The sequence below is a fragment of the Pistacia vera genome, unplaced genomic scaffold (genome assembly GCF_008641045.1).
Source record: "Pistacia vera cultivar Batoury unplaced genomic scaffold, PisVer_v2 Contig666, whole genome shotgun sequence".
Taxonomy (NCBI): domain Eukaryota; kingdom Viridiplantae; phylum Streptophyta; class Magnoliopsida; order Sapindales; family Anacardiaceae; genus Pistacia; species Pistacia vera.
This window is the reverse complement of record NW_022196519.1, coordinates 862,660-927,748: the sequence shown is the minus strand read 5'-3', so window position 1 is coordinate 927,748 and position 65,089 is coordinate 862,660. Positions and strand designations below refer to the sequence as shown.

Genomic DNA, 65,089 nt, shown 5'->3' with positions numbered 1-65,089 from the left:
GGATAGTTTATGATATTAGCCGAAATATTGTATATTGGTATAGAGCTACTCATTTTTATGACTTCCTGGTACAAATGTGAATGCATGTTGGCCAAAGATATGTACTATGTTTAATTGTTTAATCATTTTTATGTTTTTTCATTGGACCTGATGGAGCGAGCTTCAATTAATCTTCAAAAAGTAGTGAAGTCTTCTAATGAAACATTAACCAAGTGATAAGAAGGGATAAATTAATTTGATGGTAAAGCTAATGAAAAGTGCTTGGCAATGACATATATGCATATTTAAAGACTTGCTTTAGTATAAAATTATATGAGATGGGATTTGTTTACGATGATCTTGAAAGTCCTCTGTAAACAGTGGGTAAATTGGTAAAATTTAATTAGGTGAACAGCTGGATCCTGTAAAATTAACAATAAAGATAAGTTGATAAACGAATCTCACAAACTCTATGTCACAAATCGACGTGGCAGCTATTAGTATATATATTAGTATCTTATAATATCCCTAGAATATATGATTTCTCTTGTAATTAAGCTATAATTTCCTGTAATTATGCTAGGTTGGAATCTTTCTATATAGTGTATTTCCTTACTAACTTTGGTCGTCTCCACTATATATAGAGGCCTCCTTTGTATAGTTTAGACACACAGAAATATACAATCATATGATTCCTTAAAACTCTCTTTATTTCAACACGATATCAGAGCCACTACTCTGATCTTCCTATCTGTGTAAGCCGTTTCATTGATATTCCCTTCCGTACCAACCTTGGCTTTCCCTACATTGACAGTGGGATTTTCGTGGTTTTACATCCGATTTTTGCTCATTTTTTTTTTTATCAAATCTGATCATAAATGGAGTCTTGAAAATTTTATCAGTGTTTCTATGTCAAGATTTTCTCGATATGCTTCCGTACGCGCCCCCACACGCCTCCTGAATATTTTGCATGTCTAACCACGCGCCACACATCTCCAACAGAAATATCAAGCCTGTTACAGCTAACTTCAAGCCCAATCCAAGTAAGCCTTCCCAGTCTATTTTTCTTTCTTCTATAAATCAACCCATTTTGTTCAAAGTCCAGCCTAGGTCCACCTGTTGACTTGTTGACCGTTGACTCGTTGATAGTTGACCACCAAAAAAAAAAAAAAAAAAAGTATGTCTCACTCCTCTCCCAACCTTGATACCATTGTTCGTCCTATTGATAACATTTTAGATGGCTCAAATTATAATATGTGGGCTCAAAATATGGAAGTATTTCTTAGAGGACGAAAATTGTGGCGTTATGTTTCTGGTGATATTCTTGCCCCTAAGCAACAAGATGGTGAGAGTCTTGATAAGTTTGCATGTCGGCTTGAAGACTGGCGTAGTATTCATTATAAAATATTGTCTTGGTTTATCAATACTTCTGTTCCATCCATCCATAGCCTACTTCCCAAGCTTGGTAATGCTCAAGCTGCTTGGGATTTTCTTACTAAACAATACAACTGCACTCATGATGCTTCGTTGCAGTTCCAGCTTGAGACTAAGCTTTATCAGATGCGTCAGGAATCAAGTCAGTCCATTGCTAATTTCTATTCTCAAGTTGATAATCTTTGGGAACAGTTGTCTGCTGCATTTCCTCACCTCAGATGTTCTGATGACATTGCGTTGTTTGCAACCTACCATGATCATCGTAAGTTTATGCATTTTATTGTGGCACTTTGTGAGGATTTTGAATCTACCTGGGCTCTCTTTTGCATCGTCTTTCCACTCTTGAGACTACAGTTGCTGAACTTCTTTCCGAAGAAAATCGTCCTTCAACCATGAAGATGCAAACTCCAGATTCAATTGTTACTACCATCCCTCAGACTACCTTTGGATCTTCTCTAGCCTCAGGCCATTTCCCTTCTCAGTCCTCAAAGATTGTCTTCTGCAAATACTGCAAACGTCCAGGTCACTCTATTATGGAATGTCAAAAATTGTAGAACAAAAATCAGTATCAAGCCCTCTTGTTGCAAGCTGTTGCCGTGGCTCCAACTACTCTTGAGTCTGCTGCGGAGCCTTCTTCAGTGTCCACTACTCTCACTGCTACTAACATTGAGGCATTAATTCATCAGGTTTTATCCTGGTCTTCTAGTGTTGTGTTTGTCACCTTAGGTACATCTCTTTGGTTTTTTTTTATTCTACATGTAATCACATGACCTCTGGTTCCACCATTTTTCACAAAAATCTACTTTGTCACCCAATCATATCATATATACTGCTGATGGTTCTCATTTATCTGTTAGTCAAATTGGGTCTACTTCCTCCCCTACCTTATCTATTGACAACATCTATCTTGTTCACAAGTTATCCTTAAATCTCCTTTCAGTTGGTCAACTTTGTGAATTAGGTCTTCAGCTTACCTTTTCTAATGCTGGTGTTGATGTCCAGGATCCACAAATGGGTTAACTCATTATGATAGGCCGTAAGATTGGACGTCTATTTGAGCTCGCTTTTTTGCAGCTTCTATCCCATCTGTCTTGCTCCATTGTTGCTCTTGCCATCTCTTCCTAATTATGGAATTTTTGACGGGGTTATGCTTCTATACCTCATGTTCATCTTTTGGCCTCCCAAGGACACCTAGGCTCTATAGGTTTTGATTCTTTTGATTGTGTTTCCTATCAACTTGGCAAGCAAACTCATTTATCTTTTAATATAAGTGAATTTTTTTGGATTGCACCTTTTGATTAGATTCACTTTGATATTTGGGGCCCTACCCCCACTCTTATTGAGGGGGGATCTCGTTATTTTGTTATCTTCGTTGATGACTATTCTTGTTATACATAGCTATACTTGTTAGAGCATCGATCTGAGCTTGTTCATGTTTACCAAACTTTTCACAAAATGGTACAAACTCAATTTTCTCATACCATTAAAGTTTTTCGTTCAGATAATGCCATGGAATAATGACAAAACTCTCCATGAGTTCCTAAATCAACAAGGCACATTGTCACATCGTTCTTGTCCCTATACATCTCAACAAAATGGTCGTACAAAACGAAAACATCGTCATATCCTTGATACTGTAAGAGCTCTTTTACTTTCTGCTTCTTTAGCTGAAAAGTTTTGGAGTGAAGCTGCTCTTACGACTATGTACACAATCAATAGGGTACCCTCACCTATACTTCACAACAAATCTCCTAATGAGCTTCTTTATGGTATGGTTCCTAACTATTCCTTACTTCGTGTCTTTGGTTGTGGTTGTTTTATTACTCTTCCTACTCATGAACTAACCAAACTTGAACCCCGTTCTCGGTTATGCTATTTTCTTGGTTATGGCTTAACTCAAAAAGGTTATCGTTGTTATGATCCTATCTCCAAATGTCTTTGAGTATCTCGTCATGTAGAGTTTTGGGAACATAAACCATTTACTAGCATATCCATGTTCTCCCTTTCCTCCTCTAACCACTCACTCATATTCACTGATCCCTCTATTGCTCTATTATTTGACTCTTCTGCAGAGATTCCGAGCTCTTCAGACAGTTCTTCCACTGTTGCACCCAATCTAGTTGATGCGTTTGATGGACCACCTGCCACACCACCCACTCCTCTGTCTTCTCCCCTCCATGAATCTTGTCATTCCAGTTGGGTAAGTGTTCCTCCTACTCATCTTCGTGATTATCATTGTTTCTCTGTCCTTGCCACCCTCCACGAACCTCACAATTATCGTGAGGCTCATATTGACCCTCTTTGGCAACAAGCTATGTCTGATGAATTGAATGCTCTTGTCAACATATATACTTGGGATCTGATGGACTTGCCTTATGGTAAAGCTGCAGTGGGATGCAAGTGGATTTATAAAATCAAGACTTGAGCAGATGGATCAGTTGAACTCTACAAGGCTTGACTTGTTTCTAAGAGGTTTACCCAGGATTATGAGATTGACTATGAGGAGACTTTTGCTCCTATTGCTAGACTTACCTCTATCAGATCTTTACTTGTAGTTGCTGCTGTCCGGCGTTGAGAATTTTTTCAAATGGATGTTAAAAACACCTTCCTTAACAGTGATCTTACTAAAAAAGTTTACATGCAACCTCCACCTGGCTATGAGCATCCTCCATATAAAGTTTGCCATCTTTGTCATGCACTTTATAGGCTCAAACAAGCTCCTCGAGCTTGGTCTGAGAAATTTCAGTCAGTAGTTTCTCAACAAGGCTTTCTTTCTAGCCCATATGATTCTGCACTCTTTCTTCGCACTACTGGGACAGGTACTATCTTTCTTCTTCTCTATGTAGATGATATGATTATTATTGGTGATGATATTGCTAGAATTCGAGATCTTTAAGCTTTTCTTAGTCAGAATCTTGAGATGAAGGATTTGGGACATCTTAACTACTTCTCTGGCCTTGAAGCTACTTCAAATTAGGACGGATATTATCTCACTCAAGCGAAATATGCCTCTGATTTACTTTCCAAAGCTGGGTTGACAATAGCAAGATAGCCACTAGTCCACTTGAGTATAATACTAAGCTTCTAGCCACTGACGGTTCTCCACTTGCAGATGCAACTCTTTATTGACAGTTAGTTGACAGTCTCATTTATCTTACTATAACTAGGCCTGACAGTTCATATGTTTTTCATCTGGTCAGTCAGTTTATGAATGCACCTTGATCTACCCATTTTGCTACGGTTCTTTGAATTCTACGCTACATCAAGGGTACTCTGTTTCATGGTCTACGCTTCTCATCCTACTCCTCTCTGGAGCTACAAGCCTATTCTGATGCAGATTGGGCTGGTGATCCTATTGATCATTGCTCCACCACTGGTTATTTTTTCTTACTTGGCATGGCGTAGTAAGAAACAATTTGTTGTTGCCCGTTCTAGCATTGAGGCTGAGTATCGCGCTCTTGCTGATACGACATCTGAACTTTTGTGGTTACACTGGCTTCTAAAAGATATAGGTGTTCCTAAATCAATATGTTCTCCTCTTCACTGTGATAATCGTAGTGCCATCCAGATTGCACATAATGATGTGTTTCATGAACGTACTAAACATATTGAGATTGATTGTCACTTCATCTACCATCATCTTTAGCAAGGTGTCCTCTAGTTACATTCAGTTTCTTCTGAAGATAATCTTACTAATATTTTTACAAAATCCCATCCACCTAGTCAACTTGGTAATCTTGTTTCCAAACTCCAGTTGACTTCACCACCAAGAGTTTGAGGGGGGATGTTAGTATATATATTAGTATCTTATAATATCCCTAGAATATATGATTATTCATGTAATTAAATGTTAGTATATATATTAGTATCTTATAATATCCTTAGATTATATAATTTTTCTTGTAATTAAGCTATAATTTCCTGTAATTATGCTAGGTTAGAATCTTTCCATATAGTGTATTTTCTTATTAACTTTGGCCTTCTCCACTATATATAGAGGTCTTCTTTGTATAGTTTAGACACACATAAATTACAATTAGTTTTTGATGGATTTTTCTTGTCTATTGACATCGTCCAATGATGTGGTGGGAGTGTCACATCGAGTTTGTGATGGAAAGTTTGTGAGATTCGTTAATCAACGTAATATTATCCTAAAATTAAACAAGGTTTTTTTTTTTCTTAAGCGGGTTGGTGTATATCATGTTCTCCCAAAATTCATTTTCACAGCCCCTTTTTTTAATGAAAATATATATTACTAAATTGTCTTAAATGAAATAAACTAAAAGAATAAAATAAATGAATAAAAAAATATTATATTACTAAATTAGCATGTTAAAGCTAAGACATGTTTTAGCCTTCAGAAATGATGTAATTCTTCTTATTGGATAAAATTATAACTTTTCTCTGACTTTTCATTCTTAGATAATTTATACGAAAAGATTTCATGCATGGATCATGATGTTAGCCAGGGGAACTTAAAAATAGTGTTTGCATATAACTATATTTAACCAAAAAAAAAAAAAAGTTAGTCAAAGCAAAGCACATATATATGCTAGCTTAAAGATACAAAATCAATCTTCAGGCATCATCGAGGGCTAAGCTCAGTAATTGAAGCCTCGTTCAACGAAAACTGGAAATTATTTGATTGATCCAATGCCGATGATTCTAAATTATCTGTCGTTGTGCTGGAGTGCATAAAAAATGCAGGTTTTGATGGTGTTGGCAAGGAAAGGGTGCCACTAGTGAGCATGTGAACCACTAAAGCCATTGTAGGTCTATTGGCTACATTTTCTTGAACACAAAGCAACCCAATGTGAATACATCTCATCATATCTCTATTGGAGCCAGCACTCAAGTTGGGGTCTATTAGATTCGCAGCTTTACCTTCAATCCAATTTCTCCATGCCTACAAATTTTGACAAAGACAACGTGGTCAATGACCACATTAATACTTATCACTTGATCCAAAAATTAAAACCATTATCAAGTGTACAACAATAATATTTAAGTCTAACATATTACTCAGAGGGTCGGAAAACTTGAAAAATATTCCTATTGAATTTTACTTACGTAGGTTAATAAATCTTCTGGTTCCTCTTCGGTAGGAAACGAACTATTCTTTTGACCACTCATGATTTCTAGGACTAACACACCGAAGCTGAAAACATCGGACTTGGCTGAGAAGTGTCCATACTTTATATACTCTGGAGCCATATACCCACTAAAAATTGGACTCAATCAAATTTTATTTTGTAACAAAACCAACATATCATGCTTTGATCATAAGCATATATTATTATTAATTATGTTTTTGCATATAGAATAAACTTGACGATTCTTGAGTTGTTTATGTTAATCTCATAAATACTTACAAAGTCCCAGCAATTCTACTTGTATCGCCTTGAGTTTGATCTATTGCCAACAACTTTGCCATTCCAAAATCTGAAACTTTTGGAGTCATGTCAATATCTAAAAGAACATTGCTGGCTTTTAAGTCACGATGAATGATACGAAACCTAGAATCTTCATGAATATAAAGAATTCCTCGTGCTGTGCCCTTTATGATTTTGTATCGCATCTCCCAATCCAATAATAAACGTTGGGTTGGATCTGCAAACTCATCAATGCCATATAAGTAAATTACATTAAATGGAATAAATACTCTTTTCTTACAAAGAAAGCCAAAAGTAGTGGAATTAACCATACCATATATGAAGTTATCTAGACTTGAATTTGGCACAAACTCATAGATGAGAAGCTTTTCGTTTCCTTCCAAACAAAATCCTAGAAGTCTAACCAAATTCCTATGTTGAAGTTTGGCCATCAAGAGGACCTCATTTTTGAATTCTGTTTCTCCTTGTGCAGAACCTATATCCAACCTCTTGACGGCTACTTCCTGTCCATCAAGAAGCCTACCCTGAAAAGAAATTTTATAATTTAACTCATTTTTATTAACAACTGATATTTATTAATTTTGGTTAGTGATTAATTACTTACCTTATAAACAACACCAAATCCACCACGTCCAAGCTTATTATCAATTGAAAAATTATTTGTTGCAACTCTGATAGTGCTGAAGTCAAATTGCAAGGATTCCACATTATCATCGTCTTAAAAACAACAATAACACAGTTGAGTTAATCAGTTGTTGCTCTTATATAACCTCACTACTACTACAAAACTACATTTAGAGGATGCTTAAAAAGAGTCTTTTAATTCAAAATATTCTCAATATATAACCTCTTTTAGATGGTTTAATAAAAAGGGTTACACTACATCAACTTATAATTTTGACACAGTTTTTTAGCAATTGATTCATTACAATCCAAACGGCTAGGAGTTGATGAGGTGGTAAACAAAATAACTACCTTCAGTTTCCTTCTCATATCCATATCTATTACCAATGTATTCCAATTTAAGAAAAATTTTATGTTACTCTAACCTAACCCAATAAAAATTAAAAAAATCTTTCCTACAAATGGAGTGCCATGTCATTATAAGCAAGATACGCTCACCTCATGATTGGAGTCCGATGTAAAGAAGATTTTCTCATAAAAAATATGTCTTCTATTTTCTAATGACGATTGCTTTTGAAATTACTTTTATACTAATATTTTGTAGAGTTAGTGTATTTAATAGAGTAATACCATACATACAAAGTCTTTTTAGAAAGGAATAATACTATATGTGAAAACTCTTCATACAAATTTACCCATACATACTAATGTGTTTTAATGTAATTGAATGATTTAAAATTATTGATGATTTAAACAGATTAGGTTATATGATGTGTTAAACACATGGGTCTGTCACATTAGTTTATAAGTTATAATTTGTATAATTAGTTTGTACATGTAACATTACTCTTCATAAAGAAATAAATACAGAGTGATGTGGCATTACTATTTAACTTACATATCAATTAATGAGTTGATTATTTATATTCATTGTATCACTTACATTTTTTCATATCACTTTTCATATACATCTTTGTATGAAGATTTTATAAGCATATTATTGTTCCATGTAATGTTAAAAATTAAGAGTGATTTTCAAAAAAGATATAAATTTTAAGATATTTCATAAAAGACCCTTTTCCATTAAGGTTAATAGTCTTCTTTGTAAAGTATTTGTTAAAACTAAATTTAGAAACTACAAGCTTAACTAATTAGAAAGTCTTTGATGTGCGTATCATCTATGCACTTAACCAATCATAAACACAACATAGAAAAAATCTAGAATTCCATTGAGGTACCACATCATTCATATTATCATTTAGTGAATTTGTGTCACCTCTGAGTATTTTCTCTCATCTATCTTTAGATTGATTAATTGTGATTTGTAGTTATTAAATGCAATAACCAGTTAGCATGTATGCATTAATTTATGTTACCACATCAACAATACCACTATAATATCGCACTCGTTCATGCATGATTAGCTGGATGTAAATAGAATGTACATACTATAGAGACTTTCTTGTAATGTATTGACCTTCTACTGCTCGCTTACCTCCCATCATTCGCTTTTTCTTTCTTGTTCTCCTGCAAAGAAAAGTGAAGGCAACAAGTGCTACGAAGATAACCGTAGAAACAACGATGATAAAAAAGGTCTTAGATGTAATGCCTCCTTTCTCTGCATACATAAGCACAAAAATAAATAAAATAAAATAAAAAAGTGTTCATGGTCAACACATGATGATGCTAAGGAAATCAACTACGGAATATCATGAAAAGATACCCATCCATCTTTCATGCCATATGTACTTTTAAAAAAAGAAAAAAAAAAAAAATACAAACTTCAATATTAGTTGAGACTATAACTGATTTAATGACATCATCTAATACAAAATACAAAAACTCACCAAGATATTTTTTGAACTAATATAATATTGAGTTCTCACCTATTAATTTAAACTTTTACCTAGGATGACGACTTAACATAACATCGGAGGCGAAGATCTAAAGTCTCCTATTCAATTGGATAAAGAAAAACGAAAAGAATTCAAGTTTCATTGACGGCTCCTAGGTGATATGCTTATACGTAAATCTGACCCTATCATTTAAAATATACATTTATTAATTTTATATATATATACCTTTTGTGATCATTTCCTTATGCGTGAACTGTGGAGAAGGAGGAGATGGGGATGGAGCAGCAGGAGAGGCTACATAGAATGGACTCGAATCCCATTTATAAACACAGCTAGGTCTCACAGTAAGGCAACCGGCTTTGCCATGGTAGTGGGTCTCACAGAAAACCACAGATTGACGGAGACAAGAATCACAATCACTTTCTGAAATATCAGGAGTACACTGCATAAGTGCATAAATCTTCACAAAGTCAGTCAAACTCGCTTCTCCAGTTGCGAACTTTTTTCTAGAATTATTAGAGCCAGTAGAAGCTTTTTTCAACAACCGATTCATCAAACTCTCCCAAGTCTGATCAAACTGTGTCATGTTCATTGTCATATCAGTCTCAGAGCCGCCTCCAGCCATGGGATCCGCCTCCATTTTTCCAAAAATCGAACGGTCTGAATAGCGTACAATGCATTGAGGACCATCCCCCCATGCAACTGCTTCTTTCTGGTTCAAACATTGCCTCATGATATCTTCGGCCGCAAAACTGACACCACTGACACACTTCTCTGCAGAAAGATCTCCTCTACAAAGAGCAAGAGCATAAACTTTGTCAGGCTCTTGGCCGACACTTGCAGTGTAAAAAAACCCATCATGTAGAGTGACATTAAGAGCAAGAGATGAGAGGATGAGGTTCCTGTTCTTCTCATAAGTGCTATTACTTGTGAAATTCCCTGACTCATCAATACATATAGTTACTCTGGTAACAAAAATATGATTTAAAAGCATACAAGAAACTAAACAAAGCAACCATGTAAAACCCATTTTAGGGTTATGCATGTTTTTAATAATTATAGTTTGATAAAGATGATGTAATAACATACAATATATACAGACAATAAGATGTACAATGGTCATATTCATCCATCAATTGTTACATTTTTTTTTTTTTTTTTTTTTTTGGGTAAAATTTAATATTGGAGCCAATGAGCATGGCTTTTGACTAATATTCCAGTAGGATTGGACACTTCTAATCTAATATATTTAATGGAGGTGATTGGCAATGCCATTATGCATATTTAAAGGCTTGGTAATTGCTAGGATATAACTTAATCGACATTTAATTATTGTGATGGGTTTTTTTTTATGTTGACATACTGTGTTTAATATTCATGAATCGGAAGAATTCTCCACCTAAACAAATTTAAATGAGATTATGTATTCATGAAATAAATAGAAATTGTAATCTATACAAAATCACATGTTGTGATTGGTGATATTTTCACCTACTAATTTTTGACATAAACTAAGGAAAAAAGAAGAGAAAAAGATGAAAGAGTGATTGATTGGGGCAGAGGGAGGAAAACAAATAAATTACGATGACTATTGGTAAGGAAGAATCATTTCCATACCACCTAACTGGATCGTTTTTACCATTTGATTATGTCAAGGTTTTGATCATAGTAATAACTAGATGAAACTTGCTTGTAATTAAGATATATGATCCAAGAAAACACCTAAGTTGCAAAAATAAAAAGATAACAAGAAAATAGTGCTCACGAATAATTTCATAAAACCAAAGTATTTAAGAAAACTCTACAAGACAGTCTCACTTTAATTAATACGATGAGATTATTAATAAAATAATACCTTGTAATTTTATCAAACCTCACTATAATTTAACTATAACCATCCTTTATTGTTTATCTATAACCATCTTATGGGTGGTATTGAAATCTAACAACATAGATCATTGTTTCATTGGACATATAGTATGAAAAACCTTAAACCAATCGAAAAGAAACATGTGACAATATTATATTACAAACATCAAACCACATAAGACAAAAACTGTTTTTTCTATTGAATCTTCTTAAACGTCAAACTTCTCTGATCACTACATAACAAATTTAGTCCATATTGAAATCTAACAACATAGGTCATTGTTTTATTGGATATATAGTATGAAAAACCTTAAACCAATCGAAAAGAAACATATGACAATATTATATTACAAACATCAAACCACATAAGACAAAAACTATTTTCCTATTGAATCTTCTTAAACATCAAACTTCTCTGATCACTACATAACAAATTTAGTCCAACAAGCATTTGCTCTCTAGCAATATTTTATGAAATAAACTATTAGATTTCATGAATATCACGGAACTCAGAAAATATCTTTGACATTTCATGATAACTTTCTTTACTCGGGGAATTCAAAGATTACATAACTTTCTTTTATAATTAAATATAAAGTGAGAAAGATGGGAGTTTGGTAACGAAAGAAAAGCGTCATCGCACTCTATATATAAATCACCATAGGCGTTAATTTTAATGTCAATCTTGTAAAGACATGTACTATATATAGAGAAATAATGTTGTAGCTTTTTTGCTTTGATATCTAACCACGCATAGTTGTGCTTTGGTTTCTGTAACATCCCGCTCACTGTCAACATAAATAATTAAGCTCACCTCATGTCTTCTTAGTTCAAACCCAATACTTCATCCTTAAAATTCTTTCCAAGAATGAAGTCATGCATTGGAATCAAAAGAGATGCGCTCTTAACCCACTATTTGAGGCGGATAAAAGATAAATAGTAATGCAAAGATGCGCACTGAATAACGTGATGCAATCCTGACCATTGATTCATTATAAGTTAATATTAATCAATGGTCATGATTTTATCACGTCATTCGGTACATAGATTCTGTGTGTAATTTTCGGTAACTCTATCATTTTCCAAAGATAAATAACCCAATTATTTGAGACCGGTAAGAGACAACTCCACAAAATTTTGGTGAAATTTTGGTGGTAGGTTAGGGTGTTACAGTTTCAATATTGAAATAAATGTGATTTTTGTATAATTGTGGGCAAAGTTTTTTAGCCCCATCAAATTTGATCAGTATCCTATTGCTAATTACATATTTATTATATTAAAAAAAAATATCTTTGACCCCATATAATACTGAAAGTAGCCTTGCTTAATTAGGATTTTTGTTTTTCACTCATTTTCCTCAATTTCAAACTTAATTAGGGTATTATTTACAGTAATTTTCACCAATATCTTAATTAGGCTTTTTGTTTAAACCCCTTTTTCATGGGTTATTATATCATGGCCAAAAGGAGATTACTTTATTCAACGTCAAATTCCAGATTTGGAACTTTGAATTTGCAGTAGCAATTTCATGGATTCATTGGAATTGAATCATGAAATTGTCAACTCAATTCTTGAAATCCACCATTATCTGACGAGCAATTGGTCTTAATTCTTCAAGCCATTTTGAATTTTTAACTCTTCAATTGATATTCAATTTTTCATAGTCTCAACTAGGCCGTGGTAAAAGGGGTTGTTACGTTCAAATTCTAACTTGTGTAAGAACATGAAGAAAGTTCATAAATATTTTAATCTTTATTCTGTTAATTTAGGCTCAACTATTCACATTGCAAGAAGAAAAAATTAGAGGGGTTTGAATCGGCTGGATTGACCTCTTTTCTGCAGCATCCTCATTTTTTTAAGATCCGAACTTGGACCTTTCACTAACAAGAGTTAATTCCTATGTGCAAGAGTAGAGAAAAGAAAAAAAAAAAAAAAGCACAATCTCTCAAACTCTTATCAACATGCAAAAAGCTGAGAGTTCAAACCATATAATATATGACACAAAAATAGCTTACACTGATACTTGGCTAAGCTCCTATTGTTATATAACTGCATTTACAGGTTTCAATACTCAAAGATATGATTTCAATCTTCAATCATTATCGAGGGTCAAGTTCAGTAATTGAAGCCTCATTCAACGAAAATAGAGCATCATTTTCACTGTAATCCAACATAGAAGTTTCTGAATAATCCAGCTCCGAGTTAGATTGCATAAAAAATGCAGGTTTTGAGGGTATTGGGAGAGACTGAGAGTGGCTAGTCAGCATAAGAACAACCGAAGACATTGTAGGTCTATTGGCTACTTTTTCTTGTACACAAGGCAACCCAATGTGGATGCATCTTATCATTTAACCGCTAGAACAACCCCTCAGACTGGAGTCTATCATATTTAAAGCTGTCCCTCTAGTCCAGTTTCTCCATGCCTGCAAAGATTTAACAATGATTTTATGGCCATTGACACTGAGTTTCACCCATTAGGAGAATGAACTTATATTTAATGACTTAATAATTTTTTAATTACATAGGTTAGTAAATCTTGTGGTTCCTCTTCGTTCGGAAAACAACTATTTTGTTGACCACTAATGATTTCCAAGACTAGCACACCGAAGCTGAAAACGTCAGACTTGGTTGAGAAGTGTCCATATTTTGTATACTCTGGAGCCATATACCCGCTAAAAAAAGCCATTGATGGGTTAGATTTGATTTAGCAAGGTTTACCTTATAATTCTTATACATACTTACAAGGTGCCAACAATTCTACTTGTATTGGCTTGAGTTTGATCCATTTCGAACAATCTTGTCATTCCAAAATCTGCAATTTTAGGAATCATATTGGCATCTAGAAGAATATTGCTAGTTTTGAGGTCACGGTGAATGGCCCGTAACCTTGAATCTTCATGAAGATAAAGCAATCCTCGTGCTATACCCCCAATGATTTTGTATCGTGTTTCCCAATCCAACGATGAGCGTTTTGTGGGATCTACAAGTTAACAAAAGCCATAGGAAAGTATAGACAGTTTCTAGTCAAGAATAAGCTACAAGATTGTTAGAAACCAAAGCAAAAAAGTAGTGCAACCTTACCAAATATGAAGTTGTCTAGACTTGAATTGGGCACTAACTCATAGATTAGAAGCCTTTCATTTCCTTTCATACAGAAACCTAGAAGTCTAACAAGATTCCTATGAAGAAGCTTTGCCACTAAAAGGACCTCATTTTTGAATTCTAATTCTCCTTGCCCAGAATTTCTTGACAATCTCTTAACAGCTATATCCTGTCCATCAAGAAGCCTACCCTGAAATTGAATTTGAGAAAAATGATTGCAACAACATTCAAGTTATTCAGAACTTACAATTTAACTGATTTTAGCTAACAATTGATATTCACTTTGGTTATGAATACTTGATATTAATACCTTATAGACAACACCGAATCCCCCTTGTCCCAGCTTACTATCAATCGAAAAGTCATTTGTTGCAGCTCTGATAGTGCTGAAGTCAAATTGCAAGGGATCCACATTATCAATTTCACAAGAACCTAAAAAGATCAGAGTAAGAGATTAGAACTCAAAAAGAAAATTAGTTTCAGCTCATATAGCAAAGTAAATTGTGACTACAGAAAGAGTATAATTAACCTTCTGCCTCCTGCTCACTTCCTATCTCCTGCTTTGTGTTCCTCCTTTGTAAAAGGACACAAGTGAAGGCAACAAGTGCTAAAATAACAACTACTACCGAAGGAACAATGATTTTGACAATCCTAGATGTAAAGCCTGTTTTCTCTGCATGCACAAAGCAGAAAATGTGTACATAGTCAACACATGATGACATTAATTGGAATATTTTGGGGTAAATTTTGATCTTATATGAACTTTTACTCGAACATAGCAACAACAAAAAGGTGAATCATTACAATCCACCCCCCTGAGATCCGAGGGTTGCCTGTCGCCATCTATTGAAGTTTGAATCCTTTTGGTAGAAGAAGAGGACGCTATGAAGAAGAAGCGCAAAGAAGGCATGGCCAAAGAATTTCAATTTTAGATAAAACTTAATTGCAATTATTTTTAAATTATAAATTTAAATTTCTCTCAACTGTTACTAATCGGTTAAGTGTAGTTATTTAGTTTTATCCTTTAAAACTATAAAAAAAGGGAATGTATTATGTATCGATTGAAAAAAAAAAAATGGATGGATAATTTTTTTTTCCTCTTCCACCATCATTCTGTTTTTAAATAAATATTAAAGAAGCTTTTCGAAGACTTCTATTTTCAACACCATCCCTAGTGGGTGCTAACCTTACAAGGTTTGCTTAAATGGTGGTTATGTTTTGAATCTTCTGATATCAATTGTAAGACCACAGATGAGTAGAACTCATTCTTAAAAACCGGATCGTAAAGGGAGGATTCTCACGTGGTTATTGCCCATATGCCAAGCCCATTCTCTTTAGCGGTATGGGACTCAATTAGAATCGTTACAAATAGACAAGACTTGGTTGGTTGTTGATAAAAAAAAAAAAACATAATAAATAAAAAGATCTTGACCACAGGTAAATAAAAATGGACAGTAAATTCATATAAGGAGAGGATCCTGATGCAAAACATACTTTCTGGGATTATCTTTGGCGGAGAAGGAGGAAGAGATGGTGGTGGAGCATCAAGAGAGGCTCTATAAAATGGACCTAAACCCCAAATATAAATACAGCTAGGTCTCATAATGAGGCAACCTGTCTTCCCTTGATAATGATACTCTCTGAAATTTTTAGATTGGCGTAGACAATCTTCACAATCACTTGGAGAAATATCTGGAGTACACTGCAGTAATGCATATATCTTCATAAAGGATGAAAAATTTTCGTCTCCAGTTGCAAACTTACGCCTAGGGTGATTAGACCCAGTAGAAGCATTTATCACCAAGCCCTCCATCAAACTCACCCAAGTCTCATTAAACAGTGCTGTATCTGTTGTAATATTGTTCCCTTCACAACCGCCAGCCATAGGATCCGCCTCCATTATCCCAAAAATAGAACGGTTTGAATAGCGTACAATGCACTGAGGAGTCCCTCCCCATGCCACTGCTTATTTCTGGTTCAAACACTGCTTCATAATATCTTTGGCTGAAGCACTGACACAATCAGCACACTCTTCTAACAAAGAGTCCCCTCTACAAAGAGCAAGAGCATAAACTTTGTCAGGCTCTTGGCCAATAGTTGCAGTATAAAAAAAACCATGACGTAGAGTGACATTAGAAGCAAGAGATGAGAGGATCATGTTCCTGTTCTTCTCATAGGTGCTATTGGTTGTAAAATTCCCTGATTCGTAACATATAGTTGCTCTAGTAACACCAATGTTTATCATCATAAAACAAACAAGACATAGAAAACCCATCTGCATTTTCATTATAACTTTGGCACTACAAGAAAAAGCACTTTTTGCATCCTTTTTTTTTGCAACTAGGCAAAAATAGTTGCAAATACTCCACATTTAGTAACTAAATTTTAATTAGTCGGCCAAAGGAAATAAAATTTTAGGGCCCATTTATTCCCGTCTTTAGCGTCTAAAATTAATATTTTGCAACTAATGTGATTTGTTGTCCAAAATATCATATCAGCGACTAATTTATTTGGTTACCAATTCTTACGCGAACACAATTGGCAACTACAACAAGAGATTCTGCAACTAAAATTATGGTTACAGAAAACAATTATTTGCAACTATTGAATAGTTGCTAAATTAGATGCAAATATTTATTAATTAATTTGTAAGTATTTTTATTAGTTACAAAATAATACAATTACCGAAATATCTAAGCTTTTGACAATAATTACAAAGGGCCCGGGTACATTTGACAACTAATTATTTTGTGCATATTACAACTAGTTGCAAAAACTCATGTATAGCAACTAAAATGTATTTAGTCGCTAAAAGTTGATGAATTTTTTTTTAACCCAACTTTCCTAGTAAAATGAAAAAAATATTATTTTAATTTGTGACTAAAATTACTGTTGCACAACTAATTAATTAGTTGTAAATTATTTTCTTTTGGCAACTAAGATTTTAATTGTCAAATGTATGATAAATTTTGAACGCCCATGTTCCCGCTTGAAATAAATTGAAATTTTGGTGTCATTATTATAGGTATCCTCACTTTGTTGGCTTAGAGGTCTTATTGACATCTTAGACTTTAATTTCCTTATTATGGATTTGAGATTCTCTGCAACTCTTAACCCAAAACTGAGGAAAAAACAATTGTTTTCTTTTGCTTTTAAAAACACTTCATTTCGTATTTTGGCCACTGCCTGCTTGCCTCCTCTCAAAACTCAAAAGCCAGCCCTCTCTTTTCTTTTCTGTTCCTCTTTATTAGGGTTTCTGCTTGTTAAAAAGAGAAGCCTTGGGAAAAGTGGCACTGTTTATTTTCAAAAATGGCTTTCTCTTCTCTCCTTAGATCTACGTCCACCGTTTCTCTTCACGCGCTGCCGACTTCTCTTATTCCTCCTCCGATTGTCTCCAGGTCCGATTGCCGTCCTCTGTTTTTGCCTTCATTTTTTAGAACCTCCGTTTGGTTTGTGTTGACTGAACTGAGCTTGGAATCTCAGTTGCCAAGAGTATTCAACCCATCAAAGCCACTGCTACAGAGTTGCCACCCATAGTTCAAAGTAAGAATAAAAGGATTTCATTTAGTGATTCATAATCTATAAAATTAGTTAATAGTGTGCTGATCTGTTTTGTTTTGTTAGAAACACGGAGCAGTGGGAGCACAAAGAGTGGAATCAATGGTATGTTTTACTCTGATTGGAACTATTCTTCGTTTTGCTTATTTTGACTTCGAAGGGATTAGCCTTGCGAAAGTACTTAAAGGGTTGTGTTCATCTCTAAATATTTAACTATTTGTTAAGTTCTTTTGTTGGGGATGTTTAGTATTAAATAATGATTCATATAGTTTATTTCTGTGCAATTTTATTGAAAGTTTCAGTGGTAATATAAAAGTGTTTGGTTGAGTCTTTTTTGCTTCATGATTATGTTTGGTAGTATAAACTTTTTTCTCCCTGATAAATGTCTGACTACCAAATGACCTTTCAAAAATGCATTTCATTTCAATTTCAATTTCCATTTCCACCTTATGTACTCATATTTTATTTTATTAAAACCTGCCGATTCTCACACCGCCTATATATCCAAACAACTCCTTCAATTTCCAATGGATGTAGATTGGATTTCTTTATTAAAGAAATCCAATCTACATCCATTGGAATTTCAATCTCTTGTCTTTTCTCCTCCCATCGTCTTAATTAACGCTTTCCATTTTTTTTTTTTGGAATTGATCTGCTTACTTCTGATTTCTTATCCAATTGTTAGGTATATTATATTCAATTATTATTAATTTATCCGTTCATTTTTAGATTTTTTTTTTAGTTATGTGGTTGGTGACGATTTAGATTATGAGTTAAAGATGTTGAATTTACTTTAAAACATGCGCAAATTTGAAATCAGAAAATACTTTTAAATTTTTGGTTAATGTTTTTATGATCATATGTTTTATTTAAATGTGTGTTTGATTCAATTACAATAAAAAAAAAAAACGACAATGAAAACTTCCAGTTTATGCTAGGGTTAATTGCTATAAGGTTTCCTGAAAATGGGTTTATGTTTATAATTTTGTTGTGATCATTTTAGAATCAAGTCATGGACAAGAGTGGAATATGAAAGGATTGGCAGATCATTGATTTTAGATTATATACAGCCTTAGTGGAGGAGGATTTTATGTTTGTAATTTGATGTCTGATTTGTATATTATAGTTTTGTGTCTGTATTAACTAGTTCATTTATCTTAAGTACCTTTGGCTGAGTTTTGAGAAATGCACATAAAAGGAAACTGAATCGATTTATTTATGCCCATTTTTTCTGTTGTTTTATAATTTTGTTGTTACATTCAGTGTATACTGGTCAGTTCTTTTGTAGGTGTCTATTATATTCTTTTGATGACTACAAATTTGAAAATGAAATGTTTTCTTTGTAACGATGCTTCTGCTTTCTGGTTTAACTGTAGGTTTTTGGACTCATTCACGATCTTGTGGCTGAGGACGTAATTATAATTATTCAAGTCTTTAATCCTTCAGCTTTCGTAGAACTATTTATTTCTGAATTGTTTGTCACATACTTTGGAGCACTGCATGAGTGTTTGCATTGTGATCACAAAGTATAAAGATTTCATAGTTTCAATTGTAGCGCATAGAGATTCAGAAGGTTGCGGTAGGAAATCTATATAGGGTGCTTGTGGTAGGTGACATGCAATTATTGGTAACACTTATTAGCTGCATTTCAAATCACATTATTGTACGATGGATACCTTTGCTGACTTCATTTTGTTTTATTCATGTTTAACCATGTTTCATATCTCACATTAGTGTTGTTTATTAGTTAGAGATTGTTAATGGTTGCAATACATTATGTATAGTTGTCCTATTCAATGGAATCAGTTCACTTTGACTTGATACTGAAGTTCATTGGAAGGTTATGCCCGAAAGTTAAGAAAGCTAATTTTGAATTGATGGATTTATGCGATTACTTGATGGACTATGGTCTGTTGGGATTGGCTTGAGCAAGAAGGAAGGACTGGTAACATTAAAATTCAATGTGGGTTATGGGGTTTCTTTCTCATTCCACTGATTTGCTTACATACACAATTCTACAATGGTCCATCATGGTAAAATATTCTTATGCATCTCAAATTATGGAAAAGAGTTGTTGTTGTTCACTTTCTTCTTTTTTTCTCTTCTCGCAGGCTTACATGTTAAGATGACCATTCATGGAGTTTTTAAGGGAACCCTCAAGGTTGTGATGAATCCATTTGGAAATAAATGAGAAGCAGATAAAATTTTTAGCAAAAGGTAGGGCCTCAGAGATCAAATGAAGATATATACTAGTGTGTTTTTTGCAAACATAAGTATGATCTACTTAAGGTCTAACGTTTAACTCTTACCTAGGGACCCGGCTGAGATCCCTTGGGGCGATTATGGGGCTAAGTATATTGTTGATCTTCTGGGGTCTTCACAACAACTGACAAGGCTTCAGCTCATAAAGGTTAGTTCTGAATTTTTTGACCTATTTTTTTAGTTCATTGCTATCTTTTTAACTCTCATACATTATGTAGAAATTTGTGATAGGGTTAACTAAAATTACACTGCAAACATTGGTAAAGTTATGATATTGGAAACTTATGTAGACATTTAACTTAGGTAGGCTGAATTTGAAGGGATTGAATTTGATGAGGTGACAATGGGAAGAGTTGAAACCGAGGGACAACAGTGTGGGGAAGGAAGGGATTGTACCATTTGAAGGTTTCTATGTTTATGGTGTTTGGGGGATCAATATCTAAGATTGAAGTTGTTGTTGGTTGTCCTCGGGATAAACTGTTATGAGAAAGTGTTTGGTTGAAATTGGTGAGTTGGTGCTGACCATTGTAATGTTATTGGATTGACCCTAAGAAGTAGTTACTACAATTTGACCTTAGATGTGATTGTGTAGTAGGGTAAGTAGTATGTAACTTGAAATCAATAACTTTAAACTAGGGAATTGAAGTTCAGATTGATAATAGTGAGATACTTGCTTTTCTATTCCATCAATTTGATTTTGGTTTGGTGCTGCAGTACATTCTGGAACTTTCAGGAGTACTCTTTATTTTTTGTTGCTATTCATAAGTTTTTGTCACATATTGTATACCCCAGAATAATCATAATTTATTTGTAATTATTTAGTTTCTTGCTTGACTTATTGATTATGCATTGAATTGATGGCAGGAAAAAATGATACATTCATGCAACAATGCTGAAGAAGCAGCTCATCTTACTTGAAGGAGCAGAAGCAGAGTTAAGGCGTATAGTGCAACCAAAAAAAAAAAAAAAAAAAAAAAAAAAAAAGATTAATAGTTGGAGAAGCAACTCATCTTATTTTATCAACAAAAACAGAATAAAAATGCTTGAAGAACAACATTTTCAAATGTTGGAGATGCAGAAATATAAAACAATTATTTTGTTGATGTTGAATGTATATATTAAATGAAACAGAGAACAAAATATAAGAAACCAATTTGGTATACCTTTTGGATTTCACATTCAGCGTCTAAAATAATTAGAATTAACCAAAATTTGGTCATCAAAAAATAATTCGTCCACTAATAAAATAGTCGCGAAAAACCTTGGATTTCACATTCAGCGTCTAAAATGATTATAATTAATCACTAAATTTTGGTTACCAAAAGATACATTCGGCCACTAATAAAATAGTCGCAAAAATCGTTTGGATTCTACATTCAGCGTCTAAAGTATTACAATTAACTACTAAATTTTGGTCACCAAAAGATACATTCGTCGATAATAAAACAGTTGCGAAAATCTTTTACGAAATTACCTTTACGCTTTTGGCATCTAATTTTGTGGGATTCGCGACAAATTATTAGACACTAAAATGTACATTTTGCAACTAATTGATTAGTGCTATACAATTTACCAAATTACCCTTGAACTTTTAACGTCTAAGTTGGGGGACTAATTTGACCAGCATTTAGCGACTATTTTGTAGTCGCAAAAAAAAAAAAAAAACTTTTCGCATCTAAACTAAAATTTAGACGCGCTATGAATCTGCGACCAGCCTACTGCAACTAAGGGGCGACTACCAAATTTAGACGCTAAAAATGGCTTAGCGTCTAAATGTGACTTTCTGCGTCTAATTTTGCTAGACGCAAAATACTAGTTTTCTTGTAGTGTGGGGAAGATGAACCATGACAGACAATTTATCGAAGGGATAACAAAATATTGGCCTAGAGCTATGTACCATGTTGATATGTTTTTTGACACTTCCTATCACACGTGTAAATTCACTATACATGTGGGTCAAGCTATGTACTATGTTTATCTGTGAATTCACATACAATTTATGACACTTCCTATCACGCATGTGAATTTCATTATGCATGTACTATGTTTATCTATTTCGTAAGCATTTTGTGTTTTCTCATTTGACATAGTGGAAGTAGAGCATCACCTAATCTTCTAAAAGCAGTGAAGTCTTCTAATCAAACAAAGTGATTTTGATTAAGATAAGAGCGTGGGGCACAAAGTAGAGTGGTGAAGGTAACAATGAAAGTGGTTGGCAATGTCATATATGCTTTTCGAAAGGCTTGCTTTAATACAATGAAAAAGTATATTCGGAACGAGTGATGGTAAAGGTAATTATGAAAGTGGTTGGCAATGTCATATATGCTTCATATTTAGTTACATTGGTGCTTATAAATAATTAATATATTTGATTGGGAGAAATAAAAGAATTCTAAAAGAATTTTTTATTGAATTACACTTCCTTTTTAATATAATAATAATAATAATAATAATAATAATAATAATAATAATTTTTAATCCCCTATATTTGAGAATTTAGCTAAAACACCCCAATCACAAAAAATTTAAAAGTTAACAAACTAACCTCAACCACCTAAGATGACTATCGATCACAACCAACATTCGCCGAAATGGTACACAACCAGCTGGATATGACTGACCATGTGTCGATCTAACCTTTTACGGCTAGATGGTCGTGGATTTGGCTAAAAACAATCAGATCTCTTTTGGCCGTTTCCAGCCAGATTCAAATATCTAGCTTTTTTTGGCCGAATCCATGACCATTAACGGCTAGAATAGATCTACTGTTTCTTGCTAGATCCACTGCCATTTGGTTGTTTCCGGCCATATCAGTGATCGTGCGTCAGCCAGATCTAATTGGTTATGCACCGTTCTGCCGACTGTTGGCAGTCGTTTGGGTTGCTGGGTGTTATGTGAATAGTTTTCATTATAAGGGGATTATTGGCCAAAAATTTTATTACTTAGGGGTAAAATTGTAACAAAGCTAAGATTAATTTTATGTAAAATGAGGGGTATTTATGTCCCAAAAAATAATTTATCAGGGTATAGAAGTAATTTCAATTGGTTGGTCTATTTGTTATTTGGTTGACATATGAGGGCATTTTTGTCCTAAATTTTTAATAATTAAGGGTAAAATGGGAGCAAAATTAAGATTACCCCGGTAATAAAAAAATAATACCTTTCAGTCGATATTTGAATTGCCCCCAAGTTTACCTATAATAACTATTATTGATATTTGAAGATTATCGGAATCTTTTTTATTTTACAACCAAACATAGTAATTCTCGAGTTAAAAGATAGATTACTAGAGTAATCTTTTATGAACCCGAACCAAACCCACCCATGTAGTATTATGGTTTCTGAAATTAGCCCAATATTTGAACGAAATAGAGAAGCAACAGGAACAAAATAATAATAGTAAAACAAAACAAACAGTAAACAAAGAAATTATACGCGCGATTTACCCTGGTTCACCCAATGTAGGCTACGTCCAGCTGAGTCAATATTATTGAAATATGCCTCACCTCTCTCGTTTACAATGAATGAATTGCTCTCACTCTCATAACAAGAGAAAAGTATGTTTATATACTAGGTTTAAGATATTAAACCTAGTTTTACAAGAATTCCTATTCCTAAGCTCAACCCAAAAAGGAATTAATAACTTAAAAGGAATCCTACAGCAGTTATACATGGAAAAACCCAAAACCGCTTACAAGAATTCCTATTCACCCGAGTGCGTCTCCGTTACCCATTAATGCTGAAGTAGTCGACAACTCCAACAATATTTACATATTGGCATAGAGTTACTCATTTTCATGACTTCCAAGTACAAATGTGAATGCATGGTGGTCGTGGCTATGTAATATTTTTTATTTTCAAGCATTTTGGTGTTTTTCAAATTGAACCTAATTCATGGAGCAAGCTAGCCTCACCTAATCTTCTATAAAAGGACTGAAGTCTTCTAATCAATCAACAAAGTGATTTTGACGATGATGATCAAAGTGATCTCATTCAAAACTAAGAAAAACAAACTCAACATAGTTAAAAGTGAGTTCTATAGGAAAAATGTATCAGACTCAATTTTTCTTGGCTCGAGTTAAATATGAAATAGCAAAAGCGAAGGAAATTAACTCAAAAGAAGTGATAAATGAAACACCAGTGGAGCTAATTGATCCAATTGTAGGTAAGTCTTTTCAGCCAGTGTGTGAACACCAGATGCATCTATATTGGCTTATTGTGTGTCAGGAAGATCCATTGGATTGACCTCTATTCTACAGCATCCTCATTTTTTTAAGATCCGAACTTACACCTTTCATTAACAAGAGTTAATTCCTATGTGCAAGAGTAGAGAAAAAAAACACAATCTCTCGAACTCTTATCAACTTTCTCATGCATAAAGTCGAGAGTTCAAACCATATAATGACACAAAAATAGTTTACACTCATACTTGGCTAAGCTCCTATTGTTGTTTAACTGCATTTACAGGTTTCAATACTCAAAGATACAACTTCAATCTTCAAACATTATCGAGGGTCAAGTTCAGTAATTGCAGTCTCATTCAACGAAAATTGAGAATAATTTTCACTGCAATCCAACATAGAAGATTCTGAATAATCCAGCTCCGAGCTAGGTTGCATAAAAAAATGCAGGTTTTGAGGCTAGTCAGCATAAGAACAACTGAAACCATTGTAGGTCTATCAGCTACATTTTCTTGAACACAAGACAGCCCAGCTAGAACAACCCCTCAGACTGGATCTATCAGATTTAAAGCTGACGCTCTAGTCCAGTTTCTCCATGCCTGCAAAAATTTGACAATGATTTAATGGTCATTGATACTGAGTTTAATGACTTACAATGTTTCACTTACATAGGTTAGTAAATCTTGCGGTTCCTCTTCATTAGGAAAACAACTATTTTAACAACTATTTTGTTGACCACTAATGATTTCCAAGACTAACACACCAAAGCTGAAAACATCAGACTTAGTTGAGAAGTGTCCATGCTTTATATACTCTGGAGCCATATACCGGCTGAAAATGGCCATTAATGGTTAGATTTGATTTAGCAAGGTCTACATTATAATTCTAATATATACTTACAAGGTCCCAACAACTCTCCTTGTATTGGCTTGAGTTTGATCCATTTCAAACAATCTTGACATCCCAAAATTTGTGATTTTGGGAATCATATCAACAACTAGAAGAATATTGCCAGCTTTGAGGTCACGGTGAATGACCTGAAACCTTGAATCTTCATGAGGATAAAGCAATCCTCCTGCTATATCCCCAATGATTTTGTACCGTGTTTCCCAATCCAATGATGAGCGTTTTTTGGGATCTACAAATTAACAAAAGCCACCGGAAAGTAGACAGTTTCTAGTCAAGAACAAGGTACAAGGTTGTTAGAAACCAAAGCAAAAAAGCAGTGCAACCATACCAAATATGAAGCTGTCTAGACTTGAATTGGGCACCAACTCATAGATTAGAAGCCTTTCATTTCCTTTCATACAGAAACCTAGGACTCTAACAAGATTCCTATGATGAAGCTTTGCCACTAAAAGGACCTCCTTTTTTTAATTCTAATTCTGCTTGCCCAGAATTTCTTGACAATCTCTTAACAGCCATATCCTGTCCATCAGGAAGCCTACTCTGAAATTGAATTTGAGAAAAATGATTGTAACAGCATTTACATTATTCAGAACTTAAAATTTAACCCATTTAAACTAACAATTGATATTCACTTTGGTTATGAATACTTGATATTAATACCTTGTAAACAACAACGAATCCCCCTTGACCCAGCTTACAATCAATCGAAAAGTTATTTGTTGCAGCTCTGGTAGTGCTAAAGTCAAATTGCAAGGATTCCACATGATCAATTTCACAAGAACCTTAAAAGATCAGAGTAAGAGATTAGAACTCAAAAAGAAAATTAGTTTCAGCTCATATAGCAGAGTAAATTGTGGCAGCAGAAAGGGTATAATTACCTTCTGCCTCCTGCTCAGTGCTCACTTCCAATCCCCTGCTTTGTCTTCCTCCTCTGTAAAAAGACACAAGTGAAGGCAACAAGTGCAATAAAAATAACTACTACCGAAGAAACAATGGTTATAACAATCCTAGATGTAAAACCTTTTTTCTCTGCATGCACAAACCAGAAAAATGTGTACATAGTCAACTCATGATGGCACTGAAATCTATTGGGGTAATACAAAACTAAAGAACATGATTGTAACAATGATGATTCTTTGCTAGGAAACAAAAAGAATTGTATTCAAACTATAGAAGATACAAAAAGATTGACAAGCTAACCATAGAAGTAGATGTAGCTTCCCGTATAGACCTGAGAGAGGTCATTCACTATGCAAAAAGCATTATAACAGTGATTACAGTATTAATTTCCGACATACAGAAGAATTTGATCAAGTAATCATGCATATGTCCCGCTATTTATTTACACTAACTCACCCTATGATTAGATTAATAAACAATTTAAATGGGATAGGTGCATCATATATATATATATATAAAGTGAAAACTTATGGTCACTTTGGATATCTTAAATGCTCAATATAAAGAAAAAGAATCTTCGTGCATCAGCAGTACATGTGGCTCATGCAGGCTCCCACATTGGACAGATGCATATGAATCCGACAATCCTAGAAGTGGCAAATGCAAATGCTTACCAATTTTACTTGTTGAGGTAGCTGGCGGCGGAGGTGGATGAGAGGCCATTGAGTAAAAAGGGTAAATTTCAAACCTGATATTGCAACTAGGCTTAGAAATTCTACCTCCTTCCTTCCCATTACAGTATTTACGAATCTCACTCACACAAGCAGCCAAGCAAATGCAGCACTCAGATGAAACAATGTCAGGAGTGCATTGCACCAGCCCATATAGCCTAGTAACAGTTGTGAAATTCACATCTTCAACAGCGAAAAAGTTGCTAGATGACACAGCCTCATGAGCCAAACTGTTCATCAAATCAGCCAAAGTCTGATTAAACTGACTGGGATGTATAACGTTGTTCTGGTTCCCCAAATAAACACAAGTATCCTCTTCCATATCAGAGAAAATAGACCTGTTTGAGTACCTTAACATGCACTCTTCATACCATATAATTGCTTCTTTCTGTTTAGGACAAAGGTTTGTGACTTTTTTACTAGCGACCTTGACACAAATTTGGCATAGATCAGGAGAGATGTCTCCTCTACAAAGAAAGAGGCCATAGGCTCTATCAGGGCCCTGCAGGCCCCCAGTGCTGGTATTGTAAAATCCATTGCTAAGTGGGGCATTTGAGATCAGAGAAGAGAGAGTTTCATTGAGGTTTGTTGAGAAGGCACTATTTGGAGTGAAAAAAGTGGTGTTTACGCATCTGTGGTAGCGGTATGTGGTTTCCTGGGCTGTGATATTGGGAGAAATAATGAGCATAACAATGGCTGAAAGGATGAATTTTATCCAAAGAGAAGAAGCCATCATGCTTTCTAGTTCTAAATTCTAATACAATTTCAATGGCAAGTAAAGTAACAACATCACAAGGTTAACTTGACTCCCATGGTGAGCAATCCAGTTAGGCAAATGAGTTGTCAAGAGAACTTATACAATGAAAAAGCAAAGAACGCCTTATGTATGTTCCCTACTTTTTTATGAAACATTACAGAAGAAGACAGAAACTCATTCCTCTCTCTAACATTCTCTTTCATCTCACTTAACTATTTCTTCCCTGAATAATTTCAACATGAAACGAAAATCTTCATCACACATGTTACAAAGCAGAATGATTATTAGCTAAATCTTGCCAAGCTCTTCAAGAAGAAAATGAGTACCGACTCTAGGTGCTTTCTTGATAATTTTTGGTTTGGGTATCTCCCTCTTCTCCTATTCTAAAGTGAGAATAAGAAATTATAGCCATAGATTCGGATGCTTGAATAATATTTATCATTCCATACAACTGATTTTTTGGCTTCAGAACTTTAACAATTAGCACACTTTTGAAGAATCTCCTCCAAGCACAAGAGTCTGAAAAAAAAAAAAAAATATCATGTAGAGTGACATTAGAAGCAAGAGATGAGAGGATCAGATTCCTGTCTTCTCATAGGAGCTATTAGTTGTGAAATTCCCTGTGTCATAACATATAGTTAATTATAAACGCCATTGTTTATTAGCACAAAGAAACCAAATAAAGCAAAGATTTAAAACCCTTTTCAGGGTTATGCATTTACATGAGCTTGGGGAAGATGAAGAAAGAGAACACAACGGTGAAAGGAAAAAGAAAAAGAGAGAAAGAGAAAGACAAGGAAGAGATGAAAATTATTGCAAATGTGGGATAAAAGTCTTGACAAAAATAGACTGCGTCCCTATCATTTTCTTGTTTTCTTCAAATTTTCCTTACACAGCATCATTCTAAAATGAATCTAGTTTGCCAAGTGAACAGATTCTTCATTGCAGATATAGGAGCTTTCTCTAACTACTCTTCCAAAGTAATAAAGTATATACAGTAAATGCCCAAAGCCCATTACTGAAGAAAGCAAGTGCATTCATTATCATCAAGTCACTAAAGCAAACATTTAACAAGACATGTCAACAAACTTATCACTTCGACATTTCGATGGGTCTTATCTTTGATTACACTTGATTCTGTATTAGCTAGCTTGCTTCCTATCACAAAGTGATTTTTATTGAAAGAAGGACTTCAGCATTTAGTATTCAAAGACTCAGTTGTATCTCATTTGATGTACTATTCATAACCTGTGCTGTTTAAATGCAGTGATGCTCAAGTTTTAATATAAGATATCAAGTCTACATTCTCATTATCTCAAAACCTGCATGTTTTGTGGTATAAAATACCAAACTTGCAATGTTGAATGTAATATTTTTAACGACAGACTTATAATATAAAACGTCACAGTTGTAATTCAGTAAAAGCTTAAATTCAAATATAGCAAAGTTTCATAACCAACAAACAATCACTTGTTGAGCAACCAAAGAACCATTTTCCCAGATTAATGTTCAGAATATAAACCTTACCTTCAAAGAACAATTACATTAAAGTAGCCAATCAATTTGCGACAAAAAAATTTGCATGATAAGGAAGAGAGGCTCATATAAACAACAGTGATTGAATTCACTTCCGTGCTTCCTGGGAATACTAACTTGCAAGAAAGAGTAATGCAGAAGAGAAAACTTCAGCAAAGACAAGGATTATAGAGAAACAATTGATGAAAAGGACGGACCACACTGTGGACGACACTCGAAGATACCTTCAACAAACTTGTTAAAGTCAAGCCTGAAAACTGTACCATTGGGCTGCTCCATCTAAATGAGCACTCCATTGAGGAGCCATACAATCCAGTTCCTGACCAATGATCATATTACTTGCTCTCTGTATGACTTGAAAGCTCGTCAGCAAGCATATTCTTTCTCTTCATCTTCAAAAATTTCTCAAAGCCACAGTCTGATCGTACTAACATGCAGTCCAGCCCGATTGTCAGTCCTAACTCCTTGACAAGTGCAAAACGTGGTCTGATTCTCTGTTCCAAACTGTAACTAAAATACTGAGGGAACTTAACCAGCTTAGATTTTGAATAACCCATGGTAAAAAAGAACTCCCATTTGGGTATCAAGCTCCCTGTCAAGCTAAGAGCATATAAATTAGGCAATCTCGACACCATGGTCCCGATATCTTCCACACTGAACCCCCTTTCATAAAAAAATTTGGTCACAGGCTTGAGATTGCCCTCAATACTAAGCCAAAGACTCGCTGGAAATCTGTGGACAATGATGGCAATATTAACCCCGAAACTTTTGAAGTACTCGGCTGTCGGCCGGAGATTGTCTTCCACACTGTAACTTACAGTTTTTGGATACCGAGTTAAGACCTTACAGATGCCATCACCTGATAAGCCCAACTCAAGAAGGAAATTAACAACTGCCTGAACCTTCTGCCTGCTGAGACTGAGGAGTCCTGGGCTGCGGAATATAACTTTTGCCCACTGTTTCTTGTCCACACCCATATCTTCCAAGTATAACATGATGGGTATTATTTTACCAGATATACTACGTCCACATAAATGAGGCCTTTTGACAAGAATTTTAGGAATCTCTGATTTAGCTACCCCAAGATCAAGAAGAAACTCTACTAGAGGTTTGATTTTCCTCTCCGAGCTGTAGTTGGCAAAACTAGGATATTTGCGAGTAGCTAACTTGATCTGCTCAAGATCCATTCCAAGCTCTAAGAGGTAGCTAAGTTGAGGGCATGGATCTGCTGCTGGACTTGGGGCGCTTACATAAGAGACTGCTTCTGGCTTCTTGGAGTCAAGGCTGGAATGGGATCGACAAACTGGCAAAGCTGGCTTTTCTTCGATAGGTGCGGTATGAAAGTTCTTCACTAAATCTACCATAAAGTTTCCATGCTCTTCAAGGAGTGATTGAAGATAAGGATTAAGGGTGTCCCTAATCTCAAGAGTTGTGAGCTCTCTTCCTGCAATAACAAGTAAAACTGATTAGCATGGGAACAAAGACATTTAGATAAAAGTACCAAAAAAGAAAAAACTACATGTTGCAACCGGACCTACAAGATACCGAGATTTATGAGATGAATGAAGCCTTGAGATAAGGTGGTCGATGAAATGATCTGATTTATTGACAGTTCGTGCAGCAACTGCTTTGCTCAGACCTTGCTGCATCAAGAACAAGGTTAGCACAGACTTGGCTTCTTTTTTTTCAGCCGCTAATAGCGATGGAGGTTCTACCCTTGAGTTGAATGATTCATTTGCACGAGAATCAGCTGTTCTTACATCAAAACATTATCATGTTAATACCACAAAGAGGAAAGAAACATGTTAATATCCGTAATTTAGCTCTTGTAAGGAGGTCGAAATACTACTAGAAAAACTGATTCCTTGGCAACAGAACACTTCCTCAGGAGAAGTGAGTCGAGTCCTGCGAAAGAACAAAATAAAATCATCAATGCTCTATCCCTCATAGATACAGAATAGAAAATAAAGTCTATACGAGAAAAAAAGTATACGAGATTTCGATATTCTGTTTGACTAATCTTCTAAAATGAAACTCAAAATTGTGATAAGAAGAAATCACAAATTCACCACACTCACAACATATAACATAGTAAATGCTTTTTCTCCTCAACTTCCACTTCAAATCTCCTAAAATTTAACAATACGCCTTCATAGCAATAGTATGAAAATAAAAATTAATGCTTTTTGGATGCCAAAAAACTAAAATAAAATAAATAATAATAATAATAATTAATTGAAAAAAAAATACCTATTGATGTAGAAAGCTCCTCTAAAGAGAGATGAAAGGTCAGAAGAGCAGCTTCCAGAAAGGATCTTCATTGCCATCTTCAAGAACCCAAACTGAAACCTAAAAAAAACTGTTCCAGTTTCAGAATTAAAACTTGTAAACAAAAAACACATAAAGAACTCATTTTGATCCCAGTAATATCCATTAAAACTAAATAAAAAAACAAACCCATATAGATGAAAGTGAGTTGTAAAGGAAAAATCAATCAAACCCAATTTTTCTTGGCTCAAACAAAACTCCAAGCTACTGTGCATACAAATTTATAAGTAAAATAACAAAAAATGAGAAGAAAATAAGAATGCAAATCTTACTTACACAGGAACAAGTTGATTAGCTACTGGGTTCTGTAGTTCCTCTGCTTCTCAGTTCCTCCGAGAAGTAACGTCTTTCTCTCTCTCTCTCTCTCTCTCTCTTTTTTTTTTTTTTAGTTAATTTAAATTTTGTGTGTTTTGAAGAATAGCCACATTTTCGGGGGATATTATAAAGTAACCCACCTCAAAAAGATTTTGCTGTATATAACCCCAATTACAGGGGATTGACAAAAATACCCTTTCTTAACTCTGTCTTCACCGCAAGGCTCGACAAACGACAATGTTTGATGATATGCCGATCACGAAAAAATCAAATATATTTTAGATATATATTTATCAAAATGTGCTGGTTAATTAGATATATAAAATACATTGAGAAAGAGTTTTAAAAACAAATAAAACAAAATGTTTTCGTAATTGTTCTAGAGAAAGAAAAATTTCATGATACATCTAATTATATAAACTATAAGTATGATTTGTTTTGAAAAAACCTGATGGTTACAATTGAGGGCACATCTATTCAATCATAGAGAGTCAAACTTTATAAACTAAATTTTAAGTCATTCGGTAGTAATTAATATGAAATATGATAGTGTCGGTATAATTCCAAAGTCACAAATTTTGGAATGGAAAATTTGTTTTGAATGAATCAAACTCAAAGTAATACAAGATTCGAATGATAACACTTATTAAAATCTCTAACCCATCAATGACAATTTTCAATACATATATAGCTCCCAAGTGTATAAAACATAGACATTAGTCAACCAAGTTTGATGTTTTCAGCTTTAATGTTTTATGTGATCGATTAATATTAAACATACCTTAGAAAGTATTAAATATCTATATATATTTGAGGTTTTTAATAATATTTGGAAAAATTGAAGCAAATATGTGATCAGTTTAATGGATCGAATAATTTAGGAGAAGCAAATTTGATAACTTTATGGCAAATTTGATAACTTTATGGCAAATTTGATAAGTCCACAAACCTTAAACTAAGTTAAATAACCTCTATGAAGGGTTTTAACTATTGCTTGTGCTAATGAGGGTGGAGTTTAGTGATGGACACATCATTCACAGATGAAGGCATGGTTTTGCTTGAAGATTAAACATACTCTATACTCATTTTTGGCATGCTCTGTTGTGTTGTGCTACAATAGTGTGACAGAGAAACTGTTAAGCATGAGTACTGTTGTTGTTATCATGGGTTTGTCTGCTGGATCTTCCTGAACGCACAATAATCCAATATGGATTAATCTCGCCACCTCATTTTGTGGAAAATTAAGAATTGTCAAAAGTTTGATCCATCAGCTCTAACAGGGTTCCATCCCTCCAAATTCTCCAAGCCTGTGACGAACATCGTTTGGTTAATTCTCATAACAAATGTAGCTCCTATAGTATGCAAGATATATAAAATTAAAATTGAATTGGAACTCACATAGCTCAAGCGGTACTCCCTATTATCTGACTGATAGAAACTATTGCTCTTTTTGCCACTTATGATCTCAAGTACTGAAACTCCGAAACTGTACACATCATACTTAACCGAAAATTGTCCTTGTAGTACGTACTTTGGAGACATATAACCACTAGAATCTAGCACTATGAGTATTGTAATCTAATATCCAAACAATTCATAAGAATAATGGGAAGGTTTGTTTTAAATCTTACTATGTGCCAACAATTCTGCTTGTATATACTTGACTTTGATTTGCCTCGCAAATCCTTGCTACACCAAAATCTACTATCTTTGGATTCATGTCCTTGTCCAACAAGACGTTACTAGCTTTGAGATCACGATGTATAATTCTAAGCCTAGAGTCTTCATGAAGACACATAAGTCCTCGAGCAATCCCTCCTATTATTTTGCATTGCATTGGCCAATCCAGTTGTCCTCGTTTTTTAGGATCTGTACATGCATATATCCATCAAAATAATATAACTTAAATTTTCAGGTGATACATTAAATTACTTATTTATGATGTTCTAAATGAAGAATCAAACCAAAAATGAAGTAGTCAAGGCTTTTTTAGGCACAAATTCATAGACAAGTGTTTTCTCCCCTTCCTCTACACAAAATCCCAATAACCTCACTAAATTTCTATGTTGAAGCTTGGCAACCAATACAACTTCATTCCTAAATTCTTATACACCTTGACATGAGCTTCTTGATAGCCTCTTAATAGCTACTTCCAGTCCGTTATGAATTGTAACCTGAAGATATATAATAAGATCATAATCATTATGAAGTGATACTAACTAGTTCAGTCGGTTGAATCTCTTAGGATAAAATCTCGCTCATTCTAGTTTAAAGAAAAATAAAAAGGGAAATTTCCTTACCTTTTACACACTGCCAAATCCACCTTCACCAATCTTGTTTCCATCGGAGAAATTGTTTGTGGCAGCTTCAATGGTATGCAAGCCTAATTGTAAAGATTCCACTACTGAAATTTCATCTCCAGCTGGAGTACATTGTATTAATTTAGTTTTAGTGGGAATATGATAAAACAAATTTAAGCTTTTCAGTTGTGTTTTATATATATTACCATTTCCTTCTTTCACAGCTTTGTACTTTCTTCTTTCTTTCCAACATGGGAGACAATAGCATGAAGCGGATAAATTTATTATGAAGACAAGTATTGTAGGAACTGTAATTGTAATAATTTTCTCTGAGGAGATCTTCCCATTTCCTGCATATATATAAAAGAATTTGTTCAATTAATCATTTGCATGTCGTGTTATTTATTTGCAATCTTGACTTGACTCATAAAATATTGTGTTTACAGTCCTATATATTCATAATTTTCTATTCCGAAAAGTATATCATTCGTCTATACAATAATGACATGTAAATATACAGTAATGTAGTATAAGTGATATATTAATATCACAAAGCCCAATACATTGCATATTTAAACTAAAATTTTGAAGTTTCAAGATTTGAACTAGTAACGGAACAATTCTTGTATACGTCCAATGTATATATGTATAGTAATGTAGTATAAGTGTTTAAAACATAGCCAATAGCACACAATAAAGAAAACAGAAAAGTAAAGAAAACACACAATTTAATAAAGAAAACAGAGAAGTAAAGAAAACATTACTCTAGTTAGTTCCAATTAAAGAATTACATCTAGCATTTAAATAGAGAATTTTATTGAATATTAGAAATCTGCAGCAAATACAAAGTAGTTTGATGGTAGTTCGCTTTCACTCTTTATTCTTTCACACTCTCTAGGCTTCTCACTATTATAAAATGCATATAATATAAAACCCTAAGCCTATTTGGGCTTACCTGAATTTAACTTGAGTGAGGCTCAAATATTAGTAAATTTATTCTAAACCCAACGAGTCATTAGGTCCCCGAATGAGTCATCGTAAGCTGATAATCTGTGGCTAAAAGAAGTATAAACCAATATCCAACGGTCAGGACTTCATTTGATTTTAAATCCTACTAAGTGGTTCATTAAAGATTAGAAATTGTTTGAAGAAAGAAGAAGATGTTTCTTTTGTAACGTTCATATCAGGAAAGGATCTTGAAACATACCTTTTGGAATAATTAGTAGGGGAGAAGGAAGCGACAACGACGGTTAAGAAGGAAGAGCTGGTGATGTGGGAACAAGAGTGGCGTTATAGAAAGGATCCAAATCCCAGATATACATACAGCTAGGTCTCATAATAAGGCAGCCAGGCTTCCCATGGTAGTGACTCTCATAGAAACCCGTAGATTGACCAAGACAATCCTCACAATGACTCTGAAATATTTGCAGTACACTGCATGAGTGCATAAATCTTCACAAAGCTTGTCACACTTTCCTCCCCAATTGTAAACTTACTTGTGGAATTATTAGCCCCAGCTACAGCTTCTCTCAGCAACCGGTTCGTCAAACTCTCCCAATTCTGATCAAACTGTGTCATGTTTATGGTCATATTATTCTCATAACTGCCTCTAGCCATAGGATCTGCAACCATTTTGCCAAAAAAAGAGCGGTTTGAATAGCGCACAATGCATTGAGGACTCCCTCCCCATGCCACTGCTTATTTCTTGTTCAAACATGTCTTCGCAATATCTTTAGCTGTAGAACTTACACAACTAGCATTTTGTTCTGCAGAAGAATCTCCTCTATAATTCACAAGAGCATAAACTTTGTCTGGCTCTTCGCCAATACTTGAAGTATAAAAAAACCCATCATGAAGAGTGACATTAGAAGCAAGAGATGAGAGAATCAGGTTCCTGTTCTTCTCATAGGTGCTATTACTTGTGAAATTTCCTGTGTCATAACAGATAGTTCCTCTAGTAACACCAATGTTTATAAGCAAAATAGAAACCAAACAAAGCAAAGATATGAAACCCATCTGCATTTTCATAACTTTGTGGAAGATGAAACATAACACACAATTTATTAAAGTGAAATATATTATATTTTACTTTAGCAACTCATGACTTCCTTGCACAAATGTGAATACACTATAAATGTCGGTCAAGCTATGTACTATGTTTTAGCTGTTTTTTAATGATTTTTGTTTTTCTCACTGGACCTATAGTGGAGCATGATTCACCTAATCTTCTGAAAATAGTGAAGTCTTCTAAATTTTGATTAAACAAACTGATTATGATGGTAAAAATGAAAGTGCATGGGAATGGAATATATGCTTTTTTAAAGACTTGCTTTCATATAAAATTATCATGATGAGATTTGTTTATGTATCGACATCTTGCGTTCACCAACCCAACGATTACAAATTTCTTTAATAACTCTTTCACAAACATATGTCCAACTCCCTTGACATACAAAAATTGCACATATATTATTATATAAGGTTTTGCTAGAGACAAATTTGATATATATATATATANAAGGAAGACATTAATATCTATTTGATTAGTGTAATGAAGTTGTTGAATCTGATCACTCAATCTTACAATGACTCTTTGATATCTATTTCGGTATTATTCTAATGCTACTAAAATAATGAATTGAAATCCTAATAATACTAAAACATGAATTATAAATAAAAAATCAAAACAATAATTCTTATAATTACACATCTATTAAGTTATAATCTCCTCATAATAATAAATTTAATTGGTCTAACATTATGACTATATAAATATATATATATATATATATATATATATATAGATATATGTTGAGTGAAGACTTGAAGCTGCATCATTTTGGAGTTAGTGGTATGCTGCCGTTTTGTGCTTTAAGTGGATAATTTCAGACCATTGATCAAACAAAGATCCAACGACTACTATCTTCAATTCCAGTCAACACTATAAAAGCAGCAGAAAAATTCAGATTCAGTTTAGCTTCTTCTTCATTTCATCTAAAAGCATTACAAAAACTTGAATCAAATTTGTGTGACTTGTAAAGATTGAGTGATAGGATCTTGTCATTCTATGAGGGTTATAGTTCTCTCAAGGTTTAGAGATTTATGTGGGGATATCTCTAGGATTAGAAGTTGCAGGTTGGTTTGGTTTAAGGGTTGTTCAGATTGGGTTGATCTGAGTGTGTATGTGAACTGTTTTCACTTAAAGATTAGTGCAGTGAGCTCTCCATTTCTGGAGCTCAACGTGGATGTAGCCTATTTGAAACAAGACAGGTGAACCACGATAAAATTTATGGTGTTGATTCTTGATTCTTGATTATGTGTTTGTGTGATTGATAAGTTAGGTTTTAGTTACAATAGTGGTATCAGAGCAATAGGAGTGAGGTCCGGCTAATTGATTGAGTATTGGGTCGATTGAAAAGATTTTTTGGAAATCTAGGGTTTGAAGGAAAATTGGGGTTTTTCAATCTTAAACACTTTTGGGTACTCTAGGGCTCTTAGATTGAAGATTCGAGGTTCTAATTGGGGCCTAATTTGGGATAATCATCACACACACCCACCATGGCTACGACTAGAATGGAAATTGCGCAATATGACGGGAAGATTGACTTCGGTAGTTGGAAAAAGAAAATGAAGGCATTACTCTCTCATAATAAAGTAGCTCTTGCACTGGAAAAGAACACAAAGAAGTGGCCTGAAGAAAAGCTAAAGAGAAATGCAAAAATTGACGAGGAGGCATACAATCTGATAGTGATGAAACTGTCTGACAGCATACTAAGGAAAGTGGATGGGCTGGAAACTCCTTTGGCGATATGGGGTAAACTCGAAACTCTGTATGCTTTACAATCAGTACCAAACCTTGCTTTCTTGAAAGGTTCCTTGTTTTCATATAAAATGGATGGTGCTAGGTCAATAGAAGATAATTTAGATGAATTTCTAAAGATGACACTGATCTTGAAAGGAATTGACCAAGAACTAGGGGACACTAGTCTTGCCATGATCTTATTAAACTCTTTAACTGATGAATATGTTGTTGTTAAGAATGCTTTACAATACTCTGGGACTGTACCTAGTCTAGATTTAATCATCGTAGGATTAAAGGCTAGAGAACTAGAATTAAAAGTGCAAAAGAGGAATGGCAGTAACATGTTTGTGAAGAGTAAAGTAGAATCCAATCAACCAAGAAAAGACAACACTTATAATAATGGGTCTAGAAATAAGAAAAAGGGAAAAGGAAATAATAGGCCCAAAGGAGAAACTAGGAAGTGCTTCCACTATAATAAAACAGGTCACTTAAAGAAAAATTGCTTTGATTGGATTAAAAAGCAAAAACAAAGGAACACTGAAAGTAACCTAGCTTCAACCCTAAACAAAATAGAAGAACCTGAAGTTCTCATTGTGTCCAAATCTGATAATGTACAGGAATGGGTTCTAGACTCTGGTTGTTCGTTTCACATGAGCTCTAATAGAAATTGGTTTCAAGACTTTGAGCCATATGATAATGAAACAGTGTTTATGGGTAACAACAATGCTTGTAGGTCAAAGGTATTGGCAGTATAACAATAAGACTAATAGGTGGGAAATTGATTAAGTTGACTAAGGTTAGGTACATCCCTGAGCTTAAACGGAACTTAATTTCTCTAGGGACACTTGATGAGGCAGGCTGCTATTATAAAGCTAAAAAAGGGAGTCTAAATATATACAAAAATGGAAACTTAGTCCTTAAAGGAGAAAAGAAAAATGGCCTATATATCCTCTGGGGAAATTATAACTCTGAATTATTAAATACTGCACTTGTCTCTGCTAATCTCTCTGCGACAGATAAGTGGCACCTCAGATTGGGCCACATGAGCCAAAAGGGAATGAATATCCTGAGCAACCAGGGAAGCTTTGCTAAGGACACTATTTCCACTCTTGAATTCTGTGAGAATTGTGTGTTGGGAAAACAACACAGGTTGAGTTTCAAAAAGGGGACTCACCTAGCCAATAAATGTTTAGAATACCTACATGCAGACTTATGGGGACCTGAAAAAGTAAGGTCCCATGGAGGAAATAGTTATTTCCTGTCTATTGTAGTTGACTATAGCCGAAAAATATGGGTATACCTTCTTAGATCGAAGGACCAGGCCTTAGCCAAGTTTAAGGACTGGAAAATGTTGGTAGAAAATTAGATTGGAGATAGAGTTAAGACTTTAAGGACAGACAATGGTCTAGAATTCTGTAATACTGAATTTGATAGCTTTTGTAGTGAATACAGTATCTTAGACATAGGACTATCAGAAAAAGCCATCAGCAAAACGGGGTAGTTGAGAAATGAACAGGACCTTATTAGAAAAGGTCAGATGCCTGCTATTCACCTCTGGATTGCCAACCAGGTTTTGAGGGAAGGCAGTAACTACTACTGCTTATTTAGTAAATAAAAGTCCTTCCACAACTATAGACTTAGATTGTCTAAAAGAGAGATGGTCTGGTAGAAAATCAGTTCTGAATCACCTAAGAGTATTTAGATGTGCAACTTATGCACACACAATGGGGGGCAAACTGGAACCTAGGTCCATTAAATGTGTTTTTCTAGGATATCAAGAAGGCATTAAAGGATATAGGCTTTGGGATAGAAAGTCTCCTGGGGTAAAAATCATTGTGAGTAGGGATGTGGTATTTAATAAAGGGATTTTTCCCATGTAAAGCTACTAACAATGATACAGATAGCCCTAGCACCTCTGAAGGAATTCCAGCTTCTAGTGAGAATACTCAAATTGAGGTGGAGCATGAAATCCAACAAACTGATACATTTCAGTCAGAAATAGAAGAAGCAATTGATGTTGATGCAGTGCCAAATGAGACAGAACAAGAAGAAGAAAATGCAATAGAAGTGATGACTGAACCTTAGAATGATCTACCACAATATCAGCTTGCAAGGGACAGAGTTAGAAAAGAGGTAAGACCCCTAACTAGATATTCATATGCTGACCTAATATTCACTGCTTTGCTTGCAGGAACTGAAATATAGAGAACTGAACCTGTATCATATGAGGAAGCTATGAAATCTATGAACTGAGACAGGTGGAGGGCAACAATGAAAGAGGAAATACAGTCACTTGAGGTAAATAGAACCTGGTTTTTGGTTCCCAAACCTAAAGACCACAAACTAATATAGTGTAAGTGGCTATTCAAGATAAAAGAAGAAATTTTAGTTAATGATCCCCCTAGGTTTAAGGCCAGGTTAGTGGCCAAATGGTATACACAAAGAGAGGGCATAGACTTCAATGAAGTCTTTTCCCCTATAGTGAAGTATAAAACCATTAGGTTAATGCTTTTAGTTGCTGCCCATCACAACTTAGAGATAGAACAGTTAGATGTCACCACTGCTTTTCTTCATGGCAACTTAGAAGAAAAGATATTCATGTGTCAACCTGTTGGTTTTATAAACCCAAGAATGCCTAATCATGTGTGTCTATTAAATAAATCATTATATGGACTTAAACAGTCCCCAAGGCAACGGTACAAGAGGTTTGACACGTTTATTGTGAGCATTGGGTTTATTAGAAGAAAATAGGACACCTGTTTCTATTTCAAATTAACTGACAATTTGCCTATCTACCTATTACTCTATGTTGATGATATGTTGCTTGTGAGTAAGTCCAGGTAAAAAATACTTGAATTAAAAGGGAAACTCAGTTCTGAGTTTAAGATGAAGAACCTAGGGGTAACAAAGAAGATTCTAGGCATGGTCATAAATAAAGATAGGAAAAGCAGTGTACTGAAAATACATCAGTAGTCATATTTGCAGAAATTGGTGACAAAATATGGAATGGCAGGGTCAAAGCTGGTCATTATGCCCTTGGCCAGCCACTTTGTGCTAAGTAAAGAGCAATGCCCCAAAACTGAGGTTGAAATGCAAACAATGGAATATGTACCTTACTCAAACATAATAGGATCTGTGATGTATGCAATGATTGGTACTAGGCCAGACTTATCCTTTGCTATATCTTTATTAAGTAGATTCATGTCCAATCTAGGAGCTAAACACTGGACAGCCTTAAAATGGGTAATAAGATACATAAACAATACTCATGGTGTTGGGTTAGAATATTGCAATAGAGGCGTTTCACTTGATTTGGTTGGTTTTGTAGATGCTGACTTTGCAGGAGATAAAGACACTAGAAAGTCAACCACATCTCACTACTTCATCCTTGGAGGCAACTGTATAAGTTGGAAGACTCAGCTACAACCTATTGTGACTATCTCGTTGACTGAAGCTGAGTATGTGGCAGTTGCCGATGTGTTTAAATAAGCATTATGGCTTACGGGAATTCTGTCTGAGGCAAGTTTGACTAATGGGAAGGTGATTATTTACTCAGACAGCCAAATCACGATTCACCTAAGTAGAAATCCTGTTTATCACGAAAGGACCAAACACATGGACATGCGCTTCCATTTTGTAAGAGATCTGGTCATGCAAGGAACAATTGATTTGAAGAAGGTCAACACAAAAGACAACCCTACAGACATGGGCACTAAGATAGTCACTCTTGCTAAGTTCAAGCACTGCTTGAACTTACTATTTATAAAATAGGCAGGAGTGACCAAAGTGGTGGGGGATTTGGTTCTGAGTAATCTGCACTAATAGAGTTTAAAGTCTTCAAGGTGGAGTTGAGTGAAGAGTTGAAGCTGCGTTGTTTTGGAGTTAGTGGTGTGCTGCCGTTTTGTGCTTTGAGTGGACAATTTCAGACCATTGATCAAACAAAGATCCAACGGCTACTATCTTCAATTCCAGTCAACTCTATAAAAGCAGTAGAAAAATTCAGATTCAGTTTAGCTTCTTCTTCGTTTTGTCTAAGAGCATTACAAAAACTTGAATCAAATTTGTGTGACTTGTAAAGATTGAGTGATAGGATCTTGTCATTCTGTGAGGGTTATAGTTCTCTCAAGGTTTAGAGATTTATGTGGGGATATCTCTAGGATTAGAAGTTACAGGTTGGTTTGGTTTAAGGGTTGTTCAGATTGGGTTGATCTAAGTGTGTATGTGAACTGTTTTCACTTAAAGATTAGTGCAGTGAGTTCTCCATTTCCGGAGCTCAATGTGGATGTAGCCTATTTGAAACAAGATAGGTGAACCACAGTAAAATTTCTGGTGTTGATTCTTGATTCTTAACTGTGTTTGTGTGATTGATAAGTTAGGTTGTAGTTACAATAGTATATATTGGGTGTGATTTTTTCAGTAAAGCATGCTTGCTTGAAATCCCAAAGCAAGTACGTGGGGGCAGCCTAGTGTAAATAATAAAAATACTTTTTTAAAAGTTATAATTTATTAACATTTTAAGACTAATATATTAATTATTTTTTATATTCAAAATTAGAAAAATTGTTTACATTACAAAAGAATTAGAAGAAAACAGTTTTAATCGTCTTACAACTTTTTAAATCATTTCAATAGATTTTTCATCTTATTAAGGACGTTTTTGTTTTATTAACTTTTTTTTTTTTTTTCAGTCATGACTAGATATCGTATATTAAAAATCGGAGGATAGTTTATGAAATTAGCTCAAATATTATATATTGGTATAAAGCTACTCATTTTTATGACTTCCTAGTACAAATGTGAATGCAGGTTGGCGAAAGATATGTACTATGTTTAATTGTTTAATCATTTTTATGTTTTTTCATTGGACCTAATGGAGTAAGCTTCAATTAATATTCTATAAGTAGTGAAGTCTTCTAATCAAACATTAACAAAGTGATACGAAAGGGACAAATTAATTTGATGGTAAAGCTAATGAAAAGTGCTTGGCAATGACATATATGCATATTTAAAGACTTGCTTTAGTATAAATTTATATGAGATGGGATTTGTTTATGGTGACATCTTGAAAATCCTCCGTAAAGCTAGGGTAAATCGGTAAAGTTTAATTAGATGGACAACTAGATCTTATAAAATTAACAATAAAGATTGGTTGACAAACAAATCTCACAAACTCTCTCTCATGCACAAACCCAACTTGGTAGCTGAGAATTGGTTTCAGATGATTTTTTCTCACTTGCTGACATCACCCAATGATGTGGTGGGAGTGTCACATCGGGTTGTGAAAGAAAGTTTATGAGATTTGTTTATCAACGTAATATTACCCTAAAATTAAACATGCTTTTTTTCTTAAGTGTTGACCAAATATCATTAAGGGTTGTTTTGTAATTAGGCACAAAGGTGTTGTCATGCGGTATCATTTTAATCTTCTTTATATAACATAGAGACTGTAACTTTCTCTTGTTAACGAAAACAGAACTGAATCAGCTCACTTATTGATTCTTCTTCTTCTTCAATTTTCTCTCATTTTGACTTGGTATCAAAGCACTGACTAACGTCAATGGCAACTGATTCTGGTTCCACATACTCGCTTAACAATGTAGAAGAACTCTTAAGAGAGTCAATTGATCTCTCTACTACACATTTTCTCAAGGAATCTGTAAATCGTGCAACCTCAGCTTTACCTTCAAGTTTGCAAACTATCAGCCCAAAGCTCACAAGAAACAACTATCGCTTCTAGAGCTCACAGGTTCTTTTTGCTGTAGGATCACATGAATTGGAGGATCATCTCATTGGTAAAGTTCCCTGTCCTTCTCCTTTACTTGTGTTGAATTCAGATTTTGAAAATGAGTTAGGACAAATTAGAGGTGAACTCAAGTTAAGTGACGATTCAATTAGTAATAAGGTGAATCCTGCCTACATTTTATAGAAATGCACAGATAAATTTCTTGTAAGTTGGCTATTAGCTTCCATTTCCGAAAATATGTTTGGAGTAATATCGAAGTGTAGGTTTTCCACTGACATTTGGAATACTTTGCATCTTGAATTCCTAAATGATTCTAAGGTTAGAGCTTTACATCTTAAGAACCTATTACAGACCACTGAAAAATATGAGTATTTGTGATTATGTTAAAAGGATGAAGGAAATTGCAGAAAGTTTGTTTGCCAATGGATTGATTGTGGCCGATGAGGACATATTGCAATATGTTTTAGAAGGTCTAGGACTTGAATATGATGCAGTTATTGTCAATCTAACCTCCAGACTGGAGTCCAAAGTCAATACAGTATCCCTGCAGGAAGCTCAGTCTTACTACAAAAGTATGAGCTTAGGTTGGATAAACTCAACTTAACAGATTTGTATAACAATTCTGCAATTGTGGCATCACTTCACCGTACTGGGCTTCTTACTGATGCCACCAATACCAACCCTCCTTCCACTCAACACTTAAATATTAAAAGCTCACCTAACTCACTACAGACACTAGCACACAAATCCATTCCAATGCCTTCACTGGTATCACTGGGAAATCCACATTAGCAACAAAATTATGCCATACCTGTTATTGTTGCTAACAATGCTAGGGTAGAAAACCAACCTCAACTGAACTATAATGCTTCCATGTTCACTCAAAGAGCTCCCTTTCAACAATATGGCAGAGGCAGAGCCATAAATTTTGGGAGAAATAGGCTAATTTGTCAGCTTTGTAACAAGGCAGGACACTCTACTGTGCAGTGTTATCACATATTCAATGCAACCTACAATGGTACATTTAACAGTGCCTACACCAACTCACAATCATCACACTCCAACCCACAACCACCACTGTTTTATTCTCCATAGCAGTTTGCTTCTCAGTCATACATGGCCAATGGATACTCTCCCAATTTATTACCTCAATAGCATTCTATGAACTCTCAATCTCAACAGTTTGGGCAATCACAAGCCTTTAGATAGTCTCCGATTCCTATAGGCTCTTTCTCGCAGAACTCACAGCAATCATAGTTTAATCATTAGATCTCTGATAATTCTAGAAGCCCACTGTTAAGTGTTCCTAGTCAGTAGTTGGCAGAGGATAGTCAAGTCTTTGTTGCTAGCTCAGACATCTCATTTCCTGGTTCCACACTTGGGAGTTCTGTGTACAATCAACAAGCTCATCCTCAACCAATTTTACATTCTACTCTTGCCACATCCTCCACCACTACTGACTCTATGTGGTACATGGATTCAAGCGCAACAGAACATGTTACTGCTGACTTGAATCACATGAGTCTTAGCAAGAGTTATGACGCTGCAAATCAACTTCAAGTGGGGAATGGTGAGTTTCTTAACATATCTCATATTGGTTTTACTCCCTTATCTAGTGATCTTCATTCCAAATGTTTATTGCTAAAAAATATCCTATGTTGCCTAAAATCACAAAAAAATTGCTAAGTATCTCTAAGTTTACCAAGGATAATGATGTAGTGTTAGAGTTTAATGCTGATTGTTGTATTGTTAAGGAAAAGTTAACATGAGCTTTGTACCAGTTGAACATCTCACCTAGGTCTACTGTGTCTTGTTCACCCGATACTGATGCACCTGACTCTAGTGGTTTTTGTTCAAATCTGTGTAGTAAAAATAAGTCTATTTCTGAAATTTCTCAACCTGATGAATCATGCTCTAAGTTCTGTAGTCATGCAAGCTGTAATCCTGGTGTATTCTGTTCTAAATTCTGCTCTGATTGTCTTCATAATGTAGAGTCAACAAGTCTTGTTACTAATACTAGTGATGCTAGTAATTCTGGTATTCATGGTCTTATAAAGTGTAACAACTCTTTTAGCAATAAAGTGCTTCAAATAAATTCTAACAATTCTTCTAATTTTCTCAATTCTGACAGCAAAAATGATTGTGCTAATTCTGAAATTCATTGTTTTCTTGCTGATACTACTACAAAATGCATATATGAGATGGCACAAGAGACTAAGACATCCACATTCTCTTGTTTTGCATAAAATTCTTGCCACTTTACCTAAAAATACCATTAATCAGTCTCAATCTAAATTAACTTCTGCTCTTGAATTCTGTGATGCCTATCAATTGGCAAATTGCATCTTACTAGCTATCCATCCTCTTTCTCCATGTCCATTGCACCTTTAAAGTTAGTACACAGTGATGTGTGGGGTCCTACACCCTTACCTTCAGTTGAGGGCTTTTGTTATTATGTGCAATTCTTAGACGACTTTAGTCGATACACTTGGTTGTTTCCTCTTCGCACAAAGGCAGAAGTAAAATCTGTTTTTATTAAATTTCATCACCTTGCCAAAAGGCAATTTGATCACAAGCTCAAGTGCTTGCAATCCGACCAAGGAGGATAGTACATTGCATTACAACCCTATCTTGCTGAATTAGGTATTTGGTTTAGACACTCACGTGACTACATTCATCAATAAAATGGACGATGTGAAAGGAAGCATAGACATATAGTAGAAACCGGATTAACTCTTCTTGCCTATGCTTCTATGCCCTTATGTTTTTGGTGGCTAGCCTTTGAAACTGTTGTTTTTCTCATAAATAGGATGCCTACTGCTACTATTAATTTCATGTCACCTTATCAGAAGTTATTCAATCATCTGCCTGTTTATGACTCCTTAAAAGTGTTTGGTTGCACTTGTTTTCTTTTCCTTCGTATGTATAATACTAATAAGTTTGATTTTCATTCTGTTAAGTGTGTCTTTGTTGGGTATAGCCTTGTTCACAAGGGTTATAGATGTTTAAAACTTGATGGTAAAATCATAATAACTCCAAGTGTCAAGTTTAATAAGTTTGAGTTTCCTTTTGCTCAAGGCTCATTTTGTTCTACCTTCACATCAAACAATTCTTAAGAGTCTCACATTGAAACTTCTTCTTCTTTTCCCCTTGTTGTTGTTTATCCTACTTTCTCTAGTCAGGCTCCTGGTTTCTCTACAACAATCAGCCCTACAAACAAGTCTAACAATGATACAACAGCAGGTAATCACTCTAACTGTGCTACTGTATTACAATCTGGTCCTCTATTTTCAAAACACACTAAGAGTCAATCAAATTCCCCTGTTCAACCAAACACCAATAGTCAATCAAATTTTGTTGTTCAACCAAACATCAAGAGTCAATCAAATTTTGTTGTTCAACCAAACACCAAGAGTCAATCAAATTCTATTGTTCAACCAGTTTTTTGCACCTGCACATTTTTCTTCATCTTTGAGTCAAACTTTAAACACACCCGCAAATACTAATACTACTTCACCCATTAATACTACTTTACCCATCATTTTTTCTTCTCTGCCCGTTATACCATCCAACATTATTCCTTCATCTTGCTCACTTGAAGTAGATATCACGTTGTCAACATTCTCTAAAGACTCATAGCTCTCTTAGTTAGTAACATCAAACTCTCATTCTATGTTGACAAGAGCAAAAGCTGTTGCCATAACCTCTGCTCAAACCTGCATTGATGTTAATCATCATACTGCTTGTCTTACTACAAAAAAATATATATTCTGCCCCTACGGTTTCTCCTGCATTGTACCAAGATTTATCAGATTTAGCATTAGCATATACCACTGTATCCTCTGCTCCTATCACTGTCTCTTCACATCACTAAGTTGAAGCTGAACCAGCATCAGTATTTGATGCCTTGTTCAGTCCTGGTTGGAAAGCATCTATGAAATCTAAGTTTGATGCCCTAGTTCATAACAACACTTGGACCCTTGTACCTTTATCTCCTAATATGAATGTAGTAGGAAACAAATGGGTGTTTCACACCAAGTTTAATGTTGATGGTACACTACAAAAGTACAAGGCAAGGTTGGTTGCCAAGGGATTTCAACAAACCCCTAGTTTTGACTACTTTGAAACTTTTAGTCCCATGGTTAAACCTTCTACAATCAAGATAATTCTGACTTTGGCAGCAACATATGGTTGGGATATTCAGCAGGTTGATGTGAATAATGCGTTTCTGAATCGGACCCTAAATGAAGAAGTGTATATGTAGCAACTGATTGGGTCTGAAGATTTTTCTCAACCTACTTTTGTGTGCAAGTTGCAAAAGGGTTTGTATGGTATTAAACAAGCTCCAAGAGGTTGGTTTGATAAGTTGAAAATAGCCTTACTTGGCAAAGGATTTCTGAATTCCATTTATAATTCTAGTCTTTTTATACTTGAGCAAGATTCTTATCTCACTTATGTGTTGGTATATGTCGATGATATCCTCATAATAGAGTCCAATCCAACCTATATTACACAACTAATGTAACAACTTAACAAAGAATTTGCTCTCAAAACTCTTAGCTCACTGCATCATTTTCTTGGATTAGAGGCTGCAAGAACTTGCAAAGGTATCCACTTGAAGCAAGCCAAGTATGCTTATGATCTATTAACTAAGACCAGAATGCTAGATGCAAATACTTGTTGTACACCTATGGATATGGGCACAAAATTAGCTTCAAATGACACTGAACTCTTTGAGAACCCTAACCTTTACCGTAGCACAATTGGGGCACTTCAATACCTCACTCTTACCAGGCCTGATCTCAGCTTTCCTGTTAACAATTAAGTTAGTTTTTATCAGCTCCCACTAATCTACAATGGCAAGCTTGCAAGAGAATTTTGAGGTATGTTAAAGGGACATTGGATCATGGCTTACATTTCAAGCCTCCGGGCAGTTTGCATATTGAATGCTACACTGATGCTGACTGGGGAAGTAATTTGAATGATAGAAGATCCACAAGTAGCTATTGTGTGTACATGCGTCCAAATTTAATTCAATGGAGCTCAAGAAAGCAAAAAGTAGTTGCTTTATCTTCCACTAAAGCTGAGTATAGGGCTTTAGCTCAAACTGGAATAGAGGTTGCATGGTTATAAAGTTTATTTGCTTAGTTGGGCATCCCTATAACTTCTAAACCTGTCATTTGGTGCGATAATGTTAGTATCGCTGCCTTGGCGTCTAATCTCGTGTTCCATGCATGGACCAAACACATAGAAATAGATGCCTATTACATTAGAGAACAGGTGCTGGCTAACAAGGTGGCTATACAATATGTGCCATCTAAGTTACAAATTATAGATCTACTGACAAAGGCTCTGTTTGCTGCTCATTTTGCAGAATTATCTGAAAAGCTTAATGTAATAAGCAAAGAAAAAATGCATCAGTAATTTTCGGTGTTATGTTGTAGTTTGTGATATGTTGCAATTTTGTGTTATGTTGCTAAGATGCTATGTTGCAGAATGTTGTTGCAGGATGTTATAAAAGGATGTTATAGAATGTTGTTGTGGAATGTTGTTGCAGGATGTTATAGAATTTGAGCTATGGTGTTCAAATGTTGTGTGATGTTGTAGCATCTTAAAAGGTTGTGTGATGTTACAGTATCAGTTCTTAAAGTTGATTAAAGGAGATATGTCTTTGGTATTGCAATATCAGACTGCTGTTGTTTGAAATGCAGAATTAGAAAGTGTTACTGTTGTTGTAGTTGAACTACAGAATGAAGAAAGTCAAGAAGTGTTTCTGCTGTGTGATGTTGCAGTATCAGTGTCGAACCGGTTGTCACAGTCACAAAATTAAACCTAAATACCGTAGTTAGTGGTAAGCAGGGTCGAATCCATAGAGAGCAAGACTAACAACCTAATGTACTTTGAGTAGCGGAAAAGAAATTGGCAATTTGATTAATCAAACTAAACAAACTAAATGCAAATAATAAAAGCATGAAATTAAAACAAATGAAGACTTTATAATAAAAATGTTGCTGTTACAGTTTTGGTTCGACACGAGACCGACTCACACAATTCTCCTCCACCCTCTACGATCCCCTAAACCTACAAAGCAAGGTAAATCAATGAAATGGCTTCTCAGCACTCTAGTTATAATCTATCCTGTCTCACCCAATCACTCAAGTTCGATTGGTTAAAGACAATCATTGAACGCTGATAAACGCTACACGACAATACCACTAGTTGGTACGCGATTAACAAATATAATTTGTCAACACGTATCTTCCAATCAACCAACTTCACAATAAACGCAACAACAATAGAAATGAAATTAAATCCGAACACAACTCAATTACAATCGATTCGAAGTAATGAAAAGCAATATTCATCATTCAATTATTTCAAACCAATGCTTATCATTCAGCAAGTTCTATGAAAACATTAAATCACAATGAACAACAATATTCATCACAAATTATGCTCAAATCATATTAAAGTATCGAAATCAAACATGAAATGAAAACAAATATAATTCGAAACACAATACTACCAAATTTCCTACAACCGGGCTCATCCAACTGGTCAAGAGCTGATGAGCAGAGCTGTGGAGTCAATCTCGATCTCGCCTACGCCGTAATAGACAACCGGGAACTTAGCCGCTCATGGTGGTGATGACGGAGGCTGAAACGGTGGACAGGAAGCTAATCATGGTGGAGAGGAGATCACCGATAGTGATATGATGCAAAGAAGGGGCGAAAACAACCAACGGACAACCCGGAATACGAACAGTCACACTCGCCGGAAAACTTTAATTTTCTGGCGGGTCTTCCGAAAAATGGTGGTGGAAATGGGATTCGAAGGTACTGATGGAAAGCTCTGGTGATGGGGAGTTCAGATCAGGTCCTGGGGAGGTGGAAGGTCGTCGGAAATGAGCAAGATCTTAGCTAGAAGATGAAGAGGCGCGGCGGCGATTTGGAGGATTCCGACGGTTTTTGCAGCGGTTGAAGCTTCAAATGGGTAGATCCGGCCGTGGGGAAGATAGACCAACCTTCAGGTCCAACCGTCGTCGAAAAACGGTGAAATCTCGACTGGAATGCGAAAAGTTGCGGCGGCGAAATATGAAGCGTCGTGGTGGCAAATCACGACTCACGGTGGCGTTGACAACTGATGAAGATGATAGATGGTTGGGGAAGATGAACCGTCATCGGAGTTCGCCGGAAAAGAAGATGAAACGTTGTCGGAAAATGGATGAACAACGCCTCCTCTGAATGCGACCTTTCATTTTCTTTTATAGACAAACTGCCAAAATATCACTTTGGTCCCTACACGATGAAAAAGTGACAAAATCAACCCTTATAAATATGACAGTTTACCCCCTAAATAGCATAAATGAGACAAAATCACCCATAATCCATAAACCACAACCTAATATCAACTCATATCATTTCCAAAATCATTCCAAACATGTTAAATTCATAAGAAAAATATTAGGAAGCAATTTTCGTGAATAAATTCATAAATTCTTTAATTATCTCAATATACTTCAATTTAATCACATATGGGTTATTTTTATCACCAAAATAGAGTCACTTTCATGACTCTAATACACTCCCCAACTTACTCTTTGCTCGTCCTCGAGTAAAGTTAAAAGAACTCTTTCAACATTCTCATAAAACCATACATAATCATATTCATCAACAACCAAGACATTCATCAAAAGGTAAAGTAAAGAATTTGAACCTAACATGCAAACAACACAATCCTAAATAAAGAACTAAAGTTTCTGTCAAGATTTGCCTATGTCCATTCAAGCTTCTCAAACACACATTTCATATTCATATCACAATGTTAAAATGTCATGTAAAACTCTCCAACTTATGTACATGCAACATAATGCTTATTTTCCCCACAAGATTTTGACATATTATTTCTTTTCATTCATCACTTTTTTTTTTTTTTTTTTTTTTTTTTTTTGTTTTGTATCTTAACTTCTTAAGCTTTCTAGAAGGTCCGTGTAACAAGCTTTAGGTCAATGACTCCCAAACCAGATGGCTATAGGGCACTATGTAGAACACTCCTCAAACTTACTCACCCTAACCAGCTAGACTACAAGTCAAGACTTTATTTCTTTATTTCTTTTTATAAAGCTTATGATCTTGTGATGACTTTTTAAGCTTTCTAGAGGACCCATGTAACGAGCTTTAGGCCAACCGCTCCCAAGCTAGATAGCTTTAGGGGATTAGGTGTAGAACACCCCTCGGGCATACTCACTCGAGTCAACTAGGCTACAAATCAAAACTAAATCATCAAGCAACATTTAAGCACTTTTAACACACGCAAGATAATTAATGAAATTTTGCTCCATGGGCATGTAAAGTATGTGGGAGACTTGCATAAACACTAAAACATATGAAATTTACACAAAACGGTGTCTAACCACAATTATGGACAAACCTAGCACAAAACATAACCAATAGTGCAATGTTTAAAACCATGTTGCAACAAACAATTTTCAAAAACCTCATAAAACCTTTCAACTAGCATCTCAATTGCTTCTAAAATGGTGATTATGCATGAATTAATGAAAATTTTTAAAAATAACTCACTTTAGTTCACTTTAAGCACTTTTGGACTTACAAGAGTAAGATTCAACATATTTCCAACAAAAAACAACATCATCATGCCACAAAAATTTAAGCACAATCATTCAACATACAATCTCCACAAAAGCATCATCAACAACACTTCACAAAAATATCACAATCTCCACAAAAGTATCATCAACAACACTTCACAAAAATAAAAAATCAAATCAACACTCCCCAACTTAAAATGTCATTGTCCTCAATGACCCATAACTACAAACATCCTCGCCAACTTAGCATCAAATGATCCCAAATGACAATATGATTAATAACATTAAAATCGTCCAACATATTTGAGAAACAAGAAATCTAACAATAACAGCATATAAGGTGGAGAGATACAACGTGAGGAACATGTTAAAGTAGATGCCCTAGAGCCAATCAATTATTGTAGAATTGACTCTTTGTAATAATGTTCATTAATCAATAAAAGGCATTTTATTCTATATCGCATAAATCATTATTATTGCAATATGTATATATAGATGTCCTTAGAATGGTAGAACCATGACGAGGGTATCAAGTGTTTCAAATCTTGATAGTGAGAACTGTTAGGGCCAAAAATAGTCCTTGGTCCAAATAGGAAAACGGGCCCGACACTGAAGAAGAAGCTAGGCCCAATCTCGATATGACCCAACCAGATTAGGCCCATTCGGTACAAGATATAGCCGGCCCAAACCACGTGGGCATGAGCCTCCTAATCCCAGTCCATTTCCTAGGTCCATGGGCAAATCCAGAGCCCACGGCCCTCTCAGAATACTTTCCTACTCCTGATCAATCTCCCATTCAAGGTCACCTTCCTATTCCCGATCACTTTCCTACTCAAAGTTACTCTCCTAATCATAATCACCTTCCTATCCGGACACTGGTAAGATAGCTTACCACGGCCCTAATTCTTCTAGGGTTTGCATCAGAGTCATACTAGGACTCCTACTTCTACCAGGATTGGGAGACCAGACAGTCACTATATAAGCAGAGGCCAGCCTTCTCACAAAACAGACACATTACACCTTCGCACCAAAAACTCTGACTTGAGAGCTTCACATCTCCGCCGTAGTCACAGTCCCCGACTAGACTTCTGGTAATCTCTACTCCCTAGCCCTCACTATATTAGCCTCTTGCAACCTTGCTGACTTAAGCGTCAGAGTGCCTACAGCAAACACCACCCTGGTGTTTCCCGTTCGCTTCACTCGTTTGTTTCTCTACGTGTGCAGGTGTAGCGGATCGCTAGTGGCCTCAACCTCATAGGATCAGACCCCCATTTCGTACAGGTAGATTTTTACGTCTACAGTTTGGCGCCCACTATGGGGCCTCTAGCAATTATTCGGCTTGACGAACCTTGCTATGTGGAAGAACATTCCATGGCTGACAATCCCGACAACGTTAACCCTGACCTCGAGGCCAGACTAGAGGCTTTGACCGCTCTCATGGAACAAAACTCAGACAAGGTGGCCGCACTGGAAGCCGAGAACAATGCAATCCAGACCGAAAACGAGTCCATTAGGGCTGAAAACCAGTCTCTAAAAGTAAAGGTGAGTCAATTCTATGATCTCGAGTTCTTGCCCAACCAAGTACCCCCCCAATCGGTTTCGCGCCCCTATCCCATCCATGCAACCTCTCTCCACACCAGAGCATCGGCCCTCGGTCTCCGGTAAAGGGCCGTGTCCATTAAGCACACTGGTGCTCGACGACTTCGTCTTGACTAATGGAGACAAAGATATTCCAATAGAACACCATCCAGTCAGTCCATCCCAGCCTCGTAATCAAGACGATCCAGTAACAGAAAGCCCGCATCCGTAAGACTAGCCCATCCTTACCATCCCGCCTCACCTCTAGTCAACCACCACAACACAAACCCCCTTTGGCTCAGTTCACCCTCGTGGGTTGAACGACCAAGCCAAACCAACTCCAGTACTCGAACTCATCCATCCTGAAGGACCAAGCGACTACCAGACGACTCCCCTGACAATTCATGTAAGGCGGAATAATAGAATAGTAACAATGGGAGTCATCCAATCGGAAGGAATGAACGAAGATCCATGCTACCAAGGAATGCATGACAGAATGATCCATCAGACTGCCCTTCGAGGGGTGACCCAATGGAATGTACCGAGAACGAATGCAATAGCAGACCCAATAAGATGTTGAGGCAGTGATGAGACGCATTCCAAGAATGCCGATCCCAACCAAGAAGAGCAGGCCCCACTGTTACGCTGATTCACCCTTTGTGGATGAGATCGCCCTGGCCGACATGCCCCAGAAATTCACCATCCCCAACATGAAGTCGTACGATGGTACCACCTACCCGGATGACCACATAGCCTCGTACAAGTAGCGGATGTTCACAGTCTCAATACCCCGACCGCTTAGGGAAGCCTGCATGTGTAAGAGTTTCGGTTCAAGTTTATTCGGCCCAACACTCCAATGGTACACGAAACTCCCGAACGGATCCATCGATTCATTCGCCCAACTTACCGACACCTTCGTGGAACAGTTCACCAGCAGCAAGAAACTAGAGAAACTGTCGGCTGACCTATACTGAATATACTAGAGAACGGGAGAGCCACTGAGAGAATATGTTGGCAGAGTCAATAAAGAAAAGATCTATATCCCATCATGTAACCCTGAGACAGTTGTGGACGCTTTCAAGAAATGCCTCCTCCCGGACGGAGAACTGTACAAAGAACTTACGAAGTTGGGTTGCACCACAATGGAAGACGCTCTGGCCCGAGCAATGATCCAAATAAGATGGGAGGAAGATGAGATGAATTGAGCAGCTCATTCCAGATACGAATCAAGGCGGAATGACAGGAAGCCAAAGCACAAACAGGTAAAGCACAACTACCAACCCTCGACACGTAATACGAGCCGAGTAAGAAAACCGTATGATCGCCAACCTACGAGAAACGATAGTAGGCAGTTCGGATCGAATCGGTACAAACTACTGGAGTACAACCTCAACATCGAACCAACCCAAGTCGTAGCAATAATGAAATAGATGGGATCCACCGTCAAGTGGCCTGGCAAGCTTAATCACGAGGCAAGGAGAGACACAACCAAGTGGTGCGAGTTCCACAACGACCATGGCCACAACACTACAGACTGTATTGCCTTGCGGCTCGAGGTTGCTGCACTTCTGAAGAGGGGACATCTCCGTGATCTGCTTACTGACAAGGGGAAGAACACCATCAGCCAGAAAAGCTCCAAAGAATCATCACCCCCTCTGCGAGAACCCACACCGAAAGGTTTTTGTTCCCTCATCTCCAGAGGGTCAGAGATCAGTGGGGTAAGCTACCCATCGGCCAAGCGGTATGCTAGAGCCAACCACCACCATGAAATCCAGTCCATCCATCCGGTCTCGCGGTCACACTCCCATCAGGTAATTCAGTTTGAAGATGACGAGCCGGTCACCTTGGCCACTCCTCATCACGATGCTCTAGTCGTCTCCCTATAGATTGCCAACATCCTAGTGAAAAGGGTGTTCGTAGATGGAGGTTCATCGGCAAATATCCTATTCCTCGAAGTAGTAAAGGCAATGGGATTGGAAGAAGCAAACATCAATAAGCGGCCGATGCTGTTGGTAGGGTTCAGCTCTGAGCAGAAGTACACTATAGGGGAGATCATCCTCCCTATCTACGCCGACGGGGTAAACAAACAGGCTGTATTTCTAGTAGTCGACTGCCTTTCACCCTACAAAGTCATCTTGGGCTGACCGTGGATCCACGACATGCGAGCAATCCCGTCTACCTTCCATCAGACGATCAGGTTTCCAACAAAGTGGGGGTACGAGAGATCAAGGGCGACCCTAAAGCTTCCAGAGAATGTTATAAGAACGCCTTCAAGAATAAGGGTGATTCCTCATAGCAATTACAATCTCATCCAACCCCTCTCACCGAGTCGGATCAGCCCTCAATAGAAGAGTTGGATGAATTATAGATACACTCGAGCGACCCTGAGAGAAAGACCCGCATAGGTTCTCGCCTCAAGCCCGAGACAAGAGAGAAGTTGATAGAATTTCTCAAACAGAACCAAGACTGCTTCGCCTGGTCCCACGCCAACATGACTGAAATCAGTCCGGACGTAATGGTCCACCAGCTAAAGGTAGATCCGGATCACCCACCAGTGAAGTAGAGGAGGAGGAAATTCACACCAAAGCGGAATCGGATCGTCAATGACGAAATTGAAAAGCTCCTAAGCAATGGTATGATCAGAGAGGTCCACTACCTCGAATGGCTGGCGAACGTCGTGGTCGTAGAGAAAAAGAACTGGAAGTGGAGACTCTGCATCGACTTCACTGACTTGAACAAGGCCTGCCCCAAGGATTCCTTCCCCCTCTCACATATCGACATGATGGTTGATGCGACTGCAGGCCACGAGCTTCTTAGTTTCATGGATGCCTTCTCAGGGTACAACCAGATCTTAATGCACCCGAGCGACCAAGAGAAGACAGCCTTCATCACAGAGAGGGGAACCTACTGCTACAAGGTAATGCCGTTCGGACTCAAGAATGTCGGGGCCACCTACCAACAGCTAGTCAACAAGATGTTCTCCGACCACTTAGGAGAGACTATGGAGGTTTACATCGATGACATGCTCGTCAAGTCCCTGATTGCCGAGCAACATCTTGACCACCTTAGCCAGGCATTCGCTGTCCTCCGGAAATACAACATGAAGCTGAATCCAGCCAAGTGCTCATTCGACGTCTCATCAGGTAAATTCTTGGGCTATATGGTTACTCAGCGAGGGATAGAAGCCAACCCCGACCAGATCAGAGCGATCCTTAACATACCATCCCCGACATGCATCAGAGACGTCCAACGCCTCGCAGGACGAGTGGCCGCCCTGAGCCGCTTCATCTCCAGATCAGTTGATAAGTGCCACCTGTTCTTCTATGCCCTTAAGAAGTCCAAGAAGTTCGACTGGACCTCCTCCTGCAAAAAAGCCCTACAACAGCTAAAAAGGTATTTGACCACCCCCCCGCTTCTTTCCAAACCTGTGGATGGGGAGAAGCTCTACACTTACCTGGCGGTCTCAGAGACAGCCATATCAGCAGTACTAGTTCAGGAAGAAGAAACGAAGCAGTCATTGGTCTACTATATAAGCAAGTCTCTCCTCGACGCAGAAACTCAGTACAGTCAGCTGGAAAAGTTGGCCCTCGCTCTCGTCCATGCATCTAGGAAACTCATACTATACTTCCAGTGCCACCCCATAGTCGTAACCACCTCCTTCCCACTCAAGAAGATACTACACAAACCAGAACTATTAGGCCGACTCATGCAATGGATGGTAGAGCTCAGCGAGTTCGACATATCTTACCAACCCCGCACCGCCGTCAAGTCCCAAGCACTAGCAGACTTCATTGCTGACTTCACACCAAGCACCACCACCCAAGCTGAAAGAGAGTTACTATGCATGAACGACACATCACCCTCCAAGTGGACTCTCTTAGTGGATGGATCGAGTAATGTGAATGGAAGCGGACTTGGAATAGTACTGATCGCACCAGAGGGAGACATCGTCCAGCGAGCAATCTGGTGTGGGTTCAAGTACATGAATAACGAGGCTGAATATGAAGCCCTCATAGCTGGACTTTCCTTGGCCAGAGAAATTGGAGCAAAGAGACTAGAAGTGAAGTCCGATTCCCAGCTCGTAGTCAATCAACTACAAGGCACGTATCAAGCATGCAACTCAAAGATGACATCTTACTTGAGCATGGTCAAAGAGCTGTAGGACCAATTCGAAGAGTTCTCTATCGTACAAATCCCCAGAGTTGAGAACTACCATGCCGACGCCCTCGCCAACCTTGGCTTGGCACTCCCATGTTCCTCCCAGTCATCCATTCCTCTTTTATTCATGCAGTGGCCAGCCAACTGGAAGGAACAACCACCGAACAAGCCTCCCGTAGAAGCCATGGGCATTGAACAAGCCGACTATTGGATGACTCCGATAGTAAGATACCTGGAAAATGATGAACTCCCGGCTGACAAGAACCAAGCACGCCGACTGAAAGCAAGAGCCGCCAGGTTCACCATACATGAGGGCCAACTCCTTAGAAAGTCATTCTCAGGCACCTATCTCAAATGCATAAGCCCAGAAGAAGCCTAAAGTGTTCTAGGGGAACTCCATGACGGCGAATACGGGAACCACACTAGGGGACGCAGTCTTGCACACTGGGTGATCACCGCTGGATATTACTGGCCAACCATATGCACCGATTCGACCGCTTATGTGAAGAAGTGCGATAGCTGTCAGAGGTTTACCCATGTCTCACACCTCCCACAAGAGCAACTCCATTCCATCCTCACACCTTGGCCATTCATGAAGTGGGGAATGGACATCGTGGGAAAGCTACCTACTGCACCCGTGTAACGAGTCTTCATGTTAGCTGTGACAGACTACTTTACCAAGTGGATCGAAGCTGAAGCTGAAGCCTTCGCATAAGTCAGAGATCAAGAGGTAAAGGCCTTCATCTTGAAGAATGTCATCTGTAGGTTCGGGATACCAAAGGAGATCGTCACCGACAATGGATCCCAGTTCATTAGCTCAGGCTTCAGGGATTTTTGTGACATGTGGGGAATAAAACTGAGCTTCTCAACCCCCCATAACCCCCAGTCTAATGGCCAGGCCGAGTCATCAAACAAGACCATCATTTAGACATTGAAGAAGCGATTGCAGAAAGCTAAGGGTGCATGGGCAGACGAGCTACCCGGAGTCCTCTGATCGTATCGAACCACGGCTCGCTCATCAACGGGCGAAACCCCGTTTTCCCTTACGTACGGTTCTGAAGCAGTCATCCCAGCTGAAGTATCACTTCCGTCCACCAGGCTCCAATGGGTGGACGAGGAATCAAACAATCACAACCTCTACCAGAAACTAGACACCATGGATGAGCTACGGGAACGGGCGAGCATCCATAACGCAGTTTATCAGCAACAAGCCGCCTGACATTACAACCGCAACGTGAGGATCCGCACTTTCAAGATAGGCGACTGGGTCCTCCGCAGGGTCATCCAAAACACCAAGGAGATCAACTTTGGCAAACTCGGCCCCACCTGGGAAGGCCCTTACAAGATAACCAAAGAAGCAGGGAAGGGTGCCTACAAACTCTAGACCCCCGAGGGCAAAGACATCAACAACAGTTGGAATGCCGTTCACCTCAAACGCCCCTCAAACGCTACTGCTTCTAGGTGAACTTTGTCTTTTTTCTTTTTCCCCTTTTTCATTTTAAAAAGAATGAGTGGGCCTATCCACCTCCTCTTAGATAGTCGGCCTCATGGCCAAATATTAATGAAGTACTATGCAGAAGTTTTCGTCTTCAAATCGACCCCGATCGATGAATTACTTACACTTTCGAATCGACCCTGCTCGATTCACGATGACACCTTCAGATCGGCCCTTCCTGATATACATACTTACACCTTCGAATCGACCCTACTCGATTCACGATGACACCTTCAAATCGGCCCTACCCGATAAACATACTTACACCTTCAAATCGACCCTGCTCGATTCACGATAACACCTTCAGATCACCTTGCCCGATAAATGTACTTACACCTTCGAATCAACCCTGCTCGATTCACGATGACACCTTCAGATCAGCCCTGCCCGATAAACATACGAACACCTTCGAATCGACCCTGCTCGATTCACGATGACATCTTCAGATCGGCCCTGCCCGATCTACGTACTGGCACCTTCGAATCGACCCTGCTCGATTCACGATAACACCTTCAAATCAGCCCTGCCCAATCCTCGTACTTACACCTTCGGATCGGCCCTGCTCGATTCATGAGTTTACACCTTCGGATTAGCCCCACTCGATCTACAAAACTCAGCATGATTTATGACTCACACCACCCAGTCGGCCTGATCCGCCCAAGAACTAAACTTCAGATTGACTTCGTTCATCCAGGGGACTATATACTCGGTCGGCCAGATCGAAAGAATGGTCCTTACACCTTTGATAAGCAAAGCACCGACCCAACCCAACATAAGGCCTACATGCCTTAGCCACTGGGCCACTTTAAAGTAACATACACGACATAGTGCACCTACAAGTAAAGAAACAACGAACAGTTCATTCATCCACGAAGACAGCACCAGAAGTCAAAATAGCCAAATGTAATATATATATATATATAGCATCAAACGGCCTAGTTCAAAATACAAAAAATGGCACACACGCCAAGCAAAAGGGCATCGCAGGCCCTAAAATGTATAAACAAAGAAAAATGCTAAGTATCCTCAGCACGAGCCTCATCCTCCATCGCCGAATCGGCTGCCATGTCCGCACCGCCAGCACTCGGCCTAGTAGCCTGGTCGGTCACATCCCCAACACCCGATGGCCCCGGCTGGCTAAGGTCAAGCATCTGCTCCTTGTTTTGCCCCCTCGGATGACCGTCTCCCTCTTCCAACAACTCTTGCATGAGTTGGATGTCTTCGCCTGGATCCCAGTGAGAGGTCCTCCCTTCCTCGAACTCGAGCATGAGCTCACCTCGGGCCTTGATGATAGCATCATCAGCAATGGAAATGCACTGCTCCCTGACAGACTCGACCTCTGCGGTCTTCTTGGCCAACTCACGCCTCAATCTCTCCACCTCATGCTCACTATCCCTGAGGCGCTGTTGACTCTCCTGCTCAGCCTCCCGGGGTGCTGCCTCCCTCTGGCGCAAGCTAGTATTAGCCTTGGATACATCTTGTATCCGTTTCTCCTGCGCCACAACAGACTTCCTCAGATGAAGACTACTAGTGAGTACCTGCACAACAAAACATTGCCATTAGAAAAAAAATTCAAGAATGAGAATATCGAATAATACTGTCATACCTGAACGGCGCGGGATACCCCCCAATCAGAGGCAGCAACTGCACCCATCTGGTTCAGACGCGCCTAGTCCGTCGGGAACAAGAAAGAGTCGGCCAGCTTACTCATAGAAGTCGTATCGAAATAAGTCGATGCAGTAGCTGGAATCGTGAATGTAATCATCCCGGCCTCCTCATCCACAACTGCAGCATGGGACGACTCGGCTCCGACTGTAGGCTGCTGACTCGGTGGCTGCTGACTCGGCGGTGTCGCCAACACATCCTCCACTCTCACGTCTGCCCTGGCCAGTGACTCCCTCATCCTCTTCTCTCGACGCCGGGCGATGGACTCGCTCGCACTCGGGATGCTTAATTTCTTCATCAGTGACTCTGCAAGTGCAAACTCTCCAACGGTTAGTGGGTTCAGCCCGGACTCACCAAAAATAAACTGATTGCAGTATCAACTCAGGAGAACGTCCCAAGTCTACTTCAACGAGGGGAAGGGAGTACCTCATTGGATCACCTCTACACCGGCCCAAAGAGTGCTAGTCCTCAAGTTTGACTCAGCTAGCACCACTCGCCAGTCCCTCTGCTCCGACGGGATGGCCAACACCCTCTTGGTCATAATGTCCAGGCCGTCTCTGCTCTACCCAGCCCAATTATACTCAAGCTCTACAAACAAAAAACAAAATCAATATTTAGTAATCAAAGCACAAAAGAAATAACTAAGTTCTCACCAGTAACTCGTCAACCACCCGGGATCTCGCCCTGCCCTCTCTCTCCAAAGACAGCCTAATCCCTTAAGAAGAAGTAGCGGTCCTTCCAGTTCTTATCACTAGACCGCAGATCGGTGACCAGGTGAGACTGATCATGCCTCAAGTTCAACAAATACCGACCCTTCTCCTTATCATTCTCCTTTAGGAAGTACGAGTACAACAACTCGTGCAGCCCGAACCTCACTTGGTTTCGAACACAGAGGTCCTCCAGAGCCATCAGCAATCTCCAAGCATTCGGCATAAACTGGAAAGGGGCAATCATAAAATGGTTCAATACCTCCCAAATGAGGCGAGGGATAGGTAGCCTCAACCCATCATGGAACCACTTCTCGTGAACACTAATCCAACCCTGTGCCTCCTAGTCGACCCGTTCGTATGACTGCGACACCCGGATATCAACTGAACTGGGAATGTGATATAAGGTCCGGATGCACCACACATCACTGTCCTTCAGTAGGGGCGGATAATCTCTGGTCAAAATCCCACTACCTTGTTGGCTCGGCTCTTCCTTAGAGCTACTACTGGATGAAGATGGACTATCGGCCCCTCCAAAGTCTTCCCCACTTCTCCCATGCCTGCCCGAGTCACTCGACCCAGCCTCACTCACCCTTGGGGCAGCTACACTAACTCCAGTCGATACGCCCACCGAAACGCCCCCCTCAGGCATCATCACTATGGTAGGAGCACGCTCATATTCATCCCCTATGTCAGCCATAATCCCGCTTGAGCTAGCTGATTCGATGTCTGACATACTGGCTCGATCGTCCAACTAGACCGAACGACTCGAGCCTCGTTCCAACTAAAAATTCTAAGTGTTAAACAACTACTTGGTCAGAGCTACCAACCGAACAAGGGTGTAAAACCCAGTTGTCACTCGTCCCCACTACCGACCTAGTCTCCACTCACTCGCCCCGGGCGACCGACTTGTCTTCAAGCTCAACCTTTAGTCTACTCGACCTGGTCCACCGATCTAGCAACTCAAAATCACTCACTCCGTTTGGATGACCGACCGCCTCTTCACTCCACTCTGCATGCCCCTCTCCACTCGGTCGGATGGACCGAACGACCTAACTCCGCTACAACTCCACCAAGATGGCACCCTGTTTGGTCAGGCAGACCGACCGAACGAACTCACACTTAACTCGACTTCGCCTTCCCAAATTCCGTCCAAAACACCCAGAAAAACACCAAAAAATCCAGCCAGCTTGCCGGAAAACCACTAGGAATACCAAAATTCACGCCTATTCTAAAAATCTGTACTCTAAACTCCTCAGAACAAGTCAAAAATATCCAAAACTTAAAAACTTCACCCTATTCTTCCAAAACAAACGCAAAGAAGAAACAAAAAGACACCATGAAAAAAGAATGTTTACTGTGAAAAAGCCGGAGTCTACCGAGAGAAGCTGCCGTCGCTAAAATGAAATCGAAAACGCAGAAGAAAATTTTTTTTTTTGAAGAAAAATGGAGGAAAACTGCAAATGGAGACGAACGGCCTGTTCACTCGATTTTAAAAGAAAAACTGACAGGCTAAAATGCGTGGCAGCCCACGATTGGCTACGAGTCAGAATGCCTTTTCGTTTTCCCACCTCGAAAACCAGGATTTGATATCTGTCGAACATGTGGCAAGCATCCATGACACCTAGGAATCTGTACGATCAGTTCTAATCGCCCGACCGCCAGATTAGGACCTAATAGGAGCCCACAATTCACGAGTCCAGGCAAGCCTCCTGACCAGCCGAACAGCCTAGGAACGGCTCGGCCCGACCTTTCTGTGGGTAAAAAGGTAAGGGCACGACCTATTCATCCTTTTGGAGCAGACGAACCGACATCCAATGGTTAAAGCTCACATATTTCTTTCATTCGATTGCCCAAACACCACGACCGAGCAAGCATCTAGTTTAACGCTCATGTTCATTCGACCCAGCCCGCCGAGCGGACACCGCGGCAATAGAAACACCTCACCTCTCCAATCGACAAGACGTACCGAACGAGCTTATGAGCCCCCAAAGCCTTGTTGTCCGTTCCTTCAACCCTTCATACCGATCGGGCACACCACTCCAATGATGGCATACTCTGGATCGGCAATGGATACCGAATGACCCTAGGACAAAAATCACCTGTAGGACCAAGTACACCAACAACCGGTCATCCCGGAAGGATGACTGAGCGCCCATCGATCGCTTCCTACTCTCTGACTTAAGAAACTCTTAACTCAGAGAGTGGGGGGCAAACTGTTAAGGCCAAAAATCATTCTTGGCCCAAATAGGAAAACGAGCCCGACACTGAAGAAGAAGCCAGGCCCAATCTCGATATCACCCAACCAGATTAGGCCCATTCGATACAAGATATAGCCGGCCCAAACCACGTGGGCATGAGCCTCCTAATCACAGTCCATTTCCTGGGTCCATGGGCGAATCCAGAGCCCACGACCCCCTCAGAATACTTTCCTACTCCTGATCAATCTCCCATTCAAGGTCACCTTCCTATTCCTGATCACTTTCCTACTCGAAGTTACTCTCCTAATTAGAATCACCTTCCTATCCGGACACTGGTAAGATAGCTTACCACGGCCCTAATTCTTCTAGGGTTTGCATCAAAGTCATACTAGGACTCCTACTTCTACCAGGATTGGGAGACTAGACAGTCACTATATAAGTAGAGGCCAACCCTCTTACAAAACAGACACATTACACCTTCGCACCAAAAACTCTGACTTGAGAGCTTCACATCTCCGCCGTAGTCACAATCCCCGACTAGACTTCCGGTAATCTCTACTCCCTAGCCCTTACTATATTAGCCTCTCTCAGCCTTGCTGACTTGAGCGTTGGAGTGCCTTTAGCATACACCACCCTGGTGTTTCCCGTTCACTTCACACGTTTGTTTCTCTACGTGTGCAGGTGTAACGGATCGCTAGTGGCCTCAACCTTACGGGATCAGACCCCCCTTCAGTACAGGTAGATTTTTACGTCTACAAGAACCCTAGGAGCACACATGGTGGCTATTCTAGAAGTGTTTGTAGCCCCAGTATTATTTTGAAGTAAGGGCACAGATAATATGGTAAGGCTATCATAGTGTTGAACGACCCTGTCGAAAGGCAGTGACTGATCTCACTTGTCAAGGTTGTTTGGTGACAACCTGGTGCAACACGTAGGTGCTTGCTGTAGGCGATTGCACCGCAGCAAGTTCACTGGACTGACCCACCAGAGGATTCCATATGGATGGTAACCCTAGTGTCTATGGAACAAATCCTCTAACGAATGGTGGTGCATGTGATCCTTAGACTTGAGATCACCAGAGCATCCTTTGCACTG

At 37.6% G+C, this 65,089-nt stretch overlaps 6 protein-coding genes across 15 annotated transcripts; 3 read left to right on the top strand and 3 right to left on the bottom strand.

The window, feature by feature from the left end:
• Positions 1–5,998: 5,998 nt before the first annotated feature.
• Positions 5,999–10,316, bottom strand: LOC116112727 (putative receptor-like protein kinase At4g00960). The gene is made up of 7 exons (XM_031398837.1): positions 9,512–10,316; positions 8,926–9,048; positions 7,411–7,523; positions 7,120–7,330; positions 6,786–7,023; positions 6,484–6,634; positions 5,999–6,319 (listed from the first exon to the last, which is right to left on the bottom strand). Exons 1-7 carry the CDS (start codon positions 10,314–10,316, stop codon positions 5,999–6,001), a joined length of 1,962 nt encoding a protein of 653 aa, XP_031254697.1.
• A 2,938-nt stretch (positions 10,317–13,254) lies between these two features.
• LOC116112739 (putative receptor-like protein kinase At4g00960) lies at positions 13,255–16,549 on the bottom strand. Its single transcript, XM_031398853.1, is given in 7 exon segments — positions 13,255–13,578; positions 13,677–13,827; positions 13,898–14,135; positions 14,237–14,447; positions 14,568–14,689; positions 14,805–14,930; positions 15,752–16,549. Coding segments are annotated over 7 exon segments (1,965 nt in total). The 5' UTR covers positions 16,545–16,549.
• Positions 16,550–27,532: 10,983 nt separating this feature from the next.
• LOC116112702 (transcription termination factor MTERF5, chloroplastic-like) lies at positions 27,533–31,823 on the bottom strand. 10 transcript variants are annotated; one of them, XR_004125285.1, is made up of 6 exons: positions 31,696–31,823; positions 31,342–31,450; positions 30,938–30,996; positions 30,626–30,841; positions 29,083–30,535; positions 27,533–28,074 (listed from the first exon to the last, which is right to left on the bottom strand). XR_004125285.1 is itself a non-coding variant. In XM_031398815.1 (5 exons), exons 2-5 carry the CDS (start codon positions 31,416–31,418, stop codon positions 29,427–29,429), a joined length of 1,461 nt encoding a protein of 486 aa, XP_031254675.1. In that variant the 5' UTR covers positions 31,419–31,450; positions 31,696–31,823; the 3' UTR covers positions 28,557–29,426. The 10 variants fall into 10 exon arrangements, 1 of the variants encoding a protein (XP_031254675.1); XR_004125290.1 differs by having other exon boundaries at positions 29,316–30,535; XR_004125292.1 differs by having other exon boundaries at positions 29,355–30,535.
• Positions 31,824–40,842: 9,019 nt separating this feature from the next.
• Positions 40,843–41,325, top strand: LOC116112726 (secreted RxLR effector protein 161-like). Its single transcript, XM_031398835.1, has one exon. The coding sequence runs from the start codon at positions 40,843–40,845 to the stop codon at positions 41,323–41,325; it is 483 nt and encodes a 160-aa protein (XP_031254695.1).
• Positions 41,326–55,198: 13,873 nt separating this feature from the next.
• LOC116112725 lies at positions 55,199–55,654 on the top strand. The gene has a single exon (XM_031398834.1). The coding sequence runs from the start codon at positions 55,199–55,201 to the stop codon at positions 55,652–55,654; it is 456 nt and encodes a 151-aa protein (XP_031254694.1).
• An 893-nt stretch (positions 55,655–56,547) lies between these two features.
• Positions 56,548–58,305, top strand: LOC116112724. The gene is made up of 3 exons (XM_031398833.1): positions 56,548–56,841; positions 57,106–57,849; positions 58,060–58,305. The coding sequence occupies exons 1-3, from the start codon at positions 56,548–56,550 to the stop codon at positions 58,303–58,305; spliced, it is 1,284 nt and encodes a 427-aa protein (XP_031254693.1).
• Positions 58,306–65,089: the final 6,784 nt, after the last annotated feature.

Coding starts and splice junctions, on each gene's coding strand:
- LOC116112727 (XM_031398837.1), bottom strand. CDS start 10,316: ATGGGTTTTACATGGTTGCTTTGTTTAGTTTCTTGTATGCTTTTAAAT. Junction 7,524..8,925: donor GAAAAAGCGAATGATGGGAG/GTAAGCGAGCAG, acceptor GTTGTTTTTAAG/ACGATGATAATGTGGAATCC. Junction 6,320..6,483: donor CAGAAGATTTATTAACCTAC/GTAAGTAAAATT, acceptor CAAAATTTGTAG/GCATGGAGAAATTGGATTGA.
- LOC116112702 (XM_031398815.1), bottom strand. CDS start 31,418: ATGGCAATGAAGATCCTTTCTGGAAGCTGCTCTTCTGACCTTTCATCT. Junction 30,997..31,341: donor GGAGCTTTCTACATCAATAG/GTATTTTTTTTT, acceptor GTTCTTTCGCAG/GACTCGACTCACTTCTCCTG. Junction 30,842..30,937: donor AGGAATCAGTTTTTCTAGTA/GTATTTCGACCT, acceptor ATGTAAGAACAG/CTGATTCTCGTGCAAATGAA.
- LOC116112726 (XM_031398835.1), top strand. CDS start 40,843: ATGGCAGGGTCAAAGCTGGTCATTATGCCCTTGGCCAGCCACTTTGTG.
- LOC116112725 (XM_031398834.1), top strand. CDS start 55,199: ATGGGATCCACCGTCAAGTGGCCTGGCAAGCTTAATCACGAGGCAAGG.
- LOC116112724 (XM_031398833.1), top strand. CDS start 56,548: ATGATGGTTGATGCGACTGCAGGCCACGAGCTTCTTAGTTTCATGGAT. Junction 56,842..57,105: donor ATCTTGACCACCTTAGCCAG/GCATTCGCTGTC, acceptor GCCCTTAAGAAG/TCCAAGAAGTTCGACTGGAC. Junction 57,850..58,059: donor TGAAGTCCGATTCCCAGCTC/GTAGTCAATCAA, acceptor TTATTCATGCAG/TGGCCAGCCAACTGGAAGGA.